Source organism: Phoca vitulina, unplaced genomic scaffold, assembly GCF_004348235.1.
Source record: "Phoca vitulina isolate PV1807 unplaced genomic scaffold, GSC_HSeal_1.0 scaffold59, whole genome shotgun sequence".
Lineage (NCBI taxonomy): Eukaryota > Metazoa > Chordata > Mammalia > Carnivora > Phocidae > Phoca > Phoca vitulina.
This window is the reverse complement of record NW_022589762.1, coordinates 9405110-9468194: the sequence shown is the minus strand read 5'-3', so window position 1 is coordinate 9468194 and position 63085 is coordinate 9405110. Positions and strand designations below refer to the sequence as shown.

Sequence of the window (63085 nt, the reverse complement as noted above, 5' to 3'; positions counted from 1 at the left end):
AAAAAAGTCATAAGCAATGTCAATGACAAATGAAAACATCACAACACGAAGAGCTATTTTTCTTTGGGTATAGAGAGGTACCAGAAATGGAAACAAATCAGAACAGCAACCCAGTGGAAAAATAAACAAAAGGTTTTAACCAAAACTTAGCAAGTAAATAAATACACATGGCATTTAAGCATATGAAAAGATGCTCAATTTCACTCATCATAAAACAAATACAAGCCAAAACTACTACTTTCACCTATTGTTTTGGCACAGGTCTCAAAGTTGGGCTATACATTCTGTCGACAAGGCAGTTACCCCACAGGCCTCGCTCACTAGTGGTAGTGCAAAATGGTACAGCGCACAGGGAAGACAATTTACCAGTCTTTATTCCAATTGAAATTACATTAACTTTGACCTCACAATTCCACTTCTGGCAAAGTTTTCCAACAGATAAGACTTATCCACGTATATAAAAAAATTATATTAAAAGTTATTGTAACACTGTTTCTAGGAGCAAAAGATTAATCTAAGGGTCCAGATAATTCTACCTCTGCTCTTGCAAAAGTCAATGATGGTGCACTCCATGTAAGATTTCTAAAACAGATTAGTAAGTGAAAAAAGAAAGAAGCAAACAGTGCATATAATATGCAAATATTATTGGTAGACCATTCTCCACAGGTCTCTGTGCACATTTTGGGAATAGAGACTAATATTTTTTTCTTCCAGACTATCTTTTCAAGGATACGTATACAGTGAACAGCCTTGGATAATACAGACCATGTCTCCCTCCAGAGCAGAAGGCAGATTCATTTGCTATCCAATATAATAAAAGTAAGGTCTCTTATTTTTAAATTAATTTATTTAATCTATTTTTAGTATTTAAAAAGAATGACCTTTGTCTGAAGCAAAGATCAGGTGGGTTTGTTTGCAGCCTACTGTAAAAGATCAAGGTTTGTTTTTGTTTTTTGTTTTTCTTTTAGAGATTTTATTTATTTATTTGACAGAGAGAGAGAGACAGAGCACAAGCAGGCTGAGTCTCAGGCAGAGGGAGAGGGAGAAACAGGATTCCCACTGAGCCGGGAGCCCGACACGGAGCTCAATCCCAAGACCCCAGGATCATGATCTGATCTGAAGGCAGACACTTAATTGGCTGAGCCACCCAGGCACCCCAAGATCAAGGTTTCTTAAGGTTGGGGCTGTTGAGCTGTGATTCACACTCACTACTTACGTAGCACCTCTCTGGGTCACTCCATGTTGTCCCAGTGGAACTGGGAGGGACCATGGAAACCAAAGTGAACATGTGATTTAAACTGCTTACCATAAATAATAAAGTTGCTTTGTTTCTACTCCAGGAGTCTAGTGTCTTCTGCTGGCATTCATGAAATAGATGGCTAACTTGTTAGTTTGAAAATAAGATAAAATCTCAGATTCTTCACAGTTTTCTGACACTTTTGAAGCATGAAAATGTGATACTGACAAAACATGCCCTTCTAGAAGAGAAAGAACAAGAGTTCCATGGGTCAAGCTAGGGAATATGAGAGAACTTCATAGGATCTGCTGGTGAATGCTCTCCCTCAAGTGGTAGGTGAGTAGAGAGAAGCAAAGGTACTCTACTGTCCTACCTGTTAATGAATGCTTAAAGGCTGAGTGGTTAAGAGGTAGAATTGCAACAAGTTGCCTGAATGGTACCTAAATTGCTTACTCTCCTACATGCAGCAGAAGTAAGGGATGTGTATTAGCCAGAGTTCTCCAAAGAAACAGAAACAATAGTATATATAATGATGATAGATGATTGACAGAGGATAGATAGATAGATAGATAGATAGATAGATAGATAGATAGATAAAATAGAGATTTATTATGGGAATTGATTCATTTGATTATGGAGGCTAAGATATGTCACAATATGTTGTCTCCAACTGGCGGACCAGGAAAGCCAGTGATATAAATCGTTCTGAGTCCAAAAGCCTAAGAACCCAGAGCTCTGATGTCTGAGAACAGAATATGGATGCTCCAGCCCAAGAAGACAGAGAATTTGCCCTTACTCTGCCTTTTTATTCTGTTCTCGACTTCCATGGATTGGATGATGCCTGTCCACATTGGTCAAGGCAGATTTTCTTTACCCAGTCTACTGATTCAAATGCTGATGCATAAAATTTTCTGAAATAATGTGGCAAGAGTCATATATAAACATATTCTTTTAAATCTCACCATGGTCATCACAATGAGCTAGGTGTTCAGACCAGAAGGGTTACTCAAGGTAGTTTGATTGCTCAGATAGTCACAATGAAGTAGGTCAGATCCACTCAGCTAAGGTTATTTCATTTTATTATACTATCTCTTCACTTAGGAAGATAAGGAAAACAGACACAAGAAAATAAAGACGCAATGTCCCAGTGCTTCCCTTGTTTTTCGAAAAAGTGCCATCTTAATTGGTTTTATCAATCTAATTGATGATAGAAGGAGAAAGAACACCACCAATTCAGAGGAATTCAGAGACCTGCATTAGCTAACTTTTATCCCCTTTTATTCTGGGGAAGAAAGAGAAAATCATACCTTATCTCTCATGCCTAACATCCAGGTTCCAAATTCAAAACTTTTTTGACCCTAGAGTTTCATACCCTAACCTCTTCCAAGTTCCATTTATTGATGTACCATCCAGCCTACTCAAGTTAAAGTGTAACAGCAGTTCTGGGTAGGGAGTACATCTAATTGAGGCTTCTGATTTTTAGATAATAATAAAATTAAAAACCTGAAGACTCTTTGTCGGGATCCTCTTTGATCCTGCTTTCCTCTAGGCAGAAAACTTCCTAAAACCCATTTTTCTTTATTATTACGCTTGCATGGCCTGGAGTTGATCTTGCACTTCTCTTACCAATTATATCACCATGTTCTTGAAGAAAATAAACCATGTATTATTACTTTTTTTGTTTCTACCCAATCACAGACCTATTATTGATATGTGGTCATATCAAACACATTATGAATATTTTATGAAGCAATGACTTAATCTCTGTGTCAAATAGACAAGTTTAATTGGAGTCTAAATGTTTTGCTAAGGCCATGTTTCTACAAGGATGGTCACAGAAAGGATGGTGGTTCCAGTGAAGAGTCACATAACTATAAATACTACATTATATTATCATTCTTATACATTCTTCCTCCATCTCATCCACCCCTCACCTCAGCCTTTTTCTCTAGTAAAGAAAAGTGTTGTAGAACTGAAGGTATCTGAACCACCATATGGGTGGTAGCATTTGGTAAAGACTCCATTTGACATTGGTCTGTTAATTTATTTGTCTGTTTAGGTGGATTGACATTTAGGATTGGTAGTGGAGTCTACGGCCATACCACCCTGAACGCGCCCGATCTCGTCTGATCTCGGAAGCTAAGCAGGGTCAGGCCTGATTAGTACTTGGATGGGAGGATTGGTAGTGGATGCTTAGGCAAATGGAAGGATAAAAAACTGCCCTAAATGATCTTGGATAATCTTATCTTTGACCCTGTTGAATTTTGTTTGCAGAGTTGAAAAATATGTCTTTGTAAACCTAGTCACATCATAAATATTCACATGACCATTCATCATCCATCTGTTTTTCCCCATTACTTTTATTTTAATCACTCATCCACAGGTGGGTATTGTGTGATTAGAAATTTCTTGGCAACCTTAACAACCAATCAGTGATGCAGAAGATAAGCATCTGAGAATGAGAAGGGCGATTTCACTTGTCAAGCAGGTTGTTTTAGGAGGAAAAGGTGATTTCCTTTTCAATGGATTGCAACATCAGGAATTGAATAGTTTTATCTTCTAAAACATAACTAAGTGCCTATATATTACTGGTCTTGAGAAATACTCTTATTTGTAATGTTGACTTAAACATTTCATTCAGGTGAGCTAGAAGTTCGGGATTTTCTCAGGAACTCTGAAATAGATTTTAAATTTCTGTCACTTAAAATGGACTATTATTAATTATGTAGCTAAGAAAATCAAGAAAATTTTTCTTGTTGTTTAAAGAATTTGTAAAACACATAATGTCAAAACATTTTAAGGCATTGCCTCCGATTCACCTCAGTGGTGCTAGGGAAATAAATCAGTATTGCCCCATGCCTGATAAATATCACCCAGCTCAAGTAGCAGAGAAACTTCACCAGGCTTTCTGGTACCATTGGCTACCTTCTTTCCCTTTGTTAATGATTTTCCTCCATAATTTTAGCAACCCATGATATTTAACATCATATATATGATGTAATGATTTCCAAATCTATATTCACATCTCCAACTTTTTCCAGAGCACCAGATTTATTATTTAAACTGTCTACTAGGGATCCCATCTTTTTTGCACTGTAGTTCCCTCATATTTAGTATATACCAAACTTAAATCATCACTTCATCTATATATTCATTTTGTCTTTCCTATCTTGTCTAATTGCAATGGCGCTCAACTGGAGTGTAAAAAATGTTTCTTGAGGAGATACTGCCATTGTTCAGTCCCTTACCTTTGTAACTCAGAATAGTCTTTGAGCAGACTTATATATGGCTCTCTGGCCACCATTTTATTCCTCTCTGTTTTCCATGGAGTACAGAGTCATTATATCCATTACCCTTCAAAATAACATTCAGTATCCTTAGCACAAGAAAAAGACTTCTCACAAGCCAACCACAACCTTTTTCAATCTCCTTATTGAATGTCATTCCATACCACATTGTTTCCTCCACCAATACTGAAACTATTATTTTTTAAATATACATAATATTTAATTAGAGTTCTATAATTTTCTTCAAAAAGCTGTTATTTCAGAAACAACAAATATTGGTGAAGTTGTGAAGAAAAAGGGATTCTCATTCACTGTTGGTGGGAATGCAAGCTGGAGCAGCCACTGTGGAAAATAGTATGGAGGCTCCTCAAAAAATTTAAAATACAATTACCATATGATCCAGTAATTCCACTACTGGGTATTTACCCAAAGAAAACAAAAAACTAACTCGAAAAGATATATGTACCCTATGATTTTTGCAGCATTATTTATAATAGCCAAGATATGGAAAGCAGCCCCAAGTGTCCAACCATAGATGAATGGAAACAGAATGGAATATTACTCAACCATAAAGGAGAATGAAATCTTGCCATTTGCAACAACATGAATGGATCTAGAGGGTATAATGCTAAGTGCAATAAGTCAGTCAGAGAAAGACAAATACCATATGATTTCACCCATATGTGGTATTTAAGAAACAAAACAAATGAACAAAGAAAAAAAAAGACACAAACAAAAAACCAGAATCTTTTTTTTTGTAGTTTTTAATTTTATTATATTATGTTAGTCACCATACAATACATCATTAGTTTTTGATGTAGTGATCCACGATCCATTGTTTTCGTATAACACCCAGTGCTCCATGCAGTACGTGCCCTCCTTAATACCCATCACCGGGCTAACCAATCCCCCCTCCCCCCTCCCCTCTAGAACCCTGTTTGTTTCTCAGGTCCATAGTCTCTCATGGTTCATCTCTCCCTCCAATTCCCCCCCCCCATTTTTCCCTTCCTTCTCCTAATGTCCTCCATGTTATTCCTTATGTTCCACAAATAAGTGAAACCATATGATAATTGACTTTCTCTGCTTGACTTATTTCGCTTAGCGTAATCTCCTCCAGTCCCATCCATGTTGTTGTAAAAGTTGGGTATTCATCTTTTCTGATGGCTGAGTAATATTCCATTGTATATATGGACCACATCTTCTTTATCCATTCATCTGTTGAAGGGCATTTCGGCTCTTTGCACAGTTTGGCTATTGTGGACATTGCTGCTATGAACATTGGGGTGCATATGGCCCTTCTTTTCACTACATCTGTGTCTTTGGGGTAAATACCCAGGAGTGCAATTGGTGGGTCATAGGGTAGCTCTATTTTTAAATTTTTGAGGCACCTCCACACTGTTTTCCAAAGTGGCTGTACCAACTTGCATTCCCACCAACAGTGTAAGAGGGTTCCCCTTTCTCCACAACCTCTCCAACAGTTGTTGTTTCTTTCCCTGTCCATTTTTGCCATTCTAACTGGTGTAAAGTGGTATCTCAGTGTGGTTTTGATTTGGATTTCCCTGATGGCTAATGATGATGAACATTTTTTCATGTGTCTGTTAGCCATTTGTATGTCTTCTTCAGAGAAGTGTCTGTTCATCTCTTCTGCCCACTTTTTGACTTGATTCTTTGTTTTTTGGGTGTTGAATTTGAGAAGTTCTTTATATATTTTGGATACCAGCCCTTTATCTGTAGTGTCATTTGCAAATATCTTCTCCCATTCTGTGGGTTGCCTCTTTGTTTTGTTGACTGTTTCCTTTGCAGTGCAGAAGCTTTTTATCTTGATGAAGTCCCAAAAGTTCATTTTTGCTTTTGTTTCACTAGCTTTTGGAGATGTATCTTGAAAGAAGTTGCTGTGGCTGATGTCAAAGAGGTTACTGCCTATGTTCTCCTCTAGGATTTGGATGGATTCCTGTCTCACATTGAGGTCTTTCATCCACTTTGAGTTTATCTTTGTGAGTGGTGTTAGAGAATGGTCGAGTTTCATTCTTCTGCATGTGGCTGTCCAATTTTCCCAGCACCATCTATTGAAGAGACTGTCTTTTTTCCATTGCATGTTTTTTCCTGCTTTGTCAAAGATTATTTGACCATAGAGTTGAGGGTCCATATCTGGGTTCTCTATTCTGTTCCATTGACCTATATGTCTGTTTTTGTGCCAGTACCATGCTGTCTTGGTGATCACTGATTTGTAATATAGCTTGAAATCGGGCAACCTGATGCCCCCAGCTTTGTTTTTCTTTTTCAACATCTCCTTGGCGATTCGGGGTCTTTTCTGATTCCATACAAATTTTAGGATTGTTTGTTCCAGCACTTTGAAAAATGTCATTGGAATTTTGATCGGGATGGCATTGAAGGTATAGATTGCTCTGGGTAGCATAGACATTTTAACAGTGTTTATTCTTCCGATCCATGAGCATGGAATATTTTTCCATCTTTTTGTGTCTTCTTCAATTTCTTTCATGAGTGTTGTGTAGTTCCTAGAGTATAGATCCTTTACCTCTTTGGTTAGGTTTATTCCGAGGTATCTTATGGTTTTTGGTGCTATTGTAAATGGAATTATTTCTTTAATTTCTCTTTCTACAGTTGCATTGTTAGTGTATAAGAAAGCAACTGATTTCTGTGCATTGATTTTGTATCCTGCCACATTACTGAATTGCTGGATGAGTTCTAGTAATTTGGGGGTGGAGTCTTTTGGGTTTTCCACATAAAGTATCATATCGTCTGTGAAAAGAGAGGGTTTGACTTCTTCTTTGCCAATTTGAATACCTTTTATTTCTTTTTGTTGTCTGATTGCTGTTGCTAGGACTTCTAGTATTATGTTGAACAACAATGGTGAGAGTAGGCACCCTTGACGTGTTCCTGATCTTAAGGGAAAGGCTCTCAGCTTTTCCCCGTTGAGGATGATATTCGCTGTGGGTTTTTCATAGATGGATTTTATGAGCTTGAGGAATGTTCCCTCTATCCTTATACTCTGGAGAGTTTTAATCAGGAAAGGATGTTGTATTTTGTCAAATGCTTTTTCTGCATCAATTGAGAGGACCATATGGTTCTTCTGCCTCCTCTTATTAATGTGTTCTATCACATTGATTGATTTGCGAATGTTGAACCACCCTTGCATCCCAGGGATAAATCCCACTTGGTCGTGGTGGATGATCCTTTTAATGTATTGTTGGATCCTATTACCTAGGATTTTGTTGAGGATTTTGGAATCCATATTCATCAGGGATATCGGTCTGAAATTCTCCTTTTTGATGGGGTCTTTGCCTGGTTTGGGGCCTCATAGAATGAGTTTGGAAGTTTTCCTTCTGTTTCTATTTTTTGAAACAGCTTCAGTAGAACAGGTATTATGTCTTCTTTGAATGTTTGGTAGAATTCCCCAGGGAATCCATCAGGCCCTGGACTCTTGTTTTTTGGGAGGTTTTTGATCACTGCTTCAATCTCGTTACTGGTTATTGGCCTATTCAGGTTGTCAATTTCTTCCTGTTTCAGTCTTGGCAGCTTATAGGTTTCCAGGAAGGCCTCCATTTCATCCAGATTGCTCAGTTTATTGGCAGATAGTTGTTGATAATAATTTCTAATAATTGTTTCTATTTCCTTGGTGTTAGTCGTGATCTCTCCCCTTTCATTCATAATTTTATTAATTTGGGTCCTTTCTCTTTTCTTTTGGATAAGTCTGGCCAGGGGTTTATCAATCTTATTAATTCTTTCAAAGAACCAACTTCTAGTTTCGTTGATCTGATCTACTGTGTTTCTGGTTTCTAATTCGTTGATTTCTGCTCTAATTTTAATTATTTCTCTTCTAATGCGTGGCTTAGGCGTCATTTGTTGCTTTTTCTCTAGTTCTTTTAGGCGTAGAGTTAGTTGGTGAATTTGGGATTTTTCTGTTTTTTGAGTGAGGCTTGGATGGCTCTGTATTTCCCCCTTAGGACCGCCTTTGCAGTATCCCATAGGTTTTGGACCGATGTGTTTTCATTCTCATTGATTTCCATGAATTGTTTAAGTTCTTCTTTGATTTCTTGGTTGACCCAAACATTCAAAAAACCAGAATCTTAAGTATAGAGAACAAACGTGCTTGCCAGAGAGGAGGTGGGTGAAGGGATGGGTGAAATAGGTGAAGGATTAAGAGTACACTTATCATGATGAGTACTGAGTAATGGATATAATTGTTGAATCATTATATTATACACCTGAAACTAATAAAACACTGTATAGTAATTATACTTGAATTAAAAAAAAAACTTTTTTAAAGCTGTTACGTCAGTAATAGTTTCTTTAATTTCTACTATACATGGCAAATTCATAATCATGTTAATATTTCCAACTCAAAGCCTTCTTATTAAATTCTTTTCCGACTTTCCAATTTATTGTTTTAATGTGATTCCATTGAGCATTGTTCACGGTTTCAATATAGAGTAGTCTTTCTATCACATGGCATTGCATTTTGTGCTTCCACATCCTGCAGAGTGGACAGTGAACTGTTCTAGGAAAAGAAGTGGGCTCGCTCATCTGTTTATCACCAGGATCTGGTTTAATACTAAGTACTCCCCAGCATACATTCCCATAGTGCCCTGTTGTTCTTTTCTGTGATACTTACCATGATTGTAATGAATTATTAGTTATTGAGCCTCTGCCTTTCCTAATGGAATGATAACTCCAAAACTTACATTCACCTCTTCATTCCTACCATCTACCACAATTCTGGCAGATAGTAGGTACTTAATAAATACATACTGAATGAAGTGAATAGAGCTATTCCCTTAGCAGTAAATACCAATAACTTAAACAGTATTGAATCTGTCAAATGATGATGTAATATCTGTTTTCCATAGCATATGCCTTTGCTCAGCAGAAACCTACTGAGAACTTAGAACATAGTATATTAATCCATGTCCTTTCATATTCTTACCTATGAACATAACCCTTTGATCTCATTCAATGTATGATTGTTAAAAGAACTTCTTCCCAGACTTACTGTCTGAGAGACTCTGAAAATTAATGACTTTTTCTGATACTGTATTTTCTTATCTCGTAAAAGAAGAATAAGTAATACATTTAAAATTGTATCTGAGGATTCAATGAGACACTGTCACTATCAGCCCCTAGTATCCTGCCTGCTACATACAGAGTGCTCAGGAAATACCCTCTCTTGTCTGTAGTTCCTCCCTTCCTTCATCCTCTCTCTCCCTCCTCCCTTCTCCCATGTCGTTCCCCCTTTCCCTCTCTTCCTTTCCTTTCTTTTCTTTCTTCCTTCTCTTCTTCTATCCTCCCTTCCTCCCTTTCTTCATTCCCTTCTCTACTAGAAGGTAAACTGCTTTAGAGAATTGAGTCTTACCCATCTTTTGATCTCTAGAACCTAGCACTATTGCCTATACATTGCAAGTACTCAATAGGTAAGGTTGGATTAATACCTGAAGTCTCTGGGACAAGAGCCCATTAACCTGAAGACCACTTTAATCAGATAAAATTATATTTGGGGAAAGCAATATTGTAAAAACATGTTAGTCCCGAAGATGAATTAAGACAGTTGGGTAAAATACACATTTTTGTTAGCAGTAAATTGCCTTGATTAAAGTTAAGATAAACAGAGTCATTTAATCAGCATGAAAGTTTTACATTTGGAAAAATGCAAATATTTTAGAGAAGTTTCAATCCTTTGGATTTATCAGCCCTGGGAATAAAGAATTAGTTGCTTTGATCTATAAACAATCTGCCTTGTGGCAGCTGTCTGCCTTGAACTGGTGAGTGAAAGCTGGTGAGCTTCAATTATTCGGGAAGCTAGTGATTTATCTTATGAGTCTGGGGAGTGGAGTGGAGAGAGTGCTCTAATAATAAGCTTGAGGGGCTATCAGAGGTTAAGAATTTGGTCAAAAACAGAGATGAACAGTTTGAGTTTCCAGTGAAAAGAAATTAAATCATAAAACTGGCAGGACAGGTCGACAATTGAGGATTAACGCTGAAGCAGAGAATTCAAGAGATTTGACTTCTTATGCAGGAATAAAGAAAAGGCAGACAAAAACAAAAGTCCTACATAGAAATGAGGAACTGTACTGAGAGAGCAACATGGTCAGAGACTTTGTGAACACACTTCAGCAGTGGAATACGAAGTGTGGTCTCCAAGGAGCCCTTGCTCTCACATTCCTGAGGCCTCTTACTACCTCATCACAGCTCCTCATCTGTATAATTGCTATGGTTTTTCACTTTGTATTTGCCCTTGCCCTGTTGCCTGCCGGCCTATTTCTTTTAGAAATAAAGACTGAAACCAGTTCTCTCTTCTCGACACAATGTAACATTCTTCAAACCACATGTTCTAACTCCATCAATACTTGAAACAGAAAATATGTTATAAAAAAAAAAAGAAAAGAAAAGGGCACCTGGTGGCTCAGTCCGTTAAGTGTCTGCCTTCGGCTCAGGTCATGATCCCAGGGTCCTGGGATTGAGTTCAGCGTCGGGCTCCCGGCTCAGTGGGGAGCCTGCTTCTCCCTCTGCCTCTGCCCCTTCCCTTCCCCCTGCTTGTGCTCTCTCTCTGTCAAATAAATAAATAAAATCTTAAAAAAAGAAAAAGAAAAAAAAGAAAAGAAGACAAGTGGGAAAATTAACACACTAGAGACACAGTCAAGACATCGTGAGTTTCTTTGGCATGGCTCATTTTCCTTTTAGAAATGTTTTGGAACCAAATTATGATAAAGCCCTTTTTTGGGGGGGGGGCCTAGAAGTGATCAGTAGGTGTGTACACACACATATATTTATTACCTTTTCTTTAATTTTTTTTCTTATTGTATTTAGGGTAGAAAAGGATATTGAACGTTGTAAAGAAAATCTTACTAAGAAATCGTAGTAAATGTTGACCACATTTCAACATTTTAAATGTTGTATTCTGTATTAGGAATTTATAAAAAAAATAACAACAGTCTCAATTATCTGTAAGATGAGCCTATATTGAGCTATCTATTTGCATCTGTGTTTTGACAACATCAGATATACTACTTTTCTCAGCAGCCTGAAAAATTTACCTTTTGGCAATTGGGATGATAACAGCTCTTCCGAGAGGGATTTTTCTTCCAAGTGCAAATTCCTGTCTATTACTGCTTTTGATACTGCGATCAGCCCTAGGAGGGAAATGCTAAATTAAACTAATAAACTCCCACGTGTCACAAAACTGCTTTCTTTGTTTTCTCTTTCTTCCGGCCCAACCTGTGCTGCTGATTCCAAAAACAGAGAGCAGCATTCAGTGAACTTGAGAAGGAAGTTGTATACAAAATGACAAGCACCACCACCACCACCCCTCCCCCACACCCCACCCCCCCAAGTAATGGGAGAGGCCATCTAAATGTGATTGGCGGGTCCTCTGTGACTTGTTCCAAAAAGTAGCTGATCCTTCATTGTGGGTTACTATAAAAGCAAAGAGGTACAGAGCGAGGCACAGTAGAAGGAAGAAAAGAAAGTGGATAGTTGGGGCAGCTAACATATACTAAGAAAGAAAGAGAGAGATTGAGTATTTACCTTTAAGTCTTTATTGTTCAGACACCAGGATAAAATGGTGCCCATCATTTTTCTGAGCACCTTTTGGCTTCATTTTGCTGTTTCTGTGGCCTCAGAACCGTAAGGAAATGTTATACCCTTTATTCTTACTATAGTACTAGCCAAGTGACCTTATTAAATGCGTTCTGTGTTAAAATTTGATTGTATTTCACCATTTCAACTTCTGAGACTGAGTGCTGGTTTGCCTTATGAATTTTAAACAAGTGTATGAAGGGAATGGACATATTTTTCTTAAGATAACTCTCTGCATACTCAAGATTATTTTAATACAATGAAAAATGTTTTAGAAATATTTCAATAAGCTAAAATTGTTTCTTATGCATGTTCTGCATTTCTGCTACACTTGTTTAAAGTGTTGATCACTTTCTTTGCATAGAAAGTATATCCTATGGGTCTCCTCCGTGATGCAGAGTCATTCTGCCGAAAAGGCTTGTCTCCACCTTTCAAACCTTAATGAATCCATATCCTTGAGTGTCGTCTTAGAATATGATGGATACAATACCACGATTTTTGATCAGTCTGTGGAAGAGGATAACTTCTATGCTTGTGCAGATTTCCAGGTGAGGCACTGGATTTGCCCTTTCAGTGCTTCTGTTGGGGTGATGAAATTATTACATAAAAATCATTTTAAGAGAGATAACAAATCTTGATTTGGGATGAATTGTGGAAACTAGGGAGTAGAACTAGAGAATTCCTGAGAGGAACCCATGCCACAAAACTTGTGAAATACTGCCATTTTTCTTTCACAGGGAGTTATAATAAAATGCAATCACTGCTTTTTAAACAGAACCATTTAACAATATGAGGAAAGAGAATCCAGGTAAAGAGAAGCAAGACTGGGACTCAGGACAAGGAAAAAAGAAAATAGAAGGCTAGCAGACATAAAAATAAGTTTATTAGAAACTGTCCTCACGCTCAATAAAGGAATTGTAAAAAGTGGTCTCCACACCTCCTGTTAAGAAATAATGTGCTCTCTGGAGGCTCTTAGCTTAAGAAACCAAATTAAGACATTGTTTACCAGCTTAATGTCTAAAAACTGTTTTCCCATTCTCTGCTCTTTAACATAAACAGGTTTCTCAGAAGTCCTCTGAGCAGTTGGCTTTTGTGACATTGTTGGCTAAAGGAGAGACGCTTAAAATCTTCGAGAGGAGATCTGTAGCACTCACTTCAGAGGAGACCGTAACTTTTATGCAGACAGATAAACCCATCTACAAACCTGGCGAGAATAGTAAGTCAATGTGCATGTTTCCTTTGTATCACTGGCCTCAGGAACACAGTCTTCAAATTTAAAGCAATCCAAACACGTGAATGTCAGTCTTAAGTTTAAAACGTTATGGGATCGTGGATTTCTACTGGTTGTCCAGATCAGTTAGGAAACAGTGCCTTCCAACTCCATTAATTGAATGCTTGGCTTCTTACACAATTGTGTAAGACTGTTGAATCACAGACCTGTACCTCTGAAACAAATAATACATTATATGTTAAAAAAAAAAAAAAAAAGAAGATAGTAGGAAGGGAGAAATGAAGGGGGCAAAATCGGTGGGGGAGACGAACCATGAAAGACTATGGACTCCGAGAAATGGACTGAGGGTTATAGAGGGGAGGGGGGTGGGAGGATGGGTTAGCCTGGTGATGGGTATTAAAGAGGGCACTTACCGGATGGAGCACTGGGTATTATATGCAAACAATGAATCATGGAACACTACATCAAAAACTAATGATGTAATGTATGGTGATTAACATAACATAATAAAAAAAATTGAATGCTTGGCTTCTTAAACTCGTGCATGCCACTTTCACGTTTTAAAAATTCTAGTGACAGATTTCCATAATATAATGACTATGAGCAAACCATTATTTGGTTTCACTTGTTGCCCCATAATTTACCAAATGGGCAAGCTAATTAAACCTCTGTTTAGACTCATTTTTTTTTCCTCTGTAGAATAGAGATACTAAAAATTACTCACTTGCAGAAATATTGTGAGAGTAAAATAAGATAGTCAATGTAAAATAGTACCTAGCACCCAGTAAAGACTTTGCAAATGATATTATTATTATTATTATTATTCATACCAGTAGAAATAATCACAAATCTGATAACCTAAGCAGAGCAGAGTCCTTCTAATTTTCTTTATTATTGTGTTAAATAAAAGGTAGCGGAAAGAACACCAAACTAGGATTCTGAAGGATGTGGTCATTGTTTTGGCTCTGTTGATAAATTATTGGGTTTTGCCGAGTAAATTCAGCTCTTTGAGATTTTCAGTTTTCTCATTTATAAATTTAGGGGGTTGGATGACAGCATCTATATATTTTCTTCTAATGTTATATATTTGTATGATTTACTTAAAAGAATTAAAACAGAATTCATATAGTGAGATGTTTTGCTGCGTTATATTCTCTCGACTTGTTAAAAGCTGTGATGACAGCTATGTATACAAAGGTAGTTAAAATGGTCTTTCTGGAATTCTACTAAAATTAATTTAATGTTTGCTAACATTAATATATTTTTCCAGGAAAATTGTAGGAGGAGTATAACTCCTACTATACATATTTCACACTTGTCTTTCTATGATTAATTCCGGCACCAATTTTTAAGGTATCCCTGTGGGCATTTAGGGTAGAAGTTTCTGGTGGTGGCAGCAGCTACTGTCAGCTTTGGTAATAACAGAGCAATCGGCAACAGAGGAATTACAAATGTGTAATAAGAGATCTTTCCAAATAGAACCCAACTTTCAAAGGGTCAAGTGAGAGCTAGGGGCGAAGGGAGTATAGCATTCTGTAATAGCAAGACAATTAATTTCTATATCTATTTACAAGCAACCATAACCTGGGAGAGGAATAACGAGAAAAAATATTGTCCCCTCTTCCTCTTCTCTTTTAGTACAAATTCGCATTGTGACACTGGATACCAAGTTCAGACCTGTTGAGGATTTGGTGAGTTCAATACTTTCTAATGGTACAATTAAATCAAAGCAAATTAAACAAATCCATTGCTGTATAAAGTGTCATCAAGGAAGCTTTCTATAAGTACAGAAATCAGTTCTGACATGGAATACTATACAGGCATAGTTTCAAAGCTGACCCCCAAATTGAAAACTTCCCTTTATAGTGAGTTAATTATACTTCTTTAGGTCTTCTCATCATATAAGGGGGAATAATGGGTTGCATGGAACCAGCTTTCGACTTCCCTGATGAGGTTCAGGAGCTCCTTCGTGTTTGGGGTTTTCTTGGCATGCTTAGCTATAAAAATTTTGTCTTCTGGGAGAGTTAAGACTGTTTCAACACTAAGTCAGATAATCTTAATAATGCAATATCTGGCAAAAAAAAAAAAAAAAGCACTATTACAATATTAACCTGCAGGTTCTTTTTTTCTTTTCAGTATCCATTGATCACACTTCAGGTAAGCGATCCGCTTTATCACAATTTCTCAAGATTAACTATTTTCTGAAAGCACTCATTTTTTAAATATTCAGATAAATAATGATGCGTGTCTAGTTTTCATTACATGTGTTAGAAATTAAGATAACTGAAATAAAGGGAAGAAAAACCTTTATCTACATACACAGTGTAAGGCATCAGATGAAGATGTAAATAAAGGGCTGCCACGTTTAGTGTAGGTCCTGTGTGGCAAGTGCAGTAATGAGTTTTCATGGAAAATAAAAGATTGGGCTCCTTCTAAGTGAGTTTTATATTTAAAATTGCTTAGTTTGGGCTACTGGCCCTTCTCAATCTTAATTTAACCACATCTTGTAAGGAAATAGAAAACATAAACACCTAAAGATTTGAAATAAATTAGGTGATATCATTACAAAATGGACACTTCGCTTTCAAATCTCTATTGCAGTAGTGTGGCTTTCAAACTCATTTCAAATCTTATGTCTGTCAGTAAATCGTTCGTATCAATCAACTCTAACATATGCATTTTAATTTCTACATGCAATATGTACCATTATTATTAACTCAGTCTAAATGTTAATACACTGAGATCTTCATTAATGAACATGTACGTAAATGCCTAGTTCAAATAGGCTTCTTTATAATTTGAATTTTTTTTGACTTTGTTATATGGATGGCAAATAGCTCATCCTTCTAGTAGGATAAATATCAAGTTGGCCATTTTCGTGTTTTCTACGTCATTAGTAATCCGTAAATAGTATTATCTTCACATCCTAATTCAGCTAGTGTCGTATTTCATTGAAAGCAACAGAGAGCTTAACTAACATTGGCTTCAATGAGTAAAAGGTTTATTGTTTTCACGAACTGCCATGCCTAAGTGTAAGTGCTCGCGGATGGGGACGGGAACAGCATAGCATTACCAAGGATCCAGGCTTCTTCTACTTAACCTCCCTGCCATCCTCTGTGCATTGTTTTATTCTCAATGCCAGCTACATCTGATTCTTTTAGAAATAATTTCCCAGTGACTTCTACTTATTTTCAGTTGGCCAACACTTAGTCACATGGGCAATCCTTACTGAAAGGAAGCCTGGAAAATTAATTTAGTCTTCTAGACTTTATCATAGAAGAAAGGAAAAAAAATTAAAACTAAGTGAGTAGTAAATAATATTTTTGTTTCTTTGTAAAAATCTTTTTATCAGGAGTTCTTTAATCAGAACTTATGTGAGCCTGGCTCACATAAGCTGCAATATACTAAAAGCAAGTAAAGGAGAAAGGGTGGCATTATCAATCCATTCTTATTATAGAACTTCCACTGAACAGCTTTTGCATGCAGTGTGAAAACTCATGACCAATTTGCTTACCAAATAAAACACCAGGGACAATCTTTATAAGTATCTGTTAGGATGAATACCTCCATATGCTTCTACTGGTGTGGGTCCACTCTACTTTGGAAAGCACTACTCTGGAGCAGACACATTGAGTTTTAAATTTTTTTAACTATGCAGCTCTGGTTCAGAAAGACAAAAATCCAAAGCATTTATTACAGGTTATTGTTCTTATTTTAGGGGGTGTTTACCAGAGATATACTATATTAATTGAATATTAATATTAATTGAATTTGAGTACCTGAGAAAGTTATGTTATTTTTACAGTGTGAGGTATTAGTTCAATAAAATGGTAATTTTCTTTACTTACGTTAAGTACAGAAAATACCCAAAATAAAGAAGGAAAGACTAATACTCTTTTGACCTCTGATTTTACTTCTTCTTTATTTCTAGGATCCTCAAAACAATAGAATTTTTCAATGGCAAAATGTGACCTCTTTTCAAAATATAACCCAACTCTCATTCCAACTGATTTCAGAACCAATGTTTGGAGATTACTCTGTTTTTGTGAGAATAAAATCAGGAAAGACATTGACACACCAATTTACTGTTGATAGATACGGTAATTAAATACTACTTATGGTTGTTCTGTATAAATGCAGGGCTCAAAGGACTCAAAAAAAATTTTTTTTATGTTAGATTTAGGCAAAAGTCGATGAGGCTTGATTTAGTTTTCTGCCATTTTCCTTTCTTGGGGTTTTCTGCTTTATCATCTCTCTTTTCTTGTTCTTCACTCCTTGTCCCATAGCCTGATTCTAACCCCTAACTCTTCTACCTAGGAAATATCTCATCTTCTAGAATCCAGACAATCTTCTACATGATGTAAAAGACTATAATAAAAAAATGTGAAGTTCTGAGAGTAGAAAAGAGAAAGACACTATCACTTACACAGAATTTGGGGCAATTGAAACATGGTGTATATAGATGCATACATAGGACAATGTTGTGCACAGAGGCATACTTAGTTACAAGATTGCGATAAGTTTTTCTCACCAGTGATTGTAGGGACTGAAGTCTATTTCTTTGTATTTCCAGTGTTGCCCAGGTTTGAAGTTAAGGTCAGTGCACCACAAACAGTAACTATTTCGGATGATGAATTCCAAGTGAATGTATGTGCTAAGTAAGTATTCAGGAGATTTGACTCCACAGGTCAATACAAAGCTCAGAAAGAATGAGAAATAAAATTAGCCATGTAACTTCAATTACTTATATTCTTATGTTAAGATTATTAGAGGAGTAATGAATTCTCATTGTAAAATATTGGGAAAAGATAAAGAAAAATATAAGAAATTACATGTAATTAATTCTACCAATTGCCATTTACGTTGTGATTTATTTTCTTCTAATCTTTTGTGAATATTTTGCACAACTGCAATCATACTTTTTTACCCACTGTAATTAAGAAAACATGCCTTCATATTCAGCCACTCTTTCATGAATTCCAACTCCTTGCTACATGAGTATATCTCTATATGGCCATACCAAATTAACTTTTCTTTTATTATATAATATATAGGCTATTTGATTTTGTTTTCCTAGTAAGAAATACTCTTATAGTATATGTCCTTGTGTATAAGAAGTAGCTTCTGAATTAAAAATTAATTACTTAAGAAAGATGTCCAGTATTGGAATTATCAAGACAAAATGTATAATGCTCTTTCAGGTTTTGTTTTTTTGGGTTTTTTTTTTTTTTAAGATTTTATTTATTTTATTTGACAGAGAGACAGATAGCAGATAGTGAGAGCAGGAACACAAGCCGGGGGGCGCGGGGGAGAGAGAAGCAGGCTTCCCGCCGAGCAGGGAGCCCCATGCGGGGCTCAATCCTAGGACCCTAGGATCATGACGAGCGGAAGGCAGACGCTTAACCAACTGAGCCACCCAGGCGCCCGCTCTTTCAGCTTTCGATTGCCATATTACTCACTGAATACATTGTGTCAGCATAAATTCCAACAGCTGATACAGAAGTGCCTGCCTCATTGAATCATTACCATCATTGGTGTATTCATTAAAAAAAAAAAAAAAAGAAGAAAAGAAACTCTTGAAAATGTCATAGTGGGAAAAAAGATATTTTATCAATTTAATTAAGATTAATTTGACTCCTCTTAATGTGAAAAAAATTCATATGACTTGAGAAATTTTCATTTTTTTGAGAAATTATTTCTAACGTCTTTTTTTTTTAGATTTTATTTATTTATTTGACAGAGAGAAAGAGAGCACAAGTAGGCAGAGAGGCAGGCAGAGGGAGAGGGAGAAGCAGGCTCCCTGCTGAGCACAGAGCCCGATGTGGGGCTCCATCCCAGGACTCTGGGGTCATGACCTGAGCTGAAGGCAGCCGCTTAACCGACTGAGCCACCCAGGCGCCCCTCTAATGTCTTTTATATTTTTAAAGGTGTGACGCCTTTTCTCAAATTTCTAATAATAATTAATATAGTTAATATTTACTGAATGCCAGTTACTGCCTTGAGCATTGCATTCATTATATTCTTACCACAATGCTATGAGACAAGAGCTATTATCATCTCTAGTTTAGAAAGAAGGGTAACAAGACACAGAGAATTGAAATAATTCATCAACATTAATAGAGCTTTTGGATGGCAGACCTAGCATTGGATTTAGACCAATGTTATTTGGCTTCAGAGGTACTCTCCTAACCAAGACCTCTGTTGTAATTTACATAAACAATTAAAAATTTATGGGGCGCCTGGGTGGCTCAGTTGGTTGAGCGACTGCCTTCGGCTCAGGTCATGATCCTGGAGTCCCGGGATCGAGTCCCGCATCGGACTCCCTGCTGAGCAGGGAGTCTGCTTCTCCCTCTGATCCTTCCCCCTCTCATGCTCTCCCTCTCTGTCTCATTCTCTCTCTCAAATAAATAAATAAAAATCTTAAAAAAAAAAAAAAAAAATTTAATATTTAACGTATTTGTTTAAACTGTTTATTTAATTGATGACATGGAAATTACTTCCTTTTGAGCATTTTCAAAGTATTTAAAATATTTTTTTTAGCATTTTCAAAGTATTTTTGAGAATATTCAAGGCATTTTAAAGACATATTGGGTAAAAGCTGACACTTTGTACAATGTCCTTTGGACTCTAGGGAAATCATAACAATATTTTTTTGTTTCAGGGAAGAGTAGCTGACATGTGCCAGAATCTTATGAATGTAATATATGAGAGATAGAGATTATGTGTGTTAAAAATAAGGGGATAATCAATATAAGCTTCAAAAACTCCAGGATCCTAAACTAGTTTTACTGGTAAAACCCTACCCGGAGCCAGAATTGTCAATGGGATTAACACCTATAATTCATCTGCCCAGTGTTATGCTAAAAAAGTACAACACACATATCAGGAGAGCCAAAATATTTATCAAGTATCGCCTTTGTAAGAGACGTGCTAAGCTAAATGTTGATACGGAATTGGGATTTCTTGACACTTCTTTAACATTACATTCCACTTAGATTTGCCATTAAGTAGTATGTCAGTATCAGCAATAATGATATCCTGCAACAGGACCAGGTGGTTGAGACAGAAGCTCTGCTGGCTACAAGGTTATTTCTGGGCAGGCTGCAGGAACAGAGGAATGAAATCAATATGTCCAGGAGTGAACAGGAGTGAATGAGTTGCCTACTTCAGGTTGTATGTGCTGTGTCTGTGCATTGTTTCTTTAGTACTCCCCAGACTTAACTTGGGACAGCTAGAGAAAATAACAGCAAATCAGATTATTTTAGCCAACAACCTCCAAGATGAATTAAGCTTTCAGAAGGGAAGAAAACTTACCTACAGGCAAGGGCATTTTAATAAAATGCATTGGTATCCACCAAAAGCTTTTCAAATCACACATCTATTCAGAATTTTTTATTCTTTCTGATCTGTATGAAAATTTGAGCTACGTATTTCATGGGCATGTGTTAACCCATAGATAATACTACAATAAGAGTTTTGTTTTGTAAGCAAAAGACAGTAAGAACTAACAAGATATGTGCAAGTATAACATTTGTGGCCTGATCTTAGTCTTGCCTCTATTTTCATGTAATTGATATTTAGAGCTCACAGACGATTTTAGTGATTTGGGTTGAGTCTCAGAAGCATTGAGAATTTTTAAATAGAGAAAAACCAGTTAGTGGAATGTGAAGAGCATGGACTATGGGAAGTGAGGAAGATCTAAGTTTGAATTTTAATTCCATATCTTACAGTGTGGAGAAGTGAGTTGTTTGATCTCAATTATACTAATCTGTACAATGAGATAATGCACCTACATCTCAGAATCACTTAAAAAAATAAATGAGATAATCTACATAAACATCGGGTGTATACTGGTGTCCAACAATTAGGGAAAAAATGTTATAATTGATAAATGTAATTATATTCAGTTTTACTATTTACTAATTTCACATTCGTTAACTGTTTTTCTAAATCTTAGTAGAAACAATCCTCAAGTAACAAAAAAACCCAAATCAACTGTATTTGCCTTTCTGAAACTTTAAAAAAACTGTGTTGTAGTTTTTTGTGTGTTTTAGGAGAAAATGAGATATTTATTTAACCCCACCCCTAAGACATTGTACCTTTCATCAAAGTTTATCTAGTTTATGCCAATCTCCATACCTTCTACATTTATTGGATGCACAATGAGAATTGTTTAAAGTATCGATCTAGAAGTTTTCTAAGATCCTGAATAATCCACGTGTTACTTATATGCATATATATTTTCCGCTAAAGAAAAAAAGTGCTGCAATTTTTATAATTTTTCTATTAGACTAAAATATAATTGTAAAAACTCAATTTAATCATTAAATTCTATTTACTGAGATTTTAGATTCTACATTACGTTGAATTTGATCTTTTTTTTTTTCGTTCTTTCTTTCTCTTTTTTAAAGTAAGCTCTGGGCCCAACATGGGGTTTAAACTCAGGACCCTGAGAACAGGAGTCACATGCTCTACCAACTGAGCCAGCCGGGTGCCCCCTGAGTTTGATTTTTTGAAAAGCAGTTGAATCCTCATAACAGATCATGTGCCTAACTTAACCCAAATTCTGTGGGGACGATAGAACCAGTAGATGAGGATTCCCAATTGAATTTCGTCATTAGAGTAGTCATAGATTACAGATTTCATATATAATTTCTGAAGAAGCCCATAGAATATTCCCATGGTATTGTTCATCTATAATTATGTACGCTTTCTCCTGCCAGGTACACGTATGGCCAGCCTGTGCAAGGGAAAGCCCAAATCCGGGTGTGCAGAGAATTTTTTTCCTCTGGGAATTGTGAGAACAACAACCATGAAATATGTGAACAATTTATTGCACAGGTACAGATCATCATCTTTACTCAAAAAAAAAAAAAAGTTCTTGTTCATTTCATTCTGTAGAGAAGGAAAAATTCTCCCTCTACCCTTCATGGTCTTCCACTGGACTAAGAATTAAATTTACATGAAGCAGGTTAACGGGAGAAAAAAAACAGAGTTTTATTAGGTGCACATGGAGGCCCCATAATGAAACTGAGATCTAACAAAATGACCAAGGCAGGTAGTTTTTATACTTTTTAAACAAAGAGACAATAAATTTGTGAGGAATTGACAGGATAAAGAAAACAGATGTTTAGGAGCTTTAATTAGTAGGGAATCCTAATTGGAATTTGGGCTGAGGTAGTAGATAGGAAAAAAGGAACAAGGTTTATTTCCACAGCTTTCTCGGCTTTCAAATCCCTCTCTGTAGTGGTAAGGATGTCTATCTACTTTTTAGTGCAGCGAGAGTGCCTTTCATATGGGAGATTTGTTTCCTGCTTTCATGGGGACCAAGGAGGGTCTTAGTGTCCTCGCACTGGCTGTTTCTTAAGTAACATTTATATAACATAATCAGTATGCCAAAGTGGCATGTTTGGGGAGGCCTGCGCTCGGCCTCTACAATTCCATTTATAAAAGGGACTTAACAACACTGTTTTCATTTTGTGGATAATGGAGGTTTCAGCTAGATAAGGTGAAGAAGGAAGAGCAAATACAACATCTACCAATAGTCTCTTATTCTCCAGGCCATGTAAATTGTCACCCACCTATGGATTCATAGATTTGTTAAATTTGAAAAATCTTACTCGTTTTCTTGTTTTCTATACTGTCTACTGACCTCTCGGATCTTTCTGTGTGGAATCATTAGTCATCTGTTAAATAAATGAATCCCTGATTGTACACACCATGCAACCTAGAATTGTCCTTCTGAAAAAAGTTCACTTGCAAACACCTGCAATTCAGAGTATCAACTTGTATTACTTTAGATTTGAGGTTCATTTTTGAAGCCACCATTTCCTTTCCCCACCTGCAGCATCTTCACCTAAGTAAACAATTCTGCCCATTTCTTTGAGGAGCAACTTTGGACTTTGAACATGAAATTTGTATACACTTCAGTTTATAATTTAAGTCTGATTGTCCTGAAGTTACTCACCAAATTGATGAACATCCTTTAGGAAAATATCAATATTTGGTCAAGACAAGCAGAAATCTTTTAGATAGGAATTGCAGGCGAGGAAAGGCAGGGTGGAATTTTTCCACATCAGCAGTGCATTTTTCCATGGTGTGATTATAACATACATTAGTTAACCATTTTACCAAGTGATAGGTGTTCCCTTAGCTAATGCCTTTTTCCCCCATTGTGAACATAAAGCAATAAATAATCTGCTAAAACTATCCTTATATATGAGTGGTTTTACTTATTTGATATAGATTCCTTGGAGTGGGTTCCATGAGTCAAAGTAGATAGATGATAGATAGATAGAATTATATATACATCCAATTTTAATTTTTAAAAATTTTAGCATATTATTGTCCAAAATGTTTTTAAGCATTCAGATTCCTGTCAGCAACATGTGAGAACAGTATTTTTCCCAAATTACTGTCAGCAGTATACATATAGCAGTTTTTAAAATGTTGCCATTTTGATAGAAATTCATTTTGTTTTAATTTGCATTACTCATGAGTTTGAACATATTTTCATATTTTTGTTTGAATCAGTTTGAATTTGTTCTTTTAAGAACTCTTAATTATCCGTTTTTCCTGTTCATGTGAAATTGAAATTTTCTTGTATTATGAATATTACCCTCCATCCTCTAAGCAAATTTTTTCAAGTCTGTTATTTAAATACTGACTTTGATTGTGTTATTTTTGAGATATCAAAGTTCCTAATGTTTATAAGTTCTCAGCCTCAGAAAAAGGTCTCACTTACCACCGTGTTGTACATACAGCTATTTAAACATTTTAAGATTTTAAACATTTTTCTAATCAACATAAAATAGTTTTTGATTATAGTCTAAAATAAGACATTTTGTTTTCTTCCAAATGGATATTCGGTTGTGTTAGCACCTAATCTTTTACAACTTTGCTCTCCTTCTTTATTCTAAATCATGCTCATAAAAGTTTCATTTATTTTATTGGCCTTTCTCTGACTTTCTCTGATTTTGTTTTATTATTTTCTTTCTGATATTACTTTTGTGTTCCTAAATCATTTATTTTTATTTTCAACATATTCATTCCTTACCCTAAAATTTTATTTTGTTGTGTTTAAAAAAGGTTCGTTGTTTCTTTTTGTTAAAAACACATTGTGTGGGGCTCCTGGGTGGCTCAGGCAGTTAAGCCTCGACTCTTGATTTCGGCTTAGGGTCGTGATCCCACATGTGGCTCCCTCCTCAGTGGGGAGTGTGCGTCTCCCGCTCCCTCTGCCCCTCCTCTCTGCTCTCACTCTTGCTCTCTCCTTCTCTCTGTCTCTCAAATAAATTAAAAAACCTTTGGAAAACACACACACACACTGTGTTTTACTTTTTCTTTTAACCGTAGCTTAATACCATAGATTTTCATGCAAAGCACTTTTTTCCTTGGTATTAATGTTAAGATTTTTATCTCTTTGACTCGGGGATTACTGAAAAATGTTTTTCTCTTAGTTTCAAGGCACTTAAGAATCTTCTGATTACATTTTATATTTCTTTTTAATCCATATTATAAATAGATGAAGTAAAATTATCTGTTTTGTTGTTGTTAATATTACAGCTGATAGTTCAGAGGAGCGCATATTCTGGGATCAGAATGCCTCGCTACCACTTTCTGTGTGACCTTGGGCAGATTACATAACCTACCTGTATTTCAGTTTATTCATCCATATAATGGAGGTCTAGCTCATAGGGTAGTTTTGAGAATCAATGAATTGATCTATCCCTCTAATATTTTAAATTTAGAATTAATAGACATTGTTTATTTTAAAATATAATTAAATCTATATTTCTCTGATTCTTGATGTCACTAATGAAAGATTATCTACAGATTTTTCCTTATTTTAAATGAACAGTTTATCTTAAAATGTGTTTTGGTGTTACACACTTGAAGACTCAAGATGATTTTAATCTCTAATTCTTAAAATTTCATTCAGTTCCAGACTCATCCTTTAATTTGTTCCTCATCTACGTTGTTTTCAGTAGAGTATCCCTGAAATCTGTAAAAAATACATTACCTCTTTAACTTGCTTTAATTGCTGATGAACTCCCACCGCTTCTTTTGCAATTCTTGGTCATTTCAACAAGTTTGTGGGATGAAGCCATGGGGTGGTGGGGGGCAGTTAGAAATCTGTGCTAAAACTCTACATCCTTTTAAGACTTTTGAATTCCTAATCTTTTCATTATACCTTCTCCTCATTTTTCAGTTGAGAAACGGTTGTATCACTCAAATTGTAAATATGAAAGTCTTCCAACTCTACCGTACAGAATTTTTCATGTCATTTCACACCACTGTAACAGTTACGGAATTTGGGACAGGTAATGATCGCACTTTATGGGCAACCTGGGGATATACACAGCTTACTGGGGAGAAGTTTATCGAGTTATCAATACTCACCAAATAGAGATCATTCATTGTTAAACATAGTCAAGTGGAGTATGGTTGTCAATAGGTCAACTTGAAGGTTGCTTTTGAAAAAGACTTTCCTCATAATATGTAAAATAAACTAATTATGTAAATGCCAAGTGTTTATAACTGCTTCTGTGCCCGCATCAATCAGAACAAGGGTCCTTCTTCTGAAGCAGTAGAGCTAAGCTCATAAATTATGGATCTCTCTTTAACTTTGTGTCAATCAGTTGATAACCAATTGCCAGGGTTTAATCTTTGATTTAATACAAGAGATCACAATATCTAGAATGTCACATCCAGCTCCATGCTTACTGATGTGAAGTTTATTGAAACAGGACCACTTTCGTTTACTTTGCTCAAGAGCTACAATTATAAGGTTGAATAGCTGTGCGCCTTGTGGTGCACAAGCTTAGAATAGTAACTAGGAGATCCTCTTCAACCTCTAATTTGATACAAATGGAGACATTTGCAAGTGTAAAATATTAATGAGACATTTACAAGACTGCACATAGTAAGTGCTCAATAAGTAACTGTTACAAGAATGGAAAAGAAAAAAAGTAAGTGAAATTAAATTTGGGGTGGAGAAAACCAGATTCAATTACTAATTATTTCTTGTTACTTAAAGATTATTGGGATAATATTATATTATATTATATTATATTATATTATATTATATTAAAGTCCTTTATATAAATGTACTTGATCAGTTGTGTCATGGCATTCATTATGGATGTTTGTCACATTCATATTGTAACTTAGCTAGATGTGTTTACCTCTGCTTATCACATGCTTTGCTGATACCACAGTGCATTTCCATTTACTTTGCTTTCAGATATTTTTCTTATCTGGCAAAAGTCTAAAAGCATAGTTATCTGGTAGGCTAAGGAAAGGTATAAAGGAAGTGATAGCCTTATTCTAGAGATGTCTATGAAATTCTGTGTCATAAAAGGAGTTATTAGCCAGAACTGAGTAGAATGGTCAGAGGAAGGAAATTAAAAGCATTTTCTCCTGCTTCTGATTCAAATACTTTCATATTAATTACATTGTTCAGTTTGACGTATATTATAACCACATAGATATGGAGTATTCTGGAGCATGCTCCAAAGCATCCACACCTCCCTTTCAATGTAGAACAAGAATGTAATTCTGTGTACCAGAAGTTTGTGCATGTCCTCTAAGCTGTTTTTTCTTTTGAGGGTCTTGATCAAACAATGCATCCTCCCTTATACTATTTTTCATTTCTTTCAGGTGCGCAGATCAGTGAAAGAGCTTCTACTTTTATCACTCAATTGCTTGGCAGTGTGAGCTTTGAGAACATGGATCCTTTCTATAGAAGAGGAATTTCTTATTTTGGAACTGTAGGTCTGACTTAAAAATACATGTTCTCGTTTCATTTTCTGGGATCATGGATTGCCCTTTGAAAATTTCTGGACACGTTTTTCCTACTTTCGTAACACATTTGTAGCCTTACTGCATCTGATAGATGAGAAAAATTCCCAGGGGGAAAGCAATAGATAAAAGTATAGCTGTTTCCATTTTATGTATCTATTTAATAGAACATTTTTCTGTCTATAGGAATTTCATAAAATTACAAATAAATAATCACACTTAGGAACAGAAAAATTCCTTCTCTGTAGAAATGTGATGTTTTGAGTTTTAAAACTTAATGCTATTTTTTTTCTTTTGTGCACAGCTTAAATTTTCTGGTCCTGATAATGTACCAATGGTGAACAAGTTATTGCAATTGGAGCTGAATAACAGAATTATAGGAAACTACACCACAGATGAGAATGGGGAAGCTCCGTTCTCTATTGACACTTCAGATATATTCGATCAAGAGTTCAACCTGAAAGTAAGACATCAAAGAGTAGACGAGATCCCACAAAGTATTTGAGTGTTAGGGTTTTGAACATAAGGAATCTCTTAAAAGATCATTTGTATTAAGAATATATTTTAGGGGAACCTGGGTGGTCCAGTCAGTTAAGCATCTGACTCTTGGTTTTGGCTGAGGTCATGATCTCAGGGTCGTGAGATGGAGCCCCCTTTGGGCTCCACGCTCAATGCGAAGTCTGCTAGACACTCTGTCCCTCTACCTCTGCACCTCCCCACTCTCTAAAAATAAATAAGTCTTTAAAAAAAAGAATATATCTTAACAAGGTTTTAAAATTTGGAGTATTTTATATGTTTATTTGTTCATTAAATAATACATGAGAATACTTACTCAAGAGGATGAGATAATGGCCTGGTACAATTGTTATAAAGTCTCTACCAGCCAATATTTTCCTCTGAGAAACTAGAGATAGTTCATGAAGATAATTTGGCCTTTTTTTCCCCTTTGATCATTTGATGCATAGATAGGGGAGATACTATGATGTCTATTTTTCTGCTTCTTAAATAGAGTTTTGGAGTTAAACACTTTGTCCATGTACAAATATAGCTGAAAGACACAGGGTTAAGGCTATTCTCTGATTTCAATTACAAAGTAAAAATAAATTAGCATAGGCCTAATAAAATATACATACAATTATGGTCATGTTTTGTATACAAAAAAGAGGGAAATGTTATTATTTTACTTCCAGTAACTTGATATTTGAAACATCAGCCACAAGCTAAGATTCCTCTCTACTTTGAAGCGATAAGAAACCTTCCATTCTGGAATAATCCCTGTCTTTAAGGGTCTTTATAGCTCTAAGATCCTTTGTTTTCCTTTTCTTATCAGGCCACATATATTCGACCTATGAACTGCTATCCTTCCAGCTGGCTAACACCTGAGTATGTGGACGCTTATTTCTCAGTTTCACGCTTTTACTCCCGAACCAATAGCTTCCTGAAGATTGTTCCTGAGCCAAAGCAGCTTAGATGCAATCAACAGAAGATTGTTACCGTGCATTACTCCCTAAATGGGGAAGCATATAGGGATGATTCAAATATCAACTTCTTTTATTTGGTAAGCCTCAGTTGATGGATCCTTGGGTCTTGTCTAATTGTCTGCTTAGCACAGTGCAGCTTGGAAGGGGTATGTCAATCATGCCATGGTATCTGAGTGAGCCAACCTTCTCACTTTGCTGGGAATACTATTGGATCTATTAAGAACAAACAGAAACTAGTAAATGAACACATAAACATAAGCAAACAGATACATAAAAAAGATCCAAGGCAATTTCAATTTCCCTAAGGTTGAAAAACTTACTATTCAGAGTCTACTATTTTAAGCATTCTATTATAACTCATATCAAGGATTCATGACCCTTCAGGAGAGTACAACATTAGGCAGATACCAGAGAGTAAGGTGCAAGGCTCATTTTGATAAGCAGTAAAAGGAATTCGCTCTTTTGGTTCTGTCCCCATATTTATCCATTCTGTCTTTATAAGGCAGGTGAAAAGCTAGACTTTTCTGCCCTATGGATGTCTCCATCTTACAAATAAGGAAACAGTGGTGAAGAAGTGAAATGACTTGTCTTACTTGAAGCCAGACCGTCTAAGTAGCTCAGAGCTTTGTATACCCCCTTGCACAGTACACTGCGTATTATTCACCAAGTTTCTAGCACATAATAGGCTTTCAATTAATCATAGTTTCTGTGTTCTTTTCCAAATTGTGTAGAGTCTACTTTTTATACTTGTTCTTAGAAGCTACCTCTCTTTGGAATAGAATTCTCATTAGACCATTCATATCCATTTTTAATATCTGTGAAATAGTATGATGTTACACATTTTGTTTTCTTTGTTCTGCACAGGTGATGGTGAAAGCAGCTATCTTCCTCAGCGGGCAGAAGGAAATCAGAAACAAAGGCATACATAATGCATTCATTTTTTACTATGGACTCTGCCTTCATTTTTCTTTCCTTTTAAGGAAATGTTACAGGGATAGAGTCAGGAGGTTAGGAAGAGCACTTAATGTTAATGGTCAGTGGCTACGAAGCAGTAGTATGGCCCAGGATATCCTTCCAACTATTTCAAAGAAAGATTTCTCCTTGTTTCTATTATTGCCAGGTTATCAAGAGCATTATAGAAAAGTGATGTCCAAAACCCAAATATTGTCAGTGCCTAAATGATGCAGTCTTTTTTATTTGTGTACATAGTTCCCATTATTTAATTGATTTGCCTTTAAAATAAAGCCCAATTTGCTCTTCCTTTCCGTAAGCCATTCTCTTTTAGCTAAGTGTAGCCAGTGAGCCAGGAAACTTCGGGCACTGTATCCGTTAACGCTATCTCCTATTTACACAGCCTGGAATGGCAGCTTCTCATTCCCGATGAACATCAGTGCTGATCTGGCTCCCGTGGCTGTCATGCTGGTCTACACCCTTCACCCCAGCGGGGAAATTGTGGCTGACAGTGCCAGATTCCAGGTTGACAAGTGCTTTAAAAACAAGGTGACGCTTCTGTTTCTTGCCTGTCTTGCGAGAGAGCAGGGAGCAGTTTTCCCCCTGTTGTCTTCTAACGTAATTACTATCACCTTTACATGGTGATCTCAGAGTAAATGTTGGTATAACTAAATTATTAGGGATGAGGGAATCGCCAAGAATGAGTAACTTTTGGTAGCAGTGCCAATCCTGAGATGATAGAAGGATGGTGAAGATGTCCTCGTAGGGACAGTTAAGGGTGAGAACAGGCAGGAGAAACAAAGGTACAGAAATCTATAAACAGGGCGCCTGGGTGGCTCAGATGGTTAAGCATCTGCCTTTGGTTCAGGTCATGATCCTGGGGTCCTGGGATCGCGTCCCGCATCGGGCTCTCTGCTCCTTGGGGACCCTGTTTCTCCCTCTGCCTCTCTCTCTCTCTCTCTCTCTGTCTCTCATGAATAAATAAATAAAATCTTTAAAAAAATTTTTAAAAAAAGAAATCTATAAACATTTATTTGGAAAAGATGGTGTTTATTCAAATTATTTTGAATGTATTCAAATGTATTTATTCAACTTATTTTTAAAATTATCTTACTCTCCTTTTCTTCCTCCACTTTAGGTTAGCATAAGGTTCTCTAAGGAGCAGGGGCTACCCGGCTCCAGCACCAGTCTCTACCTGCAAGCAGCCCCTGACTCGTTCTGTGCGCTCCGGGCTGTGGATAAAAGTGTTCTTCTGCTGAAATCAGAACACAAGCTGTCAGCTGAAAGTGTAAGCTCTCTGATTTCCTCATTTTCATCCGGATTCCTTCCCTTCAGCTTATGTTTTGTTTGTTTGTTTGTTTTGTTTTTTTTAAAGATTTTTTAAAATTTATTTGAGAGTGAGAGAGAGCACGAGAGCAGGGTGAGGGACAGAGGGGGAAGCAGGCTCCCTGCTGAGCAAGGAGCCCCATGTGGGGCTCCATCCCGGGACCCTGGGATCATGACCTGAGCTGAAGGCAGACGCTTAACGACTGAGCCACCCGGGCGCCCTCAGCTGATGTTTTTATTTGAGATGAAACATGTTGAGAATATCAAATATTTTCTTCCTTTGTTCCTTCATGGGTTACATACTTCATTTTTCTTGAAACCTAGAGTTAAATCTCTGAGTTGAAGGATATGTTTGGATACAGTATCTAAAGTTGTTATCTGTTAACAGAGCTTATATTTTCATAAGCATTTCCAGACCAGCAATTCTTGAGTTTGACAGCAAAACTGTTTTCATTAATAACTGTTGGATATTTTCCCTTTATTTTTTAGCACAAGAACATATAAATATTGAGATGTATGATCCTATTCACAACAAATTTAATAATTTAAATTTTTTCTTATTAAAATTATACCTATTGCTTTAATCTATTCGAGCTGCTACAACAAAACACCCCAAATTAGGCAGCTTATAAACAACAAAAATATTTCTCACAGTTCTGGAGGTTGAAATTCTGAGCTCAGGGAGCCAGCATGGTAGGATGAGGTCCCTCTTCTGGTTTGCAGACTTCTTGTATTCTCACGTGGTGGAAAGGACATCTTTTATAAGGGCATGAATCTCATTCTCTACTTGCTCCACCCTCATGACCCAATCAACTCCCAAAGGCTCTACCTCCTAATTCCATCACATTGGGCATTAGGATTTCAACACATATATTTTGGGAAGACACATTCAGACCACAGCACCTGTGTAGTGTAGAAAATGTGCAAAATACACAAAGACCTAAAGAAGGAAATCCTCAAAATCATTCATTATCTTAACACTGAGACATATTTTTTTATTTCACAAAATGGACTCTTATTGTACAGAAATGAACATTTGTGATGCAATTTTTAAATCTCTTTTCTGAAGGCATATATATGTTACAAATGAGATCTCCCTGAAAAATGAAATTTTGTTTTCTGCTTTTAACATTCTATAGTACAGCTAGTTTTAAATATAAACTATAAATATCAATTAATAACAATATGCTAATAATGATTAACCATGACATAAACTCTATATTTTTTCCCGGTGTAAAAGTTAAATACATATAAATTTCTTATTGGTGCTAAGAAGCTTCTAACTGATTTCAGAGTCAGAAAAGTATCAACAAATAAAGGATAAACTTATCTATAAATGTGGAAAATATATATGCACTTTTTTTCTAAGAGTTTCACGGAGTCAGAGTAAATAGTTTCTGCTCATTCTTCCTACAACTGGAGGTAGCAAGGTCTTAGAAAAAGCACCTGAGGAAAAACCATTAAGGGTCCTCCAATAGAAAATTTTAGAAGCGCTTCACCAGACCTGAAGATTCAAGTGAATCTGAATATGATATCAGAGCCAAAAGAGGCAGTGGCCCTTGTTTATTATCTATAGCCATATTAACAGTGTAAATCAAGCAATGTTATATAAATGAGTGTATTCCAATTCATATTATTTAAGTTCGTAGTACTTTTAATATTATGTTATGTAAGTTTAATTTTTAGTTTTAAATAATTTTAAAGATTTTATTTTATTTTAGAGAGAAAGAGAGAGAGAGCTGGGGGACGGGGGGAGAAGGGGCAGAGGGAGAGGGAGAGAGAATCTCAAAGAGACTGCACTGAGTGGAGCCCGACACAGGGCTGGTTCTCACAACCCTGGGATCATAACCTGAGCGGAAACTTAGAGTCAGAAACTTAACCAACTGACCCATGCAATTGTCCCCCTTCTTTTAAAAGATTTTATTTATTGATTTTATTTTGAGGGGGGGCAGAGGGAGAGGATAGAATCTCAAGCAGACTCCTTGCTGACCATGGAGCCCTAAATAATTTTTTTAAATGTTAAGAATTTTACAGAGAACTCTCACGTACTCTTTACCCCCATTCACCAGTTTTTAGCATTTTGCCACATTTATTTTCTCTTTCTCATTCTGTCTCCCCCCCCACCACACACACACACGCCTCACATATATGTACATAGCATTTCCATTTTTTTTTCTAAACCATTTGAGAATGGGTTGAATACTTCATGCTATACTATTCCTTAATATATCAGTGTTCATTTCCAAAGAGCAAGGATATTCTCCTGCATAATTACAATACAGTTATCAAATTTAAGATATTAAACATTGATTCAATACTTTGTATCTAATCTACCAGCTATGTTCAAGTTTCATCAGATGTCCTGTTTACCACATATTTTTTCCTAATTTAGTGCAAGATCCAAGACAGGATCACGTACTGCATTCGGTGCTCATGTTTCTTTAGTTTCGTTTAACCTAGAACACAATCTTTCTTTGTCCCTTGTGAAATTGATATTTTTGGAGAACATAAGCCAAGTATTTGTGTTTGTTTGTTTGGGTTTGTTGTTGTTGTTTTGGGTTTTTTTGGGGGGGTTGGGTTTTTTGTTTTGTTTTGTTTTTTTAGAGAGAGAGTACAAGCAGGGGTGCAGGGCAGAAGGAGAGAGAGAATCTGAAGCAAGTTCCACACCCAGCATGGAGCCTGACACGGGCTCCATCTCATGACCCTGAGATCATGACGTGAGCCGAAATCAAGAGTCGGACTTTTAACAGACTAAGCCACCCGAGCGCCCCCAAGTAGTTTTTTGATAAAATGTTCCTCATTTTAAGTTTGTCTGATATTTCTCATGATTGGGTCAAGATTATGTATCTCTGGGCAGAATACCACATACATGATACTGTGTATTTCTCAAGGTACACAAGATCCATCTGCCCATCATTGGTGATGGTAATTTTGATCACCTGATAAAGGTGTTTCCATATATCTCCATGCGCTATTTTCTCCCTTAAACTAATAAGCAATTTGTGCTTATTAAGACTATTTGTACACCCTGCTCCTCATCAAAATTTCCTTAGAGTTAGCATCCATTGATACTTTTTGCCTAAACCAATATTGGTATGTTAGTGGAAACATGATTTTCTAATTTTCCCTCTTCCTCTTATGGATGCAAGCATTTTTATTTCTCAAAGATTTATAATTTAGAATTCATAGTTCATCACTATCCTTAATTATTTTTATGTTAAATTGTCTTAAATTTTCCAGTGGGAGCATCTTCATGTTCTTGTGATATGTCCAGATCATGTTTTTAGCACTCATTGATTTTCTGACACCATATGTTCTAGGCCCATCTTCTACTTCCTTTGCACTAGCCTTGAAAATAACTATTTTTCCAGGGATCTTTAATTCCATAGACAATGGAATAGCATTTATTTAATTCTCTCTTTTTAAAATTTAATGTCTATCCAGTTAATACATTATCTTTGCTGATTTGTGATACTACCTTTTTCATATACTATTTTTCTATTGGTTATTATGTTTATTTCTGGAATTTATATTCTTTTCCATTGGTCTGTCTATTGATGTGTCAGCACCACACTGTTTTAATTATGGAAGCTTTGTAGTGTGCATTAATTTTGGGTAGGAATCAACTCCTCATCCTCATTCCCCAGCTCTTCTGTTTTAGGGTTTCCTTAGCTATTTTTCCATGTTTGATTTTTCCATGGCAATTTTATTTTTGACTCGTCTAACTCAAGAAAAGGTTTATGATAATTTTTATTGTGATTGCATGGAATTTATAAATCAAATTAACTACATCTTATTGGTGAGATGTCATATCAAGAGCAAGGAATATCTTTTCATTTGTTCAAGAATACTTTTGATGTCTTCCATGAACTTTAATTTTAAATAACTCTGTATATATAGTTTCTTGTTAAGCTTATTCATGAGCATGTTAACTCTTTTGTTGCTATTGTAAATGAGGTTTTCTCTTCTCTTATACATTCTAACTTATTATTTGGGCACATGGGAGGTATTTTTTGCATAGTAATCTTATATTTTGCTAACTTGATGAATTCCTTTATTGATTTGGTTAGTTTTATCAAAGGCTCTCTAGGCTTTATAGGTATACTGCCATATTACCAGCAAATAGAGATAGTTTTCTTTCCTTTTTTCCCCGTGCATCTATTTTTTTTTTAATTTTTGCCTAATGGCAGTACAATGTTAAATTGCAGGAGGAATAGCATCCTTGCCTTGTTCCGGACCTTAGCCGAAATAACTGGTAGGCTATCCTGTGCCTGGTGCTTTTGCACATGGTAGTTTCTTAATAATTTTCTCTATTTCTTTTATAAAAATTGGTCTGCTTAAGCTTTGTCTCTTTACTGGTGTCAGTTTTGGCAATTTTGTTTTCCTAAAAAATTAAACCTTTCATTATAGGTTTTCAAATTTATGTGTACTGAAAAGTGCAAAGGAATCTCATATACTTAAAAACTATGTGCTCTGTATCAATAGCTACATCCTCCTTTTCCTTAATTTTTTCCTCCTTATGTGTAACTTTTATTTTGTATATTTTTACCTTCTTCCTTTTTTTCTCCGTATTATTTTGCTAGTGGTTTATCTATTTTGTTGATTTTTTCAAATTCAGATTTTGGTTGATTAATTTGATGTAATGGGGTTTTTTGAGGTATTGTACTACATTAATTTTTGCTTTTATCCTTATTACTTCTTTACTGTTGCTCTTTTTGTTGGTGCTATTTTTAGCTTTTTTATTTAGTATTTACATAATTTTCATTTAAGTTTAAGGTTTAAGTGTTAAGGCCTATGAATTTTTCTCTGATCTCTACTTTTAAAGTATCCCTTAGATTCTGATCTGTAGCAGTTAACATCATCATTTTTCAGAAATTCTATAATATTTGTCCTCAGCCTTTCACTGAAAACTTACTTAGTGGAACATTCTATAATTTATATGTAGACAGGCCTCCCTATTTGGGGATTTTTTAAATTTCAAGTTATATTGCCTCATGATCAGTAATCTTTCTATTTTATGGAGACTACTGATATTTTTTTGTGTGCCCAAATATATGAACAGATTTTGAGAATGCTTCACTTGAGTTCAGAAGATGTAGTCTCTTTTATCAGTTTGTTTTATATCCGTAAGATCTGACTTTTTTCCAAGTTTTTATTTAAATTCCAGCTAGTTAACATATAGTGCAATATTAGTTTCAAGTATACGATATAGTGATTCAACACCTCCATACAACACCCAATGCTTAATCACAAGTGCACTCCTTAATCCCCATGGTTATTTAACCCATCCCCCACCCACCTCCTCCTGGTAACCATCAGTTTGTTCTCTATAGTTAAGAGTTTGTTTCTTGGTTTGTCTCTCACTCTCTCTTTTTCCCTTCTTAAATTCCACGTATGAGTGAAATCATATGGTATGTCTTTCTCTGACGTAGTATGATACTCTCTAGCTCCATCCACATCATTGCATATGGCAAGATTCTGTTTTTATTTTTTTATACACTTGAGCTGTCCTGTACTGAGAGTAGTGTGTTAAACTACCCTATTAAGAGTGTTTCTGTCTGCTCCTCCTTGCATCTTCTGTTGTTTCTGCTTTGTGTAAGTGGTTGCTGTATTATCTGGGGCACAGATATTCATAACTCTTATACCTTTATTACACAATGGAGGGGTTGCCCTGGAAAGTGCTCTTCTCTATCTTATTTGATGCCTTTTGGCCATAATTCTACTTTTTCTGGTATCAAGATAATTATAACCTCTGTTTCTTATTAATTTCACTTACCTGGCCTTTAGTTTTAATATTTTGAAATATTGTATCTTATGGGTTTTTTTCTACATAGTATAGTGCTGGATTTTGCTTTTTTTAAAAAGCCATTTTTAAGGAGAATTAAGTCCAATCACTTGTATGGATATGATTGATATGTTAGATATCAACTCTATGATAATGTTTTTGTTACCATTACTGTGCATTATTTAAATTTACTTTATTTCTTTAGCTTTTTGAGTTTTTCTTTGCTATGTTTTCAAATTTCTTCTTGTATTGAGCTGAGGTTTAATTTTTATTTTAGTGATTGTCTTTGTATTTTTATCTTTTTTAATACTCTAATCTCACTTTTTTCTTGCCTCATAATTAAATCTAGCCATTTTTAAGTAGTATCCTTTGACTCCTTCCTGTTACCTACACCACAGTCCATAATTTTATTGTATTTTTCCCTTTTCTCTCATTTTAAATTTGAATCTTTACTTCTTTGTCAAAACATACTACACTTACATTCTTTTTTTTTTTTTTTTTTAAAGATTTTATTTATTTATTCATGAGAGACAGAGAGAGAGAGAGAGAGAGACAGAGGCAGAGGGAGAAGCAGGCTCCCCGCGGAGCAGGGAGCCCGATGCGGGACTCGATCCCAGGACCCTGGGATCACGACCTGAGCCGAAGGCAGACGCTTAACCGACTGAGCCACCCAGGCGTCCCACTACACTTACATTCTACTTTTCTCTTCATATCCACAAAGTTCTGCCCACTTCCTCAGTCACCTTTTGGTTGTATAAAGCTTTTTTATACTAGACTCCTCAGAAGGTCATATGGGTATAGAATTCCCTGATTTTCGCATATTCACAATTGTTTCACTAAAGCTTTTTTGTGGGAAGGACAAGTTATCTATATCTTAAATCCTTGTTTCCCCTTTCTTTAAGTTTCTTGAAAATGATATTCCACTATTGCCTTACTTTGAATATTGCTTTCAAGAATTCTGACATGTTTAATTCATTTGCCCTTAAAAAGTATTCCTGAAGGCCTTGAGGCTTCTTTTTTTTTTTTTAATACTTAAAGTCTAAAAGCTTTAGTAAAACTATTTTAGTAAAATCTCTCAGAATCTATTGTTTAGGAGAAGTTTTACCAGGTATTCAGTAGACCCATGCATTGTGTAAATTCATCTTTTATTTCCAGAATTTGTCTTGGATTATAATTTTAAATATTGGTTTTTCCATTTTTCTCCCTCTAGAAAAACTCTATAAATATATTGGATCTTCTTTGCTGGCTTTCCAGTTCAACTACTTTGCCTATGACTCATTTTAATTTATTTTTCTCTCATTTTTATTCTTTTTTTCTTTATTTTTATGTTGCTTTTTAAAGTTTTCTTTCAATCTGTTTTTTCTTGAGCTCCTTATAGAGTTTATTTCTGATATTATTCTGACTTTAATAAATTATCATTTTATTTCTTCCTAGGTTTTGTTCATTTCCATTCTTCCATCCTTTCTTTATTGAATTTCTAATTCATGGTGCTTTTTTAATACCCCAAATGAATGTTTAAGATTATTTGATTTATATGAAGTGTTTTGGGATGGCTTTTCTGTTTATTTATTTATATATTCAGTTAGTTAGTTACTTTAGCAGGTAAGTTGCATTAGCTAAAACGTTCCAATTTGCGTTTTCTATTTTATCTTATACTGGTTTTGTATGGAATTAATTTTCTCCAGTTCTTAATATTTTTGTCGACAGTGTTCCTGGGTAGAGTGCCTTTTCCTGTTATTTTAATGAAATGCAATTTCTTTTTTTAAAAAAATGTTGTTAACGATGGAAATAGGAGTGGAGATGGGCATATTTTTATTTCCCTTTCCAAGGAGCAGCACAGTTGTTCTAATAATCTGACTATTTCCCATCAGCCATGCTTTTGGGAGCTGCCACTTCCAGGCCCACTCATTTCAACCCCCTTCCTTGTATCATATATTGAATCTAAGAACTATGACTCATATTTTGATACTGAATGTAGTACTTTCTTTATCTGGAGTTGATTTGGTGTGTATTTCCTCTCATTTCTCCATCCAGTCTCTTCTTTGTCCTACTCTCTTAAGCATTCCCTCTCCAACTTTCCATACCCTCAGATTTTCAGCAGCAGTACAGAGCTGTGTTGGAATTTGGTGTTTATTTCTTTACTAACAAGTAATTTGGAGGTCATGGTATTATCTATATCCCAGTAATGTTAAAGACACAGTCATGCATATTATTATTTCTCTTTGATTTTATATTTGCTTTGGAAGGATATGTAAGAAGATTAAAATCGGACAGCTACCAGACAGCTGGGGGTTCTAGCATTATAATTGCAATAGATCATGTGTAAATTAGGCCTTGGAATAATCCATACATCTTCAGGCATCTCTTGCTTACATGCTATCCTAAGTCCTGAACCAAAGCTGAAAAAGTTTATGAACATGACATTGACCATCTCAAACAATACTGAAGATTCCCTCTTCTGAAAGGATGAATTAACTCAAAAGTGTTAGATTAAATATCATGGCTATGCTCTTTTTTTTTTCCTTCAAATTTTTATTTAAATTCTAGTTAGTTAACATAGAATGCAATGTTTGTTTCAGGGGTAGAATTCAGTGATTCATCATTTACATACAACACCCAGTGTTCAACAGGACAAGTGCCCTGCTTAATACCCATCACCCATCTAGCCCATCACCCACCCACCTCCCTCCGACTCTCAGTTTGTTCTCTATCTTTAAGAGTCTCTTATGATTTGCCTCCCTCTCTCTCTTTTCCCCCCTCCCATATGTTCATCTGTTTCATTTCTTAAATTCCACATAAGAGTGAAATCATGTGGTATTTGTCTTTCTCTGACTTATTTCACTTAGCATAATACCCTCTAGATCCATCCACACCTTTGTGAATGGCAAGATTTCATTCTTTTTGATGGCTGAGTAATATTCCATTGCATATATATACCACATCTTCTTTATACATTCATCAGTTAGTTTGGCTATTGTTGATAATGCTGCTATAAATATCGGGGTGCATGTACCCCTTTGAATCTGTATTTTTGTATCCTTTGGGTAAATACCTATAGTAGTGCAATTGCTGGATCATAGGGTGGTTCTATTTTCAACTTTTTGAGGAAACTCTATATTGTTTTTCAGAGTGGCTGAACCGGTTTGCATTCCCACCAACAGTGCAAGAAGGTTCCCCTTTCTCCACATCCTCACCAACATCTATTGTTTCCTGTGTTGTTAATTTTAGCCATTCTGACAGGTGTGAGGTGGTATCTCATCATGGTCTGATTAGTATTTTCCTGATTATAAGTACTGTTGAGCATCTTTTCATGTGTTTGTTAGCCATCTGGATGTCTTCTTTGGAAAAATGGCTATTCATGTCTTCTATGTGATGGCTATGCTCTTAAAGAAAAGAACAAATTATAATGGCACAAAACTTGCCAATTTTGTAAAAATAAGAGGAATGCTTAAAATCATTGGGAACCATGTGATTTTTCTCATAGGTGTACAACCTGCTTCCAAATATAGAACTATATGGTTATTTCCATCATGGGCTCAACCTTGATGATGGCAAGCTTGACCCTTGCATTCCTCAAAGGGATATGTTTTACAATGGTTTGTATTACATACCTGTAAGCAACTATGGGGATGGAGACATCTATGATATTCTCAGGGTAAGATCATTTAAGATTTTAAAAATTATTTCATCTCAATTTTAACTTTAGTATTCATAATGCATACCCATGTTTTATTAACTGTATACTTTACTTCCTATTCTTGGAGATTGGTGTCCATAATTTGTTTAAAGATCACTCAGAAATTGTCTTATAAAAAGGAGATATTAATTTTTGTTGATTTTTCTCTCTTTTTTAACAATAAACAAGTGGCAGTGAAGTTATAAAAACCTCATATTTGAAGTAATGAGACAGTTTTCAATTTACTGCAATAAATGTTATGCAGAAATCATCAAATCAAGAGGCTAAAATATAGTCCAGGCTCCATCTAAACCTAGGCTATCAATTAGATATGCTGAGGCCTCCGCAAAAGGATTTTTATAATTGAGGTCAGAGGTATAGAAGAAAAGGGGCATATAATTAGACGGACTTTAACTTAAGTCCCAACTCTCCAAAAGACTGACTGTTTTGTGTGTGTGTGTGCGTGTGTGTGTGTGTGTGTCTGTGTGTGTATGTGTGTTTGGTGTTAATTAGGGTGATGATAGTGCTTATCTCATAAGTATTTTTCCCTTTGAATTAAGTGGGGAATGATTTAAAATACTTAGCCAAATCCTAGCACATAAATGCTAGATAAATCATAGTGCTTATTACTTTTGTTCCAGATTAAAGACTTTCCATACATCAAATAGAGGTGACTTGACTTCTAAAATCCCAGACCCTTGCTAGCAGAGGAAACCTGTAGGGGGTATAGCTCAGTGGTGGAGCATTTGACTGCAGAGGAAACCTGTATATATCATCTACTTATGATTATAATATAGTTGATAGGCCTTTTTGGGTCTTACATAAAAGAAATGCACAACTTTCTTTTCCTGTTTGTTTCTTTGAAGGCTATGGGTCTGAAAGTCTTTACCAATCTTCATTACCGGAAACCAGAAGTATGTTCAATGGAGCGAAGGCTGCGAGTCCCTAGGCCATTGTATCTAGCCTCAGAAGAATATGCACCAGTGTACCGTTATGCCCCGTCTAGAACTGCATGTGGGTAATCTAGAATTTTGTGTCTGAGAGATGGCTAAAAGAATTCATGGAATTGGGTGCATTTGGGATAAAACTATAAAAATTGGGATTTAGGTGTGAATTGTACCATGTTTTTGGCTACATCTAGAAATCTTGCAAGTGAATAAAGCAGGATAAGGCAGACCAGAAATGGTTTTTGTTTTGGTTTGATTTTGTTAAAGGGAAGGATTAGCTTCAGCTAGGAAAGGAAGTTTTTTTTTTTTATTGGGTAGAACACAATATCAGAAGAGCATAGGAAGCAGGCAATGTGTAGGGATGAGGGATGTGGGAGGACAGTCATTATAAGTGAGTGTGATACGGGAGAATGAGGTGTCCTGATGGGGCCCTTATACCTTTATTATGTATAAACCATAATACACAGAGTTCAAGGCAAAAGGTGTTTTAACTCCCAGATAACCAAAAAGCTGGTATCAGAGAAGCATGTTCAAATATTAGTCCATTTTCTATTGGAAAGGCTATAAGCACAAAAATCAGCCACAGTCTTAGATGAATGAAGTAACTAGGGCAGATTTTCAAAACAGAAATTTAGTCAGAGAAGCAAAATGAAACAAGATCAACAAAACAGAACTAAAATCAAAGCTGAATTCCAGGTCTGAAAATACTTGAATAGCACTCTTAAATCCTTCTACGTAACATTGAATTAGTCCATTAATTGAAGTGGGTCTGATCCTGAAGATGAGCACCAGAAACTACTTGAGAAAAATGAAAGGCCTGACAACTTTATACAAAGGTGGACTTGGTGAGTAGTCAAGAGGCCCTATAAAGTCGAGTTTGAAACCACTTTGGAGTCCTAGTCAAGAGGTTGAAGCTCCCCACTCCCCACTTTCCTGCTACTCGATGACACCGTATTCAGTAAGCTTTATCAGAAACATTTCAACTTTTTAGTATCTTTCAATAAAATATAATGAAACCCAAAGTCATTCATTTTCATCTCTTCTTTCTTCAGTTATGCATTTGTTAATTCACTCAACAAACATTTATTGAGGCCAGGCACAGAGTCACACATTGTAAATGCAGTGGCTTAATCTCTACTGTCCTAGAACTTTTAGTCTAACAGGGAAGCATTACAGTGAAACAGGTAATTCCAAAAGCCTTGGGAGAGTGCATTACATGGAAAGAATATGAATAGAAGATATAAATTCTTCAAAGGCCTATTATATCCCCTGAAGGAAAGAGCATTTATACCAAGACCTGAAAGATGAATAATAATGCACCACAAAAAGAGACAGAAGGGCATTCCAAGCAGAGAGGAAAGTACTCTGAAAGACTAGCTAAGAAAATAAAAGCAGTTCAGAATGTCAGAAGGATGGTTCCAGGGCCAGGGTAAAGGCAGCCGAAGCAAGAGAGATAGACAGCTCATGAAGACAGCTCATGAAGACTTAAAGAGTTTGGAATTCATTTTCATGAATAATGCACTATTGACAAGTTTTCAGCCCACAATTTAATATGTGTTTTTAAAAGAGAACCCTGGCTGCTGTGTGGAAAAGGGGGTTGGGATTTGGGCTGTTTGTATGAAATGTTCTAAATGCTAGTAATTAAGTTGAGAGACAGTGGTGCTTGGAGTACCATAAAAAGGCAGTGGAAATAGAGAATCATGGATAGATTTGAGAGCTGTTTTCCGGCAGTTTTCATCAGGTTGATTAGGATAGGAAATGCAGGTTGAAAGTGTGGGATCAAGGACAACTCAAGTTTCTGATTTGGTTGAGTGGATTTTGGTACCTTTCATGGAGACAGGAAATACTGGGGAGAAGCAGGGGAAAGATATAATGTGTCTACTTTTGGGAGAATTTCACTTGAAATGCCTAAAAATCATCTGAAAAGAAATGTGTGCATAAGGGTGTGACATGCATAAGTCTGGAGCTCAGAAGAGAGGTCCAGGCAGGAGACGCAGAGGTGGGGGGGAAAGGGGCAGACCTCAGCTCCGGTATTGTAATGGCGCCATGTGTGAGGCTGTCAATGGGGAGACAGTGAATAAAGAAGAGGACCTAAAACAGAGCTCTTAGGAACAAGTCAAAGAGGGAGAGATTACATCCTCAAATGAGAATGGCAAAAGAGAAGAGGACGAGAAGGGTATGGTGTCACAGAGGTTAACGACAGTGACTGTTTAAGAAGAACACCGTGATTAAGAATGCCAAATACAGCCTAGAGGCCAAGCAAGAGAAAGAAAGTGTTCTTTAGAATTAGTAATATTCATGACACTAGAAACTTCAGGGAAGGTGATATTAGCATAGTGGAACTGGCAGACACCAGAATGTCAAATGAGAAACTCCATTCAGTGAATAAAAATCACTTTCTCTAAATTTGGTTGTAGAGGAACAGTGTAGCCTGATTGTTATTTTTGTCTGTTTGTTGTTGTTTTTAGTAATGGCAGAGATTTGAACAGCAAAATGCAGATGCCTTGGTTGAGATGTACATTTATTGGCAATGAGCCCTGGGAGCAAAGCATATGTGGTTAAAGAAATGGCTAAAAGTGTGTGTCCTTGAAGCCCATACCTTTATTCTCTCCAAAGAAAGCATTTCTCTTTTCTTTTAGCTCGTGAAGGCATGAAGGAGAATTTTGACTATGTTGAACAGGCTATAAGAGAAACAGTAAGAACAAACTTTCCAGAGACGTGGATATGGGACCTCGTCAGTGTCAAGTGAGTTTTTGAGTTTTCTCTCCTACATGTCTTTATTTCTATTTTCTTTTTGTTGTGATCTCTTAAACTTTACTCCTGGATATATAAAGCACTAGCATATTTGTAAAATACATTATACTATTCATTTGTATGTACTGACCACGTAGTTTATTTTATTTTTTTCTATAGCATTGTTTCTCATTTATTAATCTCATGCAGAGAGATGTAAGCCACCTCAATTTTTAAAAAATAACGCAGTGTTTAAAGAAATGTGAGGTTTTTAAGGATAAATTTCGTAGAAATCTAGCTCTCAAGATTGTTATCTAACGCTCTGTCTAAACCTTTTAACTTACTTTTAACCTTCAGTTAATACATTTTTGCTTGCTCTGGACTAAATTTCCTTGTTTAGACAAAGAATGCATTTCATCAGTGATCTCTCCTTAGTTCCTCAGGCTCAGCAAATCTGTCCTTCCGCATCCCTGATACTATAACCCAGTGGCAGGCAGATGGCTTCTGTGTGAATGGTCATGCTGGATTTGGCATTTCATCAACAGCTACTCTGGAAATCTCCCAACCTTTCTTTGTTGAAATGATCTTGCCCTTTTCAGTTGTTCGAAATGAACAATCTGATTTGATTGTCAATGTCTTCAGCTACCTGAACACATGTGTAGAGGTAAGCTGTTCCCTTTGACCTGGAGACAAAATCTAACAAAGCCAAAAGATCTCTCAATATTTTCCTTGAATATTGCCATATTCTTTTTATTCTCAAGGGCAAAATGGTACTATAAAGTGTTAAGACCTGTTTCCATATTCCTTAGACAAAGACAGTTGCTTTAATTCACAGCAAAGTTTTAAATACTGCCTTGACAATGTCATTTCATAATTTCATAATGATGTGTGTTCTAGCCTATTTTTCTTCTTGTGAGAAGTCATTTGGTATCTTTAATTTTTGCTAACTTAAAATAGTTCATTTTCTCAAGATGGGAAGAGGAGTAGTAACAGCAAATAATTTAGAGTGCCACCCTCATTGCATGACTATTTTTTTTTTTTTTTAGATTTCTGTTCAGCTAGAAGCATCTCAGGATTTTGAGGCAAATATCAGCACCCCTAAAAACAATGGCAGTGAGGTTATCCAGGCTGGAGAGAAGAAAACATATGTCTGGACTCTATTACCTAAGACATTGGGTAAGCATCTATGTGTATGCCAATCTCTCATGGAAAGCCAGGCTTTTTTTTTTTTTTTTTTTACTTTTAATTCCAGTGCAGTTAACATACAGTGTTATATTAGTTTCAGGTGCACGGTATAGTGATTCAACAATTCTATACATTATTCAGGCCTCGTCATGATAAGTACACTTTCAATCCTCAGGATGGGTGAAATAGGTGAAGGGGGAAACCAGCCTATTTTTAATGCCTTCATTTATTTTCCTTACATCTTCTATACAAACATAATTTTCTCCCTCTCCTTTTTTAAAATTCTCAGTTAATTTTATAACCTAATTTCCGGTAGCTCATGCTTATGTAGAGCAAAACCACCATTCATTTGTATAAAAGCATAATGTGATTGAAATACGATATAAATGCCAATTTTCATGATCTATCAAATCCATATATCATATCCTAAAAGAAAGTTATATTGTCATTAATGTTGCCCAGTTCCTTCACTTCTAACTTGCTCCTTCACCCACCATCATGAACAGGTGTCACCTATCCCAAAATTACTCCTCAATCACAAATTGCCAGGATTTGCGAATTTACTAAATATATCATGAGATACCAAAAATACTGAACACTTGGATGGAGATCAAACACTGAGTAGAATATTGTCTTCACGCATATATTATCTGTAATATAAAAAAATAAATTTGAAAGTATCCTGTTGAAAATACAAGGGAAGGGTTAAAAAGAGTCCAGTACACAGAAAAAGCTAGATGTGGTAGATGCATGATACTAATTATCACTCATGTAAAAAATTGTCATTAAAATTTCCTTTATTTCATGTCCCCTATTCATTGTATTATTTGGGGCAGCAAAGAGTTTATTTATGAGATAGTTTTAGTTCACCTGTGAGGTTGGTCTGACTAAAACTAGTTTTCCTGATAGATTTTGTTTCTCAATTGTTCTGACTACACTATGTCTTCAAAAATCTTACCTTGGCAATTAAGATAGAACACTGCATGGCATTTTTTGTGGCAAGTTTTATGGCCTTAAGTGGGGGACATAGTTCTAAGATTGGAGAATCAAAGGCTTTCTTAAAAAGAAATGAGACAAAACACAGCAACAAGCAAAAACAAGAATAGTAAATTGGTTATATATATATAGGCATACAGTAATACTAAACAAAAGAAATCTCTTTCTTTTTTTTTAAAGATTTTATTTATTTCTTTGACAGAGAGAGACACAGTGAGGGAGGGAACACAAGCAGGGGGGTGGGAGAGGGAGAAGCAGGCTTCCCACCGAGCAGGGAGCCCGGTGCGGGGCTTGATCCCAGGACCCTGGGATCATGACCTGAGCCAAAGGCAGACGCTTAATGACTGAGCCACCCAGATGCCCCAAGAAATCTCTTTTTCAATCATCTAGTTTTTATAAGTAAGGAAACTGAAGATCAGTTTTAATTGCATGACCTATGATTCACAAGAAGTTAAAAAAAAAAATAGATTCCTTGCTAGCATTAATTTAAATCCAGTGCCCTTTCCACTATGTCTTATTTTACTATTTTTGTTCGTTCAAACTTGGGAGAAGTTAGGAGTCCTGGGTATTTGATGTTCTGTGCCCATATCGGCATATGTAACCTTGATAAGCAGTTACCAAGGAATTAGCTCTGTTGGCTTTGCAAATTATTATTTTTCCTTAAAATTTCTTACTTTTTAATTAAGTAAATGAGTCACTTATTTTTTGTTTGGTTGATTTTTGAAAACTTCTTTATCTGAGTATAGTTGGCTCACGATGTTATATTAGTTTCAGGTGTACAGTGATTCAATATCTCTATAGGTTATGCTGTGCTCACCACAAGTCTAGCTACCATCTGTCACCATACAAGGCTGTTACAATCTATTGACTCTGTTCCCCATGCTGTGCCTTTTATTCCCATGACATTCATTCCGTAACTGGGGGCCTGTATCTCCCTCTCCCCTTCCCCCATTTTGCTCATCCCCCCAACCCCCTTCCCTCTGGCAACCATCAGTTTGTTCTCTGTATTTATAGGTTTGATTCTGCTTTTTGTTTGTCTGTTTGTTTTGTTTTTTAGATAACAAATATTTATTTACTATAAGGGATCTTGAAACAGGTACAGGTAAAACAGAACATACCAAATTATCTTCAGGCAAGAGAAAGAGCAAGTTATTTTGGTCTAAGCATAAATATGATAATAGTATTCAGTTCATTCAATTCAAGATGTGGTTCATTTGACTCTAATCATTTCCCATTACAGGAGGGGCCAATCATCATTTAACTTATATTCGGGAATGTTTTCCAGGTAAAGTGAGTATCACTGCAGTTGCTGAGTCCAGACAAAGTAGTGCCTGCCCAAAAGAAGGACCTGAGCAGCAGAATCTAAACTGGAAAGATACTGTGGTCAAAAGTCTGTTGGTAGAGGTATGTACATGCAAAACTGTCAAGCTCTTCCAGATAAGAAATAAGTTAAATATGAAAAGACGTTCTTGTTGAACAGGCTTAGTTAATTGACTAGAGTTACTTTTACACAAGATACATCATTTTATATGAATTAAAACAGCAATAAAAATGAATCATGGAACACTACATCAAAAACTAATGATGTAATGTATGGTGATTAACATAACATAATAAAAAAAAAAGAAAGAAAGAAAGAAAAATTTAGAGGAAAAAAAAATTCATCCTTTCTTTAATTAACACCTGACCTCAGGATAGTAAAACTTCACACTTGAAACAGGTTTGATGATAATTTTGCTTACTCCTGCTCACGTTTCCTGTAGGCCTGTTGCTCTTCCCTTCCTTTTTTTTAACTGACTCTCAAATCCGAGACAAAACGTCTTGTCCTACACTCCCGTGTCGTTCTCATCATCCTCAAAAAGAATTAACACTTGTCAGTGCATATTTCTCACGTTGCCTCTTGGCCTTTCCATACTCTGCAAAACACTTTCGTTTATCTATTGGAGATGCTAGACAGGTTCAGAGGAGTTGAGAGTGTCCCACAATGACATCAAAGTTATCTCTGTCCGAACTATGGGAACACAGGTTCTAAAGTGGGTCTTGGTAATGTACAGCGACTTTCAAACTTAAACAGAAGGGGGCGATGAATGGATCAGCTCCCAGGGACAAACGTGTGCCAGCCACGTCTATATGAGCTAATGCTTGATATGTTTCCTCCGTGGAAGGTGACCCAGACTCATTATTTTGTGCTTGTTTTTGTTTACTCTTTGACAGCCTGAAGGTATTGAAAAAGAAATGACTCAAAGTTTCCTTATCTGTACAAAAGGTAAGAGGACCTTTTAGGTGGTCAAATTAGTCCCAAAGAAAAATTATCAATAGGATCAGTTTATTTCCTCTCCTTCTACATTGGTTTCTTTGCCACTGAGTCATCTCAGTGATTCCCTTTTAAGTACCTAGTGGAGGATTACCTCATTTCATGCCCTATCTTCATTGTATAATTTTGGCTAACAAAAAGTATATTTATTTATGAGATTTTTTTTTTTTTAGTTCACCTATGACATTGGTCTGCCTCACTCCATTTTTCCCATCTTATATATTTTTGGCTCCTCTCATCGTGATGGCAGCACAGTATTGGACAGAGGAAGATCAGGATTATGCCCTTTGTACTCTCGGGATAAAGCAACTGAGAGCTACATCACTGCCCCTCAATCACCTGCTTTGTGGCCATCTTGTTGATGCTGATCTGATTTTAGTGGGAGTCTCCAAGCTTTTCCTTTTGTGTGTGCTGTTTTATATGCCATAGTCAGTAGTTTTTTACACTTTTTTCATACATAAGTAGTTTAGGCACTAAACTAGGGGAAAATAAGGGCCATTATCCAATGCACACATACACATACCATTTTCTGAATGTACTGTTATTCTAAACTAGATCAGAAATGTCAGTTTCATCTTTTCTAACAAGCAACTTGCAAAATAAAAGTAAATAATGGAATCTATTTCCTAATATGTTTGTCCCGCATATCTGCTGTTATTGTTTATAAAAGAAAGTTATCACATTATCCTTTTTATCAATATTTTCTTTCTAGGGAGCAAAGCTTCCAAGCAGGTAGTTTTGGACCTGCCAAAGAGTATAGTAGAAGGATCCGCCAGGGCCTTTTTCACTGTTGTGGGTAAGTTGGTTAAATTTTGTTTTTCACGATGATTTGAAAATTTTGATTGAGATAATCTTAAAAAAATAATAATCCTTAAAATAACAGGATGGAGAGCCTTTTCTAAAGTATTAGTTGGAGGGAAGTACTGTTGAAGGTCATCCTCTATGCTTGTTTCCGTGTGGGATCTGAAGGGCTTACAGTAGTACCACTTTCAAATCTATGTCCCTAGGAAACACTTGTTTTGCTGGATCATAACTGGCATTTAGAAAGCAAAGGCTTCTTTTCATAGTTCATTCATCTGAAATATTAAATTCCCTTTTTTTAAAAAAGACTGTATTTATTCATTTGACAGAGAGCACAAGCAGGGGGAGTGGGAGAAGCAGGCAGAGGGAGAGGGAAAGGAGGCTCCCTGCAGAGCAGAGAGCTTGATCCTAGGACCCTGGGATCATGACCTGAGCCGAAGGTAGACCCTTAACTGACTGAGCCACCTAGGCGCCCCTTGAATTCCCTTTTGAAGCATGAGAATAAACTCTGCTTATTAAAGATGGTGGGAATTTCCTCAGTAACAGGAAAACTCATGCACAATAATAATAACAAGCAAACAAACACACACTTTTCTAACTTCCCCCTCTCTCTGGTAATGAGATTTTCAGAAATATTTTTCATACCAGAAACTGCTTTAACTTCACCCTTCATGCCTATCTCCTCTTTAGAATTACCTCATGAGAACTTTCCTTGTCTCCACCTTTTAAATGCAATTTTAAATATTTCCTGCTTCCACTATGCCTCTTTTATCCATAGTTATTAATGCTGAGATGCCAACTAGAAGCAGTAGTAACCTTCTGCTTTTTTTATTTTTAGGGGATATTTTAGGACTTGCAATGCAAAATCTGGAGAATCTTCTCCAAATGCCCTATGGATGTGGAGAGCAGAATATTGCCCTACTAGCATCGGACACCTATGTCCTTGACTATCTGAAATCTACTAAACAGTTGACAGAGGAAGTTAAATCTAAGGCTTTCTTTTTCTTGTCTAACGGTGAGACCACTTAAGTAATTTCTGCCCATAAAAAATAAAATCAATTGTTACTAAGATGTCATAAAGCTATTATTATGAGGTTTTCTCATGGAGAGAAAGTGGATCTGAACTCTGAACTGGGGTGCTCTGAGTCCTCACTATTCTTTTTTTATTTTTTACTTCAGTATCTTTGTGGTCATTTAGCTTCATAACTTAGAACAATAACATTTCAAATTATGAGCCCAGTTTTTTTTAATCTGAATATTTTGCCAAGCTACCTTGTTTGTTGCTACTGTTACTAATAGTAGCTATAAGTAGTTCACTTATTAACTTCTATATTTGTTTGCTCCATGGTGTTCCATTGCAATGAAGTGATTGGATTTGTATGTAGAAAAAGGGTATATAAATCTTGTAAAATATGTTAGCAAGGAAAGGCCCAAGGGTATAATTTCTTCAGGTTTTCTTTTCAGAAAGATAACACAGAAGTCAATTAACCTTAACGAAACGGTATTAAACGATTGGTTAAGTACCTACTACTGAGCTGGGTTAATCACATGTAATATCTTGTCATTAAAACCCTATAAAGTAGGACTTAGTTTTTCTCACTATGAATAGAGACCCTGAGTTTCAGAAATTAAAACTGAAATGATCAATCTAGTAATTTATGTCTGTCTAAAACCCAAACACAGGGCTTGTACTATGCCATTCTTTTTCTTCTAATTTTCTTAGATTAAAAAGATAATTTCTTACGGTTTTTTACTTTAGGTTATCAAAAGCAGTTGTCTTTCAAAAACTATGATGGTTCATATAGTGTGTTTCGGCAGAGGAATCAGAAAGGAAGCATGTGGTAAGAGATGAAAATTTTATTTTAAATAATATAGGAGTGATCTGAGGAGGGCATGGGACGGTCTGAGGGAATTGCATATGGTGGGATTTGGAAGCAAAATGGGTTTCAAAGTGAATTTACAGAGATGAATCGGAGAAGCTAAAGTGTTTGATTCTTCTAATTCTAATGCAACCATGTCAATTTGCCTAAAAGTCTCATTTACTGACATCCCTCTGAAAATGGCACAGGCTAGTCCACACTTCTCAGAGACCCATGTAGATAGTCAGGGGAGAGGAAAGTAAAACTAGAAGGCCTGAGGGGCGCCTGGGTGGCTCAGTCAGTTAAACATCTAACTCTAGATTTCGGCTCAGGTCATGATCTCAGGGTCTTGAGATCAAGCCCCCCATTGGGCCCGCCCTCTCCCTCTGCCCCCCTCACACTTCTCTCTCTCTCTCTCTCTCTCTCCCTCCCTCTCTAAAAAACAAACAAACAAGAAAAAAAACCTAGAAGGCCCCACCAAATTGTACCCATTCCATCTCCATGTATAGATAATCCAATGAACCATAAAGCAAGAATCTTGTTTGTAAACATGCTGAAATGACCCACTCTTCTTTTTACATATTGATATTCATAACATTTTCCTGACCCAAAGGAAAAATGCACTATCAATAAAGATTCTTTACAGTCAGCATTAGCCAAATTAGATGCATCCATTATCCAAAGGGAACAATGGTGATGAACCCTTGGAGTAGATGACATTTCTTTCTTATCTAACTTTTGTCTAACTGGTGATTTGCATTACAGGCTCAGTGCCCTTACTTTTAAGACACTAGAGAGAATGAAGGAATATGTTTACATTGACGAACAAGTTCAAAAAGAGGCCTTAATCTGGCTTTCAAGCAAACAGAAAATAAATGGCTGCTTTAAAAGTGATGGCAAGCTTTTCAACAATGCCTGGGCGGTGAGAGACAAACAGAACGAGGCTTTCCTTGCCCCTTTGTATTGCCTACCTTTCCTATCTCTGATCTAACTAACTTGGAACAGGAATATTTTTCCTGTGAATATTACGCTTTCTGAGTCTGCTGGAGTCATAGGCCCATGGTGTATTGGTCAACAGGATCATTCCACTACATGCGTGCTAACCCTAGCTAGACTTAACTCCTCATGAATCTGTGGGTTGCTTTGCTGTCTTTAGTTCTTCCATACAACTAGTCTCCTTCAGTGGATAAACTGAAAACAGGAGAGAAGGAAGAGAAAAGAAACCTAGAAAGGAAACATCCATAAATTTGGAGCCAGACAATATGTCAAGGGTCGGGGCCCCAATTAGGGAATTCATTCCTATTTATGGATGTTCAGGAAGAATATCTAATAATTTACAGCATTTCAGTGAAACACTCTTCCGATACCTTCTCAAGTCAAATCATAAAGGCCTCGTTTGCTGTAGGTCAAAATGCAACTGAGATGAACCATGTCCTTGATGGTAGCCTCGCCTTCCCTTTCCCTTTCCATATTTAGGTAAATCACTAGGCATTTTCCCTTCTGATTTCCTGTCTTTGCAGATAGCTCTCCACCTCCATTCCATCCTGTGTGTCCTTTATTCTCCTAACTTTTGTATTTCCCTCTGAAAACAATCCCTCTGATTATGATACTTTAGCATCCCCTAATATCATCTGAAATAGTCTGAACTTTCCCTTTATATCCTTCTTAATCACCACCCCTATTCTTGGATTTGGGAACATAAAGCTAGTCCACTTCAAAATATGTACAAATGGCCACTCGGTGTGGAATTTCATTTAATGCAAATTGTTTTCAAATTGTTATACTGTGTGTGTGTGTGTGTGTGTGTGTGTGTGTGTGTAGAGTTGGGAAGGAGTAAGAAGCAAAGGAAAAATAAAAACCTATACTGCAGTGGAATGGTGATAGAACTTGGTGTAATTTAAATGGATCCCCACATCTTACTTTAGTGTTTCCTTCTACAGTTATTTGCACCTTGAAAGCTGAGCTCCTCGGATATTCATTTTCTAAAGAAGAAAGAGGTCACCTTTTGCTTAAATAGAGAAAATGAGAGGTTTATACCAGATCAGTGGATCTCCAGTGCCATCTGAATGCTGTTTGCATTAGTATCATTAGAGTACTCATTCATTTCCCTGTATCTTGTTCCTGACTGAATCAGAATCTCTTGTGCGGATGCTGGTTTACTTGAGGCTTAAGTTCCCCACGGCATTTTTGTGCACTGTCAGTTTACAATTGTGTAACTTAAAAATGCTTTTCTGATTTTACACTGTAAGAATCTACAAGACCTGACTATTGTTAGCTATTAGGATACTTTTCCAGGGAGGTTCAGGCAGCTTCACAGAAACTTTCTGCCCCACCGCAATAGAAATTCTTTGTTTGCTTTTCCAAAGTAACAACAAATAGAGTAAAATAAAATCATATGAATTGCTTGGAATTCATGCCCAAGACTAGGTCACATCAATAGATGATATATGTCATTAGTATACTTGAGATTAATGGTATTTTTTATTTCATTACTATAATGAATCTTGGTGGATTCCTAAATAGCATAGTTATTAACCATTTAATTTTAAAATTACAGTTAAGGTTGTTTTTTTGGGTTTTTTTAACAAGGGTATTTGTTCTAGTGTTTCTTTCATACTTCATTTCACTTCAGAAGAATAGCTCCTTTTTTTGTGGTCTGCTGTCCTGTCCGATTAATTGTCCCTTTCTGTTTAGGGTGGAGAAGAGGAGGACATTTTACTCACTGCATATGTTGTTGGAGCCTTCCTTGAAGCTGGACTCAATTTCACTGTATGGCTTCCCATCATTCTTGAGTCCCAGTCACTTAAATGCATATTAAATCAATTATGGATTCAGAGTGATCTGAAATTCTCAGACTGAATGAAACATCAAGAGAGCGTTTAATTCATTACCACCCCTTAAGTGAATGCTGCTCAAAGTTTTTTTGATTTGTAGAAACTGGTGATGAGCACGCTTTTGAGTTTTTCTCTAGGGAGAATACACAACTGCACACACACAGAAGCTTTTCATACCATTTCGGGTAATGAAATGTCTCCTGAAGTTCAGCCATGAATTTCAGGTTAAGAACCCCTATTCTATGTATATAAATAACCCAATATTCTGTTTGTCTAGCCAATTCAGTGTGTAAACATTTTCAAATTAAGCATGATTCACATTGGCTACCCCCAATCCCAAATTCAGATTATCTGACTCAAAAATCTATTCCTGAACTAAGATAGCAGGAATTTTCACTGTCATTAGTATATCTCGAAAATCATCTTTAGAAATATAAGCCTCTATTTTAGGCATTAAAATACCTTGGTCTAAAAATAAATTCATTCATATGCTTTGCCGCAGAGAAGAAATACATATTATTAATTAAAATATAACTGATGAGATATAAAACTACTATTTTCATATTATTACACATTTTATTTCCCAAATCCTAATATCACCATTAAAAATAAATTCCAACAATATTTATAAAGTACAATGCATGTGTGTATATGAATAGGTTGGTATGTAAAATATAACTCAAGGCTATATACATTTTAAAGAATGATTAAATATTCAGCAAGCTTATGAAGTACTCAGGTATTATTTTAAAATATATTATCCTTCTCTTGACTAGTTTCCTGCTCTACGAAATGGGCTCTTTTGCCTAGAGGAGGCACTGGAAGATGGGGTCACTAATGGCTACATCCATGCAATTCTGGCTTATGCTTTTGCATTAGCTGAAAGAGAGAAGCAAGTGGAATCCTTACTGCAGATCCTGGATCAATCTGCTACCAAAACAAGTAAGTATTATTCACTTTTACTAACGGGGATGACCTTGAGAATAAAGCAATGAAACTTACTTCGCAATCATATGGGAACCCTATCTTCACTAGTTTGCTTTTATTTCTCTTACGGAATTTCCCAGTGGCCCCTTTATCTTTAAAGAACGTTATATATTTTCTACTTCCCTCTTTCTCCTTTCTGCTAGTTTCTTTCCAAATGAGTGAAGTAAAGGAAATCAAGCATGATGACTGTGCCATAGACCACGTACCATTTTTAACCTTAGGAAGTTGCTATGGGAGGCCATATTAGTGTGCTAGGGCCACCATAACTAAATACCACCAACTAGGTGGCTTAAACAACAGAAATTTATTTTCTCATGGTTCTGGAGGCTAGAAGTCCAAGATTGAGGTGTCAACTGGTGTGGTTTCTTCTAAAGTCTTTCTCCTTGGCTTAAAGTTGGATGTCTTCTCTCTCTGTCTTCACATGGGCTTTCCTCTGTGTGCCTGCCTATCTGGTGTCCCTTCTGTGTATCCAAATTTCCTCTTCTTATTGGAACACCAGTCACAGGCCCAGCCTAACAGCTTCATTTTAATGGAATCACCCCTTTAAAGGCCCTACCTCCAAATATAGTCACATTCTGAGGTACTGGAGATTAGGACTTGAATCTGTGAATTTTGAGGGGACACACCTCAGCCCACAGCCGAGGCCAGGAATGGAATTTGCACTGTTCTTATGTGTAATTCATGGTGCTTATAGGGACTATGTGAAAATTCTTCCTTTTCCTCAGATAATGTAATATATTGGGAAAGAGCAAAGAAACCCAAGACAGAAGCATCTCCATCCTTTATTCCTCACGCACCTTCTGCTGAGACCGAGAAGACTTGTTATGTGCTGTTGGCTGTGCTTTCCAAGAAAACTCCCGACCTCACCTATGCGAGTAAGATTGTGCAGTGGCTTGCCCAACAGATGAACTCCCACGGGGGCTTCTCTTCCACTCAGGTAATTGATGTGGTCCCGATATTAATAACAATATGTGTAATGCTACTCTTCAATAATCTAGATAGCAAAGGTAATCATAGAAAATGCCTCCTGAAATGAAGAATATTTGATATTATGTATCCTATTATTTAGTCAACAGCTATTTGTTGGGCCATTCTTGTGTAACAGACACTAGTAAGAATTCTCTATACACAAATGAATACACTAAGCCTCTTTTCAAGGAATTTATGACTCATTTATACCTCCACTTACACAGAAATAGCATATAGGTCTAAAAGAGATTGTTGTCGGGTGCCTGGGTGGCTCAGTTGGTTAAGCAACTGCCTTCGACTCAGGTCATGATCCTGGAGCCCCGGGATCGAGTCCCGCATCAGGCTCCCTGCTCAGCGGGGAGTCTGCTTCTCCCTCTGACCCTCCCCCCTCTCATACTCTATCTCATTCTCTCTCTCTCAAATAAATAAATAAAATCTTTAAAAAAAAAATTTTTTTTTAAAGAGATTGTTGTCATAAAGTCTTGATGATAAGTTCGATATCCAATGATATATTACGTATGATACTACGTATCAACCAACCAAGAAAAAAGATTTCTCTCTATTTTTGTGGTGTATACTTTAGGAAACACAAATGAAAGGAATGAGTAACAGAAGAAATGGGTATAAAAAGAATAGTGGTTTATGTCTTAACAGGAAAAAAATTAAAATTCAAAGAAATGCAGTTTCATTCCCACAAAGGAAATCTTTACTTCCCTCCTTACTTTCTTTGCTGTAGCCTTAGTTTCTGAATAAAACCATATGTTAGTGAATCTGCCAACATCCTTTTCTGATTCTGACTCCTTTCCTCAAAGATCGAAGGGCATAAGCATTGTCCAAGGCAGCCAAAATACTGAGCAAATTGACATAATGTAAATATTATTATATGATAATAATGTTATATAAACAATATTACATTAGGTCTATTTTTAGGAAAGATTGGGCACTATTTTCAACATCAGAGATTACACTTTGTAAAATCCTTTAGACTACTGAAATCTAAGATTTGTTGAGGGAGACTAAATGACAACAATTGCATAAGCAAATGTATTTTCCTATTGTTTAGGATTTGCTTCTTGGCGTTCCATTGACTTAGGAATATTTTTATGGACTGACTTAAAGTTCATGGTCAAATGATGACTTATATTTCATCGTAACAAGCTTAGATCTTTGCTTCTACTGTTCTTTGCAGGATACTGCCGTCTGTCTTCTTGCCATAACCCACTACATGAAGTTCACCTTCTCTGATGATCAAAACACTGTCACCTTTAGCAGTGAAGAATCCAATGAGATTTTCCAGTTTAACAATGACAATCGCTTACTGGTCCAGCGGTCCGAACTAACAAAAGCACGTGGACAATACACAGTAGATGTGGAAGGACAAGGTTGTGCATTTATCCAGGTAATAGAAATCTACCTGAAACAGAGACAAATATTTGCCAGTTAAAGATGTAGGCTACCCTTTCAGTTATAGATGGAGTGTTATTTTACCATTGTGTATTTCCATTATTATCTCTGTTCTTTGTCTCATTGATATTTTCTAATCAATAGCTGAAAATGCAAGTTATTTTACGAAGAGATACTTACTCTTAAGCATAGCTGGATAACTGAGGAGTTTCTTGAAGAATGTCACAGTTAGAAAGCATTCTGACATCTCTCCATCATGTCAAGATTATTCGTTTATGTAAAAATTCTTGCATCTTCTGAAAACTGAACAATTACATTTTACCTTATCCCTGATGGTAAAGATGTAAAATAAGGTGCAATAATAATGAAAATAGAGAAAAAATAAGTCCTTCAGTTCTTACTACAGGATAAATGAATGGATTGTCTTCTGATTTGCTATTCTTTCTAGAGTACCCTGAGGTATAATATACTACTACCTGAAAAAGCATCTGGATTTTCCCTTTCCTTAGAAATAATCAAGAGAAACTCTTCAGATACATTCCAGAGTAATTTTGACCTGACAGTAACTCTCAAGTAAGTGTCCCATTTTGATATCAACTCCTGAGTTAGAAAGGGGGTAATAGATGAAAAAAATAATTGTTTTAAACAGTAGCAAAATCAATATTATGATGGTAACCCCGATGAGTTCATATGTTGGTGGTGATATTTCTATAACATAGTCTCTTTCTAGCTCTCTGGGTATATGTCACAGTTTAGTTCTTACAAAAGTAAGGTTTATACTGTAGGCAAGTACAAATTTGAAAGCTTCTGCCTCACTGATATTCCAGCAATGCCTCCATTGTTTTGTGTGTGTACAAGTACTGTCAGAGTTGGACAACGGAGATACTACGTTTCCTCTTAAAGACAAGCACAGGTGGGCCAGCATCAGAAAATTTAGGGATGCTTATTCTATAACTGTGTAGAGTAAAATTTTAGATTTTTATTTTTTGGAGTAGACAAAATAATTCTCTTGAATTAAAATATAATTTATAGGTGCCAGAGAGTTTTAGCCCTCATTAATATGTGGGGAAACAGTGAATAAAACTCATTTGGGGGATTTTTCTTAGGATTTCCAAATGAAAATCTCTTAAACATCAGAGCTGAGATAAGAACTACATACACCATGGAACTCTCAACTTCGTGTCCCAACAATGCTGTCCGGAGTTAGGGACGTAATCTACATGGCTTGGGGACATGCCTACGCTAAGATTCTGCCAACATCTTGCTTTCTAAACAAAGATATCCTTTAAGTATTGTGCAAATCTAAGGCTAACATAGGTATATGTGATATGAATTTATCAGCTTTGTTTATAAGCTAGGACTTTGAGGCCTCAGGTAAACTTAAAAGAGATTGGGGAGATTCCAGGTCCAGATAATTCACTCTTTATTCCAATTTATGTGTCTATTGTCACTCTAGTTGTGCCTATTCTCAGATGTTTAAGAGTGACTTTCTTCAAGTGTTCCCTCTTCAAGAGCTTTTTGCTTTTGCTCCAGACATATAGCCAGTTGGTATCTATGTATCCACTATCCTTGCCATAAGATAGGTCACTTTTCTGGACTGTTGTCTAAACTTGTGTTTGTTTTTAAATTTCAGGTATACTGGAATTCGCAATAACTCCAATATGGTCCTTGTTGATGTAAAGATGCTGTCAGGATTTACTCCAGTCATGGCATCCATTGAGGAGGTAAATAATAGAGGTCTACACTTTCAGCACAGAAAAAGCAATAGTGTGTAGATAAAATAATTCGTTAGCCAAATAAAGTCATGCAGTTCTTCCTTTAAACAAATTTATTCAGAGTTCATGTTTATTTTTGCCGTAATGCTGGAGAGACAGTGTTCTTAATTTGTAGCAATTGGCAGTCATTTTTCCCACAGTTCATAATTTAGTTCTTTATTTAGTCCCTACTTGTGTTTATAAAAATATCATGGGAACATCCATACTACAGATTCATGACAACCGGTTAAGTAAAAAGCATGAAACATTCAATACGGGAAGGTATTCTTTAATATTTATTCTCCATCCCTCCCTGCCAATTTCTATAAAGCTTGAAAACAATGGCCAAGTGATGAAGACTGAAGTCAAGAATGACCATGTTCTTTTCTACTTGGAAACTGTAAGTTGAGCAATAACTGTTTTTTCTTCCATGGCTTTCTCTTCTTTTCTGAAGGTAACTGGATGCTTGTTATCTTATTCACATGTAAATGAATATATATCCAGTTGACCCTTGAACAACACAGGTTTGAACTGTATGGGTCCACTCACACAGGATTTTTTTTGATGAATGCAGTACAATACTGGATTGACATATATTCTGTCTTCCTTATGATTTTTCTTAGTAACATTTTCTTTAGCTTGCTTTATTGTAAGAATACAGGATATAATACATATACCCTACAAAATATGTGTTGTTTATGTTATCGGTAAGGCTTCTGGTCAACAGTAAGCTGTTAGTAGGTAACTTTTGGGGAAGTCAAAATTTATATGCAGATTTCAACGCACAGGGGTTGATGCCCTAAACCCCTGCATTGTTTGAACGTCAACTGTATATATAAGAGGATTTGTCAAAAAATACAGGACACTAAAGATGATCAGTGTTCTTCAGTCCCACTGACAATCTATCTTCTCCCTGTTGACTCTAACATTATCTCATATATGCCTTGGCTACTTTACTAGGTGACTCTCAAGTCAGAAATAGCATTTCCCTGTTTTTCATTCCTCACAGCATGTAACATAGTATGGCCACAGAGCAGACATATAATCCTTTTATAGTTTGACCTGAACTCCAACAAAGGCTGCTATGAGTTTTAGAGTCATCCCTTCTATATGTACATCATTACCCTTCACATAAATGCCTACATTATCCTAATGCTTTCAACTAGATTTCTTGCACCTCAGTATAAGCAATGGAACTTAAAATTTCATATAATTTAATGTCACCAAACTCATTATTTTGTCATTATTTGTCATTATACAAGATCCTGATACCCTAGATCTCTTTAATTAGGTAAATCATGAACTTCTGGAGATAATTTGCTCCGTGGTTTTCTTTTTGCAGACCTGCTGATGTATTTATACCTAATGTATTTATAATCTGTGTCTTTGTGTGATGCAGACCTGATATATTTATACTTTCTATCTTTACAGGTTTTTGGTACGGCAAACCATTTTACTTTCTCTGTTGAGCAAACCAACCTTGTATCCAACATTCAGCCAGCCCCAGTTATGATCTATGATTATTATGAAAAAGGTAGGCAAGCAAAGCCCATGCCCTAAAGCTACGGAACATTATGTCTATATCTAAGACTCCCTGAGCCAATAAATTTTCCAAAATCATCCTCCATCAGCAAAGACTAAATGATGACTGGTTTTACTTTATATACTGATATTTTTTCCTCTCTGATATATCTTCTGACTGGGTCATTTTCCAGTTACCGGAGTTTTTCAACTCCTGGAATCCTCTTGATACAGTGTGAGAGATTGCCCCTTTAACTTGAAATACAAACCATGCTGAGCCTCAAGGTCTCTTTGTTGTTATTTTTGTTGTGTTAATGCCAAGACTTACCATTTCATGCAACCTGGATGGACTTTGATTTGAGAAGGGGAGCAGGCAATATTCTGAAATGTTATAGGAAAGTCATGATAGATTAGGTTCCAAAACAATTACTAAGATGTTGTAAGGACCATAAAAACTTTCCTGGAAGGTCAATGCTGTTAGTTACTCGTTGAATGTCAAAGTCTGTCAAGAAGTGATTGACTGTCTTGTAAAATTATTGGAAAGATTATGTCTTAATCTGGCTCTAGAAAGTTGGAGATTTAAGAAGGGTGAACTTTCCCTTTATTTTCCAGATGAATATGCCCTTGCTTCTTACAACATCAATAGTGTTTCAGTTTCCCAGTGAGACAAATAAAGCTCAGGAAAAGGTAAGAAAATTACAAATATCGAGAACATTGAAACCATTGAAAACACATCTGGTGCTAAAGTGAAAACCTAAAAAAGATACAATGGATGAAGCAAAGAGAAGTCTGTGGTAAGTCACAGGGTTTGAATAGCTATGTGCACCAGATGAGTATTCTGATAGTCATTAAGATTTTATTTATTTCTTTAAAATAGCTTTAAAGAATTTACAACTATATATGTGGTTTTTATCCATGTCTCATTTTTAAAAATCACTCATCTTTGTTTTACAGCTTGATAGGTCATTAACTACATAAGTACCTATATGTATACATATCCACATATGTATCATATATGTATGTGTGTGTTTGTGTATGTTTGCATATATGTATGTTTGCTTAGCTATATCTATATATTTATTTATATATACACATCCACAGTTATTTATTGTTTAAACGATGTTTTTAAATCCAGGTGGAAAACTATTTACTTTGAACAAACTCATTCTTCTGTTATCAAACCTGGAAGAAAACCGTGAACCACCTCCTGTACTGAATATACTGTAATCTGCCATGACTGCTTATCAGATTTTATTTCTTTATTATCCCATAAAGTGCTCTCATTTCTCACCTGAGTCTGTGATTTTCTTTTCTTTCGGTATATTATACATAATTTTCATCCTAGAAAACTCAGGACTTTCTTTGATGGCAATTTGTTATTTATTGTCATCAATTCAGAATTTAAGCTTTTAGAATTACGGTGTACATAATATGGAATCCTACAATATCCAGAGAAAGAGCAAGAAAACCAGGGTCAGTGAACGTGAGGGAAAGGGACTAAGTTGGAGAGGACTTCATATGAGCTCAAGGAAATAAAAGAAACACACACAACACAAAACACACAGACTCTTCTCCATGAAATATCATCAAAGAATGGGGGAGAAGAACTTAGAAAGTCATAAATTAATGGGTGGATTTTTTGAGTTCCCATACTTGATTGAGAGGGTAATCCAAGGGTATTTTATCTTTTTAAAAAAGTATTTTATTATACTGATCTTGTCACTTGTTACTGAAAAGCAATATTTAATGTCTATCCTTTGCTCAACTTAACACTACCGATAAAGCAATAAATTAATATCGAGAAAACCGAGGCAGGAAGAAACTGGAGAAAATAAAGATAGAAATGAAAACAATTTCTCTACTGACTTTCACACAGTCTTCTAACCCTGCTGAGATGCTGCTACAGCAAGAAACACACACACATAAATTCCCCAGTTGTGGGGTTAAAAAAAAAAATTGGAAACAGAGTGTCCTAGACTCTATCATCAGTACCCAATAAATTAAAAATATAGTGTTTTAATAGGCGATGGTTAGACTTACTTATTTTTGTAGTCTCCCTGCCCAGTGTATACTGTTAATAGTGCCTAAGTTACAATTGGGCTCTTAATAAATGTCTATTAATCGATTCATCATAGATAAACTGCTGGTGTCAGTCCACATCTGGTGCTACAAAAGTTTATTTCACTGTGTTAAGAATTTCTTTATACCTTCTCAGTTCTCTTATTTTACCAAAACATGGCACATCAGAGGCGTAGCTATGACATCAGTACTCATGGTTTTAAAAACACCTTAGGCTCTATACATACTTGGGGATTTCACTGATGGAAAAATAGGACTCTTCTAGTAAATTTTGTGCTAAAGTTTCAAGTAAAATAAAGGGAATTTGCGGTAAATAGTGTCTTTTTGTGGGAAACTTT

General features: G+C 36.0%; 1 protein-coding gene across 1 annotated transcript; it reads left to right on the top strand.

Moving 5' to 3' along the window:
- The first annotated feature begins 12097 nt into the window (after positions 1-12097).
- On the top strand, positions 12098-61333 carry LOC116623540 (ovostatin homolog 2-like). The gene is given in 35 exon segments (XM_032390760.1): positions 12098-12162; positions 12479-12662; positions 13174-13378; positions 14984-15036; positions 15482-15502; positions 17277-17445; positions 17919-18003; positions 22069-22186; positions 25554-25665; positions 27005-27114; positions 27450-27608; positions 28476-28713; positions 29922-29956; positions 29959-30126; positions 30716-30865; positions 40173-40343; positions 41231-41378; positions 43960-44056; positions 44480-44708; positions 45091-45220; positions 47511-47629; positions 48440-48491; positions 49252-49335; positions 50179-50355; positions 51100-51181; positions 51965-52121; positions 53894-53968; positions 54810-54975; positions 55746-55957; positions 57179-57388; positions 57842-57966; positions 59027-59117; positions 59479-59547; positions 60579-60681; positions 61281-61333. Coding segments are annotated over 35 exon segments (4422 nt in total).
- Positions 61334-63085: the final 1752 nt, after the last annotated feature.